Below are 71,745 nucleotides of genomic sequence, written 5' to 3' on the forward strand. Positions count from 1 at the left end.
TTTATACCATTTCTTCCTTTTTTCTAATAGTTTTCTTGATTGTAATAATATGTGTATTCATTTAAGGGATATTTTTACTATACTATGCACATACACATTTTTATGTGACTTTAAACATATTAGAGAGTCAATACTGTGAAATTCACTTTGAATGCAATTTAATTTGGAGGAAACTCAAATGTATAAATGCAAATTTATTATGAGCACCTTTCCAGCTACCAATACTAGCACAGCATTATGAGAGCTTCTATGGAGCAAATTAACACCATCTCAGCCAGACCCAATACAGTGACACATGAATGAAAGAAAAATATCTCAAAATAAAATGGAAACTGTTGGAGGTTTTCTTAAGTACTTTGGCAAAGTAGATTTTCTCAATGTGACCATAAGTACCTACAAAGCAATAGAGACAGGGCAAAATAAAATACAGGAGCTTCAAACTTCATTCTCTTTGTTTTGTCTGTAGAAAATATTTTAACTACATTTTCATATTTTGTCAAAGCTATTGCTTGTCCTCTCTCTTTACCTCAAGGTTCTAGAGAGTTACTCTGTTAAGATAGGTAGGCTCTTTCAATGTCAGCTTTGCTGTAAATTCATTTTCCAATATTAAGGTTTAATTTGAAACCATAATACCAAACTTCAGCATTAGATTAATCATCTACTAAAGGAACAAAAGGAAGTCCCAGATCATACTAATGAGAAATAACTATTTTGTAAAGTACATGATTATATATAATGTAATAAATAGTTCCTGGTTTGGGGCTTTCCCTTAACTACCATTACACGGATCTTTTAAATGAAGGTCCACCTGAATATCTTTGAAGATTTTCCAAAATAGCTTTATTAGGATGTATAAAAGTGTATGAGGAAAGAAACAAAACAATTACATAAGAAAAAGAAGAGAGGCTTGTGGGCAAATTAGCAGGAAAGAATAAAATTGTTCAGAATGTTACTCTAAGAACTAAGAGTTTCTGACCACTGCATTCCAAAAATTACCTTCCTGTGCAATATGGTACTCAATAATTTTTCCTTAAAACCCTGCCAATGTAAGCAATTCAAAAATACCATAATTTGATTTATGAAAATTTGTATTTATGTATATTGTATGGCTTTACATCAGTATTTATATTTATGTAAAATATATTTTATAACACTATTGGTATCAATATTTTTTACTTGTATAGACTGTTCTTTTTAGCAAATATTGGGTATTTCTGGCTGCTCTGGATGTGCCTGTGTCTGTCTGGTTCTAGACTTGCCCTAAACATGTTCATTCTGTGTTGTGCAATGAATAGGCTGACTCAGTCCTCTCTCTCTCTCTCCCCTCCCTGGTCACACACACACACACACAGAGCTTTACTTTCCTTGGAAGAGAAACTCCAGGGTAATGGAAATGCTGCACCATATTCCAACAGGTCTGCTCTGGCAGACAGAGCTGCCGTCAAAGGTCTGGTCAGATGTCTTTAGGAAGTCCTAATTATTATGACTTATTTTTGTCTGGTGTCAATTAAGTCAGCTGTGAGTATCAGAGTAGTTTCCTCATATAACTTTGCTATCTTTTGATGGTAAATTTTTTTAGCTAAATAAATGTATTGATTTCATTTCTTAATTTGAAATACCAAGGAAATCTTTTTTCTCCTGTTCTCCCTCAGCACGTTTTGTTCTACAATTTTAAACTTCCACTGGGTGGCATCGTTTCTCCCATAAAAAAGTCCAGTACATGTGATTCTGCAGCAAACTTGGAGCTTTGAGCTTCTCTGCCACAACTATGGCTAACACACTGAAGGCATAGATGGTAAGAGAATGCTCCCAATGAAGTATGTGCCTTCCATCTATTTATGGCTGTGTGCAGATGGTCTCTGCCTTGAGTATTTTAAGACCACTGAGCTGAGAAGAATTGCTAGGCAGGTTTATTTCGTTTTCTCCTTTTACACCCAAGATATCTGGGGAAACGAGCACAACCCAACATAATTTATTTGTATAGGACAGATTGTATTTATGAAGTTTTCTCTGGAGATGACAGTATTACTGAAAATGGAAACAAAGAAAAAATGTAAGAATTGTGCTGTTCAAGGACCAAACAATAGGCATTTGACACTCTTTCTAATAGATTTACAGATCACAGCTGGTTGCAAAATGCAATTAAAAAAAACCTTGCAGCCATGCTGGAAGAATTCTTAGAATCTCAAATGAGAAGTAAAACTTCAGTCATCACCAAAAAGAAAGGAATACTCATAAAAAAAAAATAAAAAATAAAAAAATTAAGGGGCTAAAAGGGTATTCTGCTTTGAATTGCTTGTAGAACTTGAAACTAAATTGTGAAAATGTGTCTGTCTTTTCATCAGTTAGAGCAAGCAACATTCTGTGCCTAAATCTAATTTTTGTGAATATTCTTAACTTGAATACTAGGAATTGATCCTAACGAGATGCCTACTTTTCTACAAAGTAACTATACAATATTTTTGAAATGAAGTTCCTACTTGATGAGAGGGAACCGAAATTTTTAAGTCCATTGTTGGCATGTGCCAGGGCAGCATGCTGGCATTAACCATATACTGTTCTAGCCCTCTTTAAAAGCCACCAATTGCCTAAAAGTTATTTGAGTGTCAAATGTTCCTCTAAATTCATCAGTGAAACCTGGTTAAGTGCTCCTTGACATTGTGCACAGCCAGAAATCTGGTATTTCCTGGTTTGCTTCCAGGCCTTTGGATGGCTCACCAAACTTTTTGAGCACACAAAAAGACAATTTCTGATGTGTAGTTTTGAGTGGCATCCATCATCTCATTTCTAATTATTAAGGATAATTTCTTCTTCCATACTTTGTGATTACTGGTGGCATGCTCTGTCCCCATTCCCCCTCTTCCCCCCATTCCCAGTGTTTCATCCAAATCTATTTTAAAGGCAACAGTCCAGTTCTCCAAAGCAAGAGATGCAAATGTTCAGATAATTTAAAACAAAACAAGCAAACAAAACCTCTTGTGAATTTTCTTAATCTTGTGTAGCACCACTCAGTCTAAATATCTGGAGAAACTGAGTTTTAAGTTGATATATACTTCGCTATTGATACACCCTTTAGATTGTAGCTGTTTGTGGTTCAGGATGGTATTTCAGATGAGATGGGTAGAAAAGCAGTGAGTCAATACCATTGTTAAATGTTCCCTATCTGTGGATAGCTGCTCAGAAACTAAATTAGTCCTTATGTGTAGCACACTAATGCCAACTAACTGTTTTATTGCCAAGAAATTGGCATTTTTAATCTGAAAACTTGGTAAGAAATATTCCCTTTAATGATTTACTTCTTTATCTCCTTCAATTCGTAGAAGACTCTGAAGGATTTGCAGAAAAATGTCACGATATGCAAACCAACTCTGAAACTTGACAAAATGTGATAGTTGTCTTGAAATCCATTCAGACCTTTTAAGAACTGTCAAAGATTTCACCCTAAATTTAGGTGTTTTAGGAAGATAATGCTAGTATCTCCTTTAACATGTAGTGCCAAGCTGTGGGGAAAAAAATATGCCAAGTTTCGCTACATGGATATCAGTCTTTGGAAGAAAAAATGAAGCTTTCTTCTGATTTCTGAAGAAGTCTGTAGGAGCTGCAGGTGCTGTACATTTTTAAAATTCAGACGAGTTTACATAACAAACAGAGGAAGATAAACCTGCTAAGCATTTTTATTGAATGAATTTGAAATGTGGTCGTATTTCTGAAGAAACGAAACAATTATTATGTTATGGAACCCAGGAAGCAACATAGATGTGATACACAGAGAATATGAACAGAATAGTAAATTAGTCCAATCTTCATACATATAAATATTACCACGGTGAAAGGTTAGAAGAAGGGATCAGCCCACACAATACCCAGATTATTTTTAACACATTAGTACAAAATTAAATGCCTAATTTGTGGAACAGCGTTCCAAAGGACATCCCAAATTTAGGCACAGGGTGAATTTTTAAAGTGACTAGATAATGTGCAGACTAAAAAGGCGTAGAGTTGGGTAATTTATTGTTGGGGAGATAAATTTTTGCTTCTCCCTGAAGTACTAGATGTCAACTGCTATCAAAAGAACAAATTATGATGACTAAATCATTAGGCATTCTTGTGCAGCACGGAAGTTACATTTTGTTCGTAAATAGTTTTTCTAAGTCAGAAAGTACATTTATTCCACTTCAGGTCAGCATCTATGTCTGGATACAAAAATGCTGCTAGCAAGGATTTTCTTGCTATTTCCTAAGCCCGTGAGAGACTTTTCTCTCTCACAGAAGAGGTGGCAGAGTTATGTAAACAACCAAACACCTGCGGCCTTGAAAAGTCTTGTTTACAGTATAGTAGAAAAATATTTTGACAATGGATGTTTTAGGATTTTAGCCAATCACGCCAAGGGGTGGCTGATCCTTTGTCCAATTAGACTATGAAGAAAAAAGTCTATAAAAGAGTTTGTAAAATAATTAAATCATCGATCTTGATGCACAGTTCCTGCCTGCTGGATTTTCTCTCCTTCTCCCTACAGCTGCAGGACACAGTAAAATATCCTAGGGTTGCAGTAATATCTATGGGTCATGGAAGTGAATGAAACAGGTAAAAACCCATGTAAATTAAGATGATCTTTCATAAATGATGCTGTGATACCTTGCCAACTGCTATAGAAACATCCATACAGTCTGTTCTTTGTATCTCATTATTGCAAAGAAATGTGTTCAGGAATCAGGCTATAAACCTTCTATCCTTCTCTGAGAGAGTATCCTCATGACTAAGCTGTTAAAGCTGTGGGGTTTTGGCGGGGTATTTTTTTTTTCCTTTTTATGTATTTTTCTTTCCTCTTGCAGTGTAGCTAAATGGAATAATTATGGATGATTTTCAAAACTACCCTTAGGACATTTTGCCAATAAAGGGAATTGACTGGCTAACCAGGCCTGGATTTTATAATTTGAAAAACCTGTATTGTATTGTTTTAATTTTTTATCAACTGCCTCATGTATCTCAAGGTTTTCATGTACTTTCATCTGGCTCTGTTTCAAAGAGGGTGGATCTTCCAAGTGGATATGGTCATTCTCTAACCTGTTGAAGGTTACTCATATCAGTCTTTGACAAGATTTTTCTTTCTACTTGCCTAGATTGCTACAAGTTTTCATGACATTTTAGTTTTGATGTCCTGCAAATATGGTGTATGCTTAATGAACTCTATTCTCTTCTCCTGGAGTATTTCCTCAATAACTAATTTTTCTGTTTAGTTAAGATAAAATGAGAAAACCACTAGTTTTGTGACAGTTCATTGTGACTTTATCTGGCTAGGACTCTGTTTTCAGAAGCCTTACCAAAAATTTTATTAGCTTGTACAATTCTAGTTGAAGAAGATGTCTGTCTGGATCCAAGTATTTGGATAGGGTTGCTGAGCTGGGACTCAGAACTGGTGCTTAAAACTGAAAGGCATATTTGTCACTCTTTCTTGCATTTAAATTAATTTAACTAATTCTCTCTGACAGCTAAAAATCCAAATCACCAGCTGAAATGTAGATAGCTGCATTAGACTATGCTGCAGTCCTAGTCAAATATACTTTGTTTAATGTTTTCCACTAAGGGATTTTTTTTTTTTATTTGGATATACAACTTTGCAGAGTGAACCTCCACAGGTTCAGAAAACTCTTGAATATGTAACCCATATTTGAGCATATGGCCCATGATATCATTCTGTTGCTGCAATAAAAGTACATTCCTTCTCATATATTTCATTCGGACTGGTAGAACTGCTGTTTCCTGTGGCTGAATCATTCATAATTTTTGTGTGGCTTTTCCAAATTTCAGGTATTTATCTAGTCATACTCCCTCTCATCATGTTGGTGAGCTGCAGTATCCTGGAGTCCCCTAAGAAATCTGAACCATGATCAGGTCATCTTACGGATCCTGAGGACATTCTCCTTCCTGAGAAACTTTCTTTCCATTTGACAATACTGTCTTTATCAAAGAGTGCAGAAATCATTTATCCTTAATGCTGCTCCTGATCCTATGTGCCTAAGGCTTAATCTGAATTGAAGCAATCAGCCAGGATGTCAGTGCTGCCCCTCTCCTGCACTCCCTTCAGCCCCTTAGACTGTTTTCTGTACTCCATGTCTTCACTTTGTTTGAAATATCAGTCCAGCAGTTCTGATGCCTGTGGCAGAGCTCCCTGAACCAGGGATTGCAGCTGGTTGCACTTAGCGTCCTCCCCTGCACTGGGCTCTTTGGCTGTTCCCTATGATGGAAAAGAACTTTTTTCTAGGAATTTTTCCTAGAATTTCTAGGATACAAGTATCTGAGCACTATTGTATAATTACCCCTAAACTATTTTTAAAATCCTGAATACCCAGGAAAATACTTATCTCTTTAGCATGTTAGCTGAGATAAGGTGGAAAGCTTTTCCTTGGCCCCATAGCTAAAAGATCCAAAGCCTTTACCAAGGCCTGAGCACCTAGATGTTTTCCTTGGTCGTTTCAGCAAAACCAATTCGTTTCATTCTTGTAAAGGCCTATTCCGTAATTATTTGGATAAGTCTTTGTAGAGTTTGGTTTCAATTTATAGATCAAATTTCATTCATAAAATGGTATTTTTAATGCTGCAGATTGAGCGGTTTGACATTATTAAAATCTGTTGTTTTTTTAACTTACATAGTTGCTATTCTGTAATCATAATAGACAATACAGGGCAAAAGAAACCAAAATAAAACAACATAATTTTGTTCGTAACTTTCTTGCTGGAATCTGGAAAATTGTGGACTCTAATTCAGAACAGCTGGTTCCAAATATGTCAAGTTTTGATTGATTGCATTACCATTGAATAATATTAAAATAAATGGCTTATCTCAAAAGAAACGAAGCAATCTGTTGCCTTATTTGGTAAACAGTCTTGTGTCTCTGAAGACTAGAATTAGATTCAGCCTTAAAATAAATATTTAAGATCCCAACAACATTTTTAATTATTGTAGTTTTAGAACATGCTCAGAGCTCTCATGCTGATTCTTTTGTTTAAAGAGCACTAGCTCTAGTTTCATCCATAAGTGCTGTGGCATGCATCTTCTGGTTTTTGCTAAACAAGGAAAATAAAGAATTGATAGACACTACATTAATATCCAAAAATAACTTTTTCTTATCATTACATGGGCTTTTGCATTGACCTTTATTAGACAATATTTTTTTATGTTTAAAAAGCTCAATACATTTTAACTGATAAAAATCTGATCAAGTTCAGCCTATTGGTTATCCTGAATCTGTGCCAGCTGTATGAGCTGAATCATTCTGGTTTGAGTTATTCACAAATAAATAACTGGCAACAGCATTTAGATTTAGTTGGATGACTAAAACAGTGAAAGTGCTTTAGAAAGACACCAGTACAATGTTCTTCAAAGCTCTGTTTAAGGTTTGTGAGTTAGGTCACATGTGTGAAAGGAGGAAAGGCAGAAAAAAAAGAAACTTCAAATTTTTCTGTCCCAAGTTTAGAATAGGAAGGAGGGGATACTCAAGATGGAGGAGCTTTAGGGAAAGTGGTTTTAGATGATGATCTCATGACAAATCATCCTGAACTGCTTTGGTTTGGTCTTTGTGACAGTGGCGAAGGGCATCAGCTTTTGCATCCCTGACAGGGGTGTTCTGTTAAAGATCAAAGTTGTGCAGGTTTCCTCTAAATAAAAATTATTTATTTGAAAAAAGGTTTTAATTTTTCTTTTTAAGAACTGTTCACCTTCCATTTCATCAAACACTACTTGAAATATATTTGAATTCTATAGGTAAAAGCCTTAAAACATGTTAGGTTTCTTTCTTATTGCTTCACATGCTCTTCTTTCCCACCTTTAAAAAAAATTTAAATAAAAAATGCCTCTACCTTGTCATACTGTTGTCTGTCTTTCTTCCGTCATAACCGTTTTCTGTCAGGGTAAGTTTTTTCCTCTCCTTCTACTGATATGTGTAGTTCTTACAGACTAGCTAGGTAAAGTCTGTATTTATAAGCTCTTTTTAAAAGGAACTTCTTGCAAAGAACAGTATGGAGCAATAGCAGGGTATTTTTGTGAGTGTCTGGAGCACCAGGGATTAACCTGGTTTCCATTTGAAAACCTGCCCTAGCAGGAGTGTAACCATGCTAGTACAGTCCTGTCTGGAGTTAATAAATCCTGGTAGTTTCAACCAATCTGACACTTTTCTATGGTATACCTAATCTACAGCCCATAGACACTACTCAAGGATAATTCAGAGGTGGCTTGACACTATATGCAATCTTTCTTGCCACATCTGTATGAAGCTTTCTTCTCTGTGTCTTACTCCTACAGATGACTCTTGCTGGTCTCTTACTTCTGCAGGTGACTCTTGCTGGTCTCTCCTAGAGAGTTATTTTGGCTTTGCAAATTTCAGATGCATGAACTTCAGTGAAACATGAGTAATACTTTCAAGCTCATCATAAAAATATGCAATAGTCATCACTGAACTCAGCCTTTGGTTATCAAGTTTATTTGTGGTACGGATTTTAACCATGTCCCAGATGCAGAGCTGGTGTCACAGCCTGTTTCTAGCTGTACTTTCCGGTGAAGCCCTCGCATGAACTAATGCAGTTGTCTGAATTTCAGCACCATCATGGTTACAGCTTTAGCCTGGCTGTTCTGTGATCTGGTTCCATTCTCATCCAGAGGGTGCTGCAGGGGTACTGCAGGGGTTGGCTTTGCCAGTGGAGAAAGGTTCTGCATGAGTCCAGTTTGGTTGCATGGAGCTCTAACAGGTCAGTCTTGGCATCAACCCTGCTGGACATTCAGATGAGAGTCATTCTGCAAGAGACCTCTGTGCTCATGTCCCTTGGTATTTATGTTCCCAGGAGGCTTATTTACTCATGACCTCCATTGTGTGAATGTCTCAGACAGTCCTAGTCTGAGATTCTGCATAAACTAATAAATATTGCCTTGAATACTAGGCAGTGTGGAGAAGAGCCACAAGGACTTCTCTACAACACTTACTTCCAAGCAGCAATGTTTAGCCTGAGCTAACACCAAAAAAAGCAGCTCAGCTTAAACCACTTCCATGTAAGAGTTACTCTGAGGCACCCATGTCATGCTATCCATAACCTTCCTCTTAGACAGCACGTTTTCAAAGCTTTTCTCTTCATAATTTGAGTAATGGAACCCTTATTACTCTAGATAATAAGAGGTCATTGCTTGTCTCAATACAGACAGAAAAATAAAATATTTGCCATTTTAGGAAGGATTTTGTAAATATCAAACACTTCCTGTGCAAAGCGATGCAGTTTTAAAAAGAAAACACTGAACAAGCAAAAAGAGTTAACCTGATTCCACTGAGGGAGAATCTGTCTGTGAGAAATCTCTACAGCAGACTGAAATCTAGCTGCTGTTAGTTTATTTGTTGGAAGAAAACCAGACCATCATTTTGCCCACTTCCCAGAAGAGAGTGTCTGTGGGTGTTCTCTTTTCTTTCTCACCAGTAATAGATGAGATCTTGCAATAAGACCTGACTGCTAGAGAGACTACCTCAAGAAGCTATTGTCATGGAAAACAATTACATCAGTCCAAGATCTGTGCTGTTGCTCTTACACCCTTCCTGTGGTGCAACATCAATAAAGAATAGTTATTCGTTTATTGGAACAAGAAATAGAGCAGAATTTCTAATGTTTTGCTGGATTGTTTTGCTTTCTTACAGCCTTCTTTATCCTAACCTCTAATTATGTTTCTCCTGTGTAAACATGGATAGGAGAAAAAAAAATTATTACAAATATTGAGTTCTCCAGGAACATGTGGTATGAAGATGATGGAAAGTGACTTCTCCTACTTGTATGTGTGTGTCCCAAAATAAAATATTCCTCTATTTTGGAAAGAGGTATGTAAATTTATATGAATATTTTATCCCATGTAACGGGGAGCCAGCACTGTGATTTTGACTGCTAAAGGAAACCTGGATTCGTGAGTCTTTGCAGCACTCCTTATAATAGCTGAATACCTGACATGAGCAGGTAAATTCATTCAGTTCCTGTCTTGGGTCTGTTATGAATCCATTAAATAAAACCACACAATCTAAACTGGGTTTCTATTCCTGATGTAGTTTATTTTGCTTCCTCCTGGTAGAAATGGGTGGCTTCAATGGATCATTGCTATTAATCCTCAGGAAGCTGGCCACTTTCTGCTCTAGTGGTACTGTCCTTAGTTGGTTATCACTGCCCACCTCCTGGAGGTTACAACCTCTACAAGTTCCTGCAAGAGTATGTGTAAGGGTGCTCTTTTCTCCCTTGGCAGTCAAGTAGGTTATCTGAAGCCACCTTCACTGATGGAATAAACTGAACTGGCCCACTTTGCCAGAAGTGAAAAAGGGTAACTTATTTCCTTTTATCAGCAGACTTAGGAGGTTGGTGACAAATACTAGCATAACACTACTTCTTCTACCCCCGTGTTACAAAGTACCCTTCTGGGTACTTTGATACAACCTTACCGTCTCTCTGTGGGGGCTGTGGTCCTAGAAAGTGCAGTTATTAGCAAGTCAGCAGAGAGCAAAGCAGTTTTTACCATAAGAAAGAATGTACTGGAATGAAAATCCATGCAGTGACTTAAGTACAATTTAAATACACAAGGACAGTGTATATGGTGTGGAAGGTGAAGAGTCAGAAGCAGGCTCATCAGCTGGAGGAGATGCTGGCTCTTTGGTAGCTGAGATGTTTCAGTGGCTATGTCACAGCTTGCTAACTGTCATCATTACCTCCTTTTTCCATCTTTCATCCTTGACAGATAACTCAAATTCACTCAAATTAAAAAAAGGTGATGACTATGATGAAAACATAACCATTTAGAAGTAGGCAGAAAGGCAGAAAATATTAGTTTAGGCTTTCAGCCTCCCAAAAGTGAACGAGTTTGACAGACACAAAGTCACAAATTCTAGCCCCCAGAAAGCCAGCATCTCCTCCAGCTGACAAGTCTGATGATCTTTACTGGCTTCTTTTCAGTAGTTATGTTCTTGTCACTGTCATCATCTTCCTGAGATCAATTAAGGTCATTAATGCATGAAGGATGGAAAAATTAGAGGGTAAATGGTGGTGGGCAGGGAAGGCTGTTAAGCAATTAGTGATGTAACTCTGAAAAAGCAACAGTGCAGAGTGGTGGTGTGCTGTATATTGAGGAAGTGGTATAAAACATTGTGGGGTTGGTCTGCATTCGCAAAAAAGGCAAAGTCTTTCCTATGATAACTGTGGTGGGAAGGCTACATCTAGCAAAAGCTCTTCATAATGTACAAATACTAGAGTTTACAGCATGGAAGTCAAGTTCTTCCTTCACTGACCCTTAGAATAAGCTGTAGTGCCATTATATAGCCACAGGCTTTTCATTCGACAGCACTCCTGCTTCTTTTGGTGTATCAGATGAACGATGCTCACTTAATGAACAATAATCCAGTACTGTTTTCCCTTTGATACTCAGTGTGTGGCCCTCCAAATGATTTAATACATATTGTTTTGAAGACGGAGCTATGAATTCTCTTAGGAGTTTTTCTCACTACAGTGCATGCATGTGTTCCACAAAGTGAATTATTTTACCGTTGTTGTAGAGGAGGGGCTGTTCCAAACAAAGGGTACATTTCAAAATACCTGCTGATTTTGGTTGCCTAATCCGAGGCATGCTGGATCTGGTTCGTTCAAGGCACTTGCAATGAGTAGCCCTCAATATGCAAAAATGTGGATCCCATTACTCTTACTGCGAGTTTCCAAGGCTTTTGCAAGCAATAGCCTGAGATGTCTGGGCAGGTACACAGAAAATTAGCAAACATACAGTTGCAACTATTAAATGTAGTGGAATTCAATTCTTCATGGTAGTATGAACTGAGGCATCTTTTCTCTTCCAGAATCCCTGTATCTTACACACTGTCATTACATACCAGCAGTAAAACACAGGAATTCTGAGAGCAGAAGTGTCCTTGCCTCCACAAACTCTGCTCGTGCCTAGAGACAAGGGCTATGAACAGATTAGAGGGATGAGAAGAGAAGACATGGGGAAAAGGGGCAGGAGGCCACAGTGCAGAATTCTGAGGTCCCTTTGACACAATGGAAAGCTACTGCATGCAGTCATGTTATAAAGACCAACACAATTCAAAACAGGAGGCAACCAAGCCATGGGTGTGAGGTGACTGTCTGCAGTGGTGGGCTTCACATGTTCCAGCAGTGTCAGCTGCTGGAAGTGGGCACTGGTCAAGTCACCAGGTGAGCAACTATCTGAAGGAACAGCAGAGAAGCTGAGCATACAGTAGTGTCAGAGGGGATGATCAGAAGACAGGATCCTTGGAAAGAGAGACAAGATCCCAAGCCCCACATTTTGGAGGGAGAAAAAATAGGACCAGTGGTCCTTGGGGTAGGCAGCCCTCTGAGCTGGAAGACAGAAAAGGGGAGCAGAAAAATGCCTCCATAATCCGAGGGAAAATGGTCAGTGACCTGCTGTATCACTTAGACACACACAGGTTTCTGGGGCTGAATGGGATCCATTTACAAAAAGCATGTCCTGCTTGACTCCTGCTATGACCAGGTGACCCATTGGGTGAGGTGAGGGAAAGGCTGTGGATGTTGTCTGTCTAGACTTTAGTAGAAAAGATTCCTGATGGACATGAGCCCCTGCAATGGTGAAGGCTAACTGCCAACTGACCAGTGTTAGCTAGAGCATGGCAAGTAGGCTGAAGAAAGATTATTTCTCTTTACCTAGCACTGATGAAGCTACATCTGGACTTCTGTACTGAGTTTTGGACCTTCCAGCAGATATGTCAACACAAAAGGAAATCTAGAGGGCTACTAAGGTAATTCAGGAAGATGGCATGTAGTATCATAGAATCATAGAATCACAGAATCACAGAATGGTTTGGACTGGAAGGGACCTTAAAGATCATCGAGCTCCAAATCCCATGCCATAGGCATACATTACAAGAGACTGAAGGAACCAGGTCTGTTCAGCTAGTGGAAAATGCTGAAGGAAAAGAAAGAGGGGGCTCTAACTGCAAAGTACCTAAAAAGAGCTTGTAGAATGGACACAGACTCCATCATCATGGCACAGCAAAGGAACAAGAGGCAACTGCCATATTGCAAGAGGGAAAATTAGTTATGTGAGAATAATTGAATATCATGTAGAAAGGCTGTATCATTTCCATCCAAGGAGAATTTCAAAACTCAGTGTTCTGAATAGCCTAATTTTGAAGTTACTGTACTTTCAGCAGATGATTGACTTCAAGAGCTTCCTTCCAAACTCTTTTCTTTCATTATTCATCTCTATTAGTTATCCAAGTTCTCATTTATTTTAGAGTTAGTTCCTTGTCACTACAGAGCACACTTTTCTGTTCACATAAATCACATTTCATTGTTGCTCTGAGACTGAAGTTCTACTCTTTGATGTTTCACTGTGAGTGTTTATCTGGCTCTTCGTGCTTTGCCAGGGATCGTAGAGGAATGCCATGGTAGAAATAGAGCTGCCATATCACCTAGTACAGTTATACATATTCAACAGCAGATAATGGCAAAGCCACTCTCTGCATTCATTAACCAGATCTACCTCATTCTCAATTTGCAGGTCACTATGATAGGAATAAATCACTGTAACAGACTTGGTTTTGATTACCTTGACAAAGTTCCTATAATTTTGTGTCTAATGGACACCTTTCCTCAGTGACACACTGACTAAAGGCAGTTACTGCCCTGAAACTGAGTCTGCAGAGAGATGGACACGCTTGCAGTTCTTCCATCAGTCAGTCCCACGATATGAGCAAAGATCCTCCACTATTAGGGGCAAAAAGTTTCTGGGTGATTCAGCACGCAATGCTCTCTGAAAAGACGAGTTATCCTGTGAAATGAAGTCAGAAACAAAAATGATGTGGTGTGGGACTTTTGACTGAGCAACTAGGTGTTACTTCCTTGAATCTCTCAAGGATTAGTGCCAGATGGGTTCCACGCCAGGCAAAGCTCATGGTTCTCAACTTGCTTCACTGGGTATTCTGCAGCACCTGTAAATGCTGGAAGCTTGTCTTTTTGCTAAGAAAGAAAGCAATTCTGAGGCTGAAATTATCTCATGAACCTGACATCATGCAGTCTACGCAGTTTTTCACAGACAGTGCAAAAAGCTGTATATTTGAGAGCTGTAGTTTTCTCTCAGACTAAACCCAGTGCAGTGCAAACTTGCAATCTCCCATAGTTCAGCTACCTTCAGCTCCAGTGAGACAGCAGGATAGAAGAGGTTCTGTGATTAAAAGGACCAACCAAGCTGGTTTTAATTTGGTCAGTTTTAACATAGATGCTTTCCTACTCTTCCACATACATCAATTACCATTGTGAGTCTGTCAAATCACACATTTCTATGAAGTTGTATGAGGGAAAAATGAAAGGAAACACAACTTTAAATAGTTTCTTTATTAGTATATGGTCTACATTATGAAAATAATCAAGAATAACATATAAAACCAGTCAGGGGTTATTTTCCCTCAACTTTGTTTGCAGTCTGCAATTTCTTTTCCCAAGGAAAAGATGCTTTTAAACATTGTTCTGTCCTAACCTATCAATAGATACCACAGACAAGAACGGTGTTGAGATTCTTAAGCCTGCACATATAACAAAGCTGTTAAATGCTTTTCTGAAACAGTGGGCCAGTAAATGACAGGCAAAACAGATGTCACACCAAAAACACAGCACCAAAAGGGAACATGTGTGACTAGCACTTATCAATGCTGACAATTCAGAAAATCGTTAATGTGCAGGCAAATATTACAGGATGCACCATGAGATTTTCGTACTGATTTTATGTATGTAATGGATGCACAGGTGCAGATTGACTGTGAGATAAGTGATTCTGACATTACATTAGCCATTAATATGTAGTAAAATGTCCTGATATGCAATTTTTTAGACTACTAGCACCGCAATTTTTTAGTCTTTAAGCCGTAAAAAAATCAGTAAGGAACCTCAGTAATTTACAGAGATTTGGTATGGAATTGAATGTTTTCTCCTAGCTGTAAGCCTTCAGTAGAAAAATTCATTTCTCTGTCTGCAACACTGGGGCATGAGATCTGTTTTGGCTCCATCTAGAGATTCATTTACAAACTGACTGTGGTACAGTCACCTGCCGTGTTCCTACAGGCTTTGTGTAAGCAACCAAAAGGTACATGGTTGCTTACACCACCCACAACAATTTTTAATGCTTAGGCTATTACTGTTTCTAAAGCACGTGCCCTGCCTTTCCCAGTCATTCCTAGAATGCAGACCCCACGAAAGGGCCTTGTTTCTTCTGAGTGAACTTTCAGAAAGTGACCAGAACTTTGTCAGAGGTTATAACTTGACATGTGCTCTGATACTTCATCAGCATCCAAAACATAAATTGTTTATAGGATCTGTACTTCATTTGTGAAGGCTCCAGATGGGTAATGGCAGCTTTTGGGCTGGGGGCTATTTTCTCTTCCCAAGTGAGGCCTGCTCTGAATGCAATTCTAATGAAATTTCATATAACAAATTGTAGTATTGTTGGACCTCAGTTTAAGCACAATTGCTTGAAATAAAATGGTTTCAACACACTAAAGAAATAGCCCTCAGCTATGTGTAACTTTGCACAAGGCTGTTACCAGGAGGAACATTTCCACAGCATGTTACTGCAGGAGCCTTTCTGTCTGATAGAGCTGTCACCACCATTCACTTTTGCATCTGTAGGTTCCTGAAGGTCTTAAAGACCCAGAAGTTACTCATAGCACTTCTGTACTACAAATACATGGGTTTAAGTTCAGCACTTCAAGAGCAGACATTGCAGATGGCTGAGTAACAGGAGTCCTTGGGAAAAATAATCTGTGGAGGGAGAGTTTCATCATCCTGACTCCCAGACAGAGAAAAGACCTGATTTTCTTCAGGGATACATGGGTTTTTCCTACAAATTTCCATCCATTTCCCATGTAGGACAACTGTTACCACTCACCTTTATCTATACTGTTAAAAAACATCATGTAAAAAAATAGGAAGAAAAACTGAATATATGTATTTGGTTTATTTCAGAAGTAACAGTTTATCATTGAAAAAAAAAGTTATATTCCCTTCAAAAGTTCAGCTTCTGAGCAAAAGGTAGAAGTTCATTCCCTTTGCAAAATTTTGGTTCAAGAAGACTCAGACTGAGAACATGAGAAGAAACTAAACACAAGAATAAAAATTTGCATTCTGAAAAGCGTAATTGAGGCAGAAATAGCCTCTTTTGCTAAATCATGCATGCTTTGTGAAATAAAAAAGAAAGTGAAAAGGGAGTGAACAAAACCAAGGCATTTAGCAAAAAGTGGATTTAAATCTAACATTTAAACATTGATTTAATCTAAATCAATGTTTAAAAACATTGATATGGTACATATCAATGTTTTTAATGTAACATGATTCACTAAGATTATATTTTAAAGATTGCATTTGTGTGCCATCACTTGATTTACAAGTTCCACTTATTTTAGTTTACAGTTTCTTCAGTACAACAACAGTCTTCCAACAAGCACTAGTACAGCACCCAGAACAAAAATTCTGCAAATTTATCTCAGGCCTTGGCTTGTTATTCTGACACAACCAATTGTTAATCTGTATTACTTGTATAGTGAAGTATCAATGGGCTTGGTTTAAAAAAACATGTTAAGGGAAGGGATAGAAATTAAAGTGTTATTTCATTCTCATACCCTGTTTTTTTCACAGCTTTTCACAAAACACAAGGGCAAAACCTGTAAGAAATTGGGCAAATTTAAGTTAAAAAAATAAAGTAGTGAGTGATGTTCAAAAGAAGGTCTTATTCATTTGAATAAATGAAAAAGCGCAGAGCTAAGAGGGAGTAGCCCAGGAATATTTCCCCTCTGCTGGTCCAGACCAACTCTCACTCCAGCTGAAAACTGCTGGCTCAGACCTTGCTCTGGACACAGTTCCCTTTGCAGATAGGTACCCAAACTGGTATTTAAAGCTTTACTACAAGCTCAGTCCTGCAGGACTACAGCAGCCAAAATTATCTCCTACAATTCTCCTACTGTGCCTGTCCAGAGTAAAGCACATTTTGGCACGGCAAGGAATCTCTCTATTTAGATCAAGTCTAAGTTTATTTAACATCCACGATACATGTCTATAGACCAAAAGATGCTCGAGCCAGTAGGATAATTCAAACCATATGTAATGCTGAGTTCAAAAGAAAGCATAGCCATTACTCAGAAAAACTCAATTTGTCAGAAGTGTAGGTAATTTTTGCTGCAGAATTATACATGTGAATTTGAACACATCTCAGTCACATAAAATTATTGAATATACACAGACAACCTCATTACAGCCTACAACTCCCTCATAAGGGGAAGAGGAGGGGCAGACACTGATCTCTTCTCTCTGGTGACCAGCGACAGCACCCAAGGCCTGAAGCTGTGCCAGGGGAGGTTTAGGTTGGATATCAGAAAAAGGTTCTGACCCCAGAGGGTGTTTGGGCACTGAACAGGCTCCCAGGGAAGTGGTCACAGCACCAAGCCTGACAGGGTTCAGGAAGTGTTTGCACAATGCTCCCAGGCACATGGTGTGACTCTTGGGGATGGTGCTGTGCAGGGCCAGAAGTGGGACTCAGTGATCCTTGTGGTTCCCTTCCAGCTCAGGATACTATTCTATGATTCTATTATTCCATGATTATGCACTTTCAATTCTGATGGCTTCTCCCATAAAGTGTGTGTGTATGTGTATATTAGGAGACCATTTGTATAAAGAAAAGCCACACCTACTCTATTTCAGTAGTAGGAGGGACTACCAAAATTTTAAAAAAGCATTTCAGGTTAAAAAAAAAGTACTTAAAATTAGAAAATTAGGATCAGCACCAAAAAAGCACCAGTATTACTGGTTAAACATGTTCTCTTACAGTTCACTTGTTAAATAATACCTGGCAAAAGAAGCCTAAAAAAGTCTATCTGTTTTTCAAACTAAAACTTGGTATGCTTAAAGCCTTCCTTGAATCCCATTTTCCTACTTGTCTTGGCTCACTGTATTTTACTTCTTTTTATCTTGGAGGCCTTGTTATAATGATATGTGAAACACAGTATTAGTACTGAAAAATTAAACATGCATTGTGCTGAAATTATGAGGTTCTACTGTGTTATTCTATTCATGAGATATTTGGAGTGATCAGAACTTGAAATCTTCAATTGGATTTTATAGTGCAGTAAAGAGCATAATATTGTGGGTAATAGCTGCCATCAGATATGTCAGTGAGGTAATCCTTGCAGAGCTCCTAACAAAGTGCAGCAAGAGTGGAAATGTGCCATGGGTAGAGCTCCATGACAGTGCTGCAGGGCCTGGGCAGCACACACTCACCAGGAGACATCCAATACTCCAGGCAGACTCCAAGGACTAGTTAAGTTGTTCAACACACCTCCGACTGCCAGAGCAACTCAGGATGGGAGGCATGTAAAGCATGTGGCATGCTGGCTAGTTAAACTGGATTTACAGCCCCTCTGGACTGCCAAAACAGTGCTAAGCCAAGTGAAGAGTTACACTGCTGCTTACACTTCCCTCTGCTCCCTTTTCCTCCTCTACCAGAGACTTCACTTTGCATGTGACTTCCTCCCCATATACACCCCATGGCTCTATGATTGCACACGCCCTTATTTCTCATTGTTTTCCTCCAAGTACCTATTTATTTAATCATGAAAGATATTTGCTGCAATTAATATTTTATATGAAGAAATACTCAGTATTCAGAGTGCAAAAACATGCAAAAGCAGATTTTTTACCCTTAGAAAAATAAATCAGGGAATATTGTTTACAGCTCAGGACTTTGGAAATTTGCTCTTATTTGCAAGATGGCCAAGGTCACAAGTATTTCGTTTTCACTGATTAGGCTAGAAATGGCTGGTGTGATCATCTACAGACAGACTAAAAACTATGCTAGAAAATTGTTTCTGAACATCCTGGTTCTTAGCACTTGCACTTCATGAGCCCAGTAGTTCATTTTTCAGACTTTTCACTCATGAAAAACTGCTACATGTAAGAGCTTACTTACATCTAAACCTGCATGTTTTGGGGATCTAAAATGCCCAGACTAGTCTGTTGTAGTACAAATGCTTTTAGAAAAAAATCAAGTGTGCCAAGAATGGGAACATTACAAGAGAGAGTGGACATAATCATGCAAAAGATCCATGAAGACAAAGAAATACTCACTACGACTTAGACCAGACAAAACTAGTTAAGCGGAACATTTTGCCTGGGATTTGGGAGATTAAGATTTTGTTCCCTTCTAAGCTTGACTGTTTTCAGATTCATATCTGTCTGCTCTGCAGTTTCCTAATCTAAACTAAAATTGTGATCTTCTGCCTGCCTTAGACTTTTGGTGCAGCTTCAATAGGAACAACATGCTGAGATTTTTCTCACCTATAGTTCTGTGGAAAGGACAATCTTCTGGAAAATGGGACATGGGAGGAATGGTTTGAACAAACCCATCGCCTAAGTGTAAGCAAGCCTGTTGTATGAAACAGGAACACCATTCTGCTTGCTGGGGACTCAACATGAACGGTAAGTGCTATTCAATTCTTGAAACAGCCCATGGGTCCCAATACTTAGAAGAGAGCTGCCAGATCTGGATTCCAAACAGGCAGAAGCAGCAAAGCTCACAGAGGTATGTGAAGCCCTACCATCTCTCTCCTGAGCCCTGTTTATGCTGAGGTTTAAGCGACTTGCTACTTTTTGCACTGTGCTTGGACTTTGTAGTCCAAGTTCCCTTGTGAAGCATGTAACACTCACCATTACCATTCTGAATGTCACTCTGGGTGGCTAGACACCTTAAAACAAGGCTCTGACTTGTATCTATCAAGTACCTGAAGGGCCTGCATTTAGTAACTTCTGCTGAGCAAGAGAGGCACCAGGACTGTCCTCAACAAATCTCTTGGAAGTATAGCAAGAAAGAAAAACCCCAAGCTTCTATTTAGAAATGACCACTAACAAAGAATCTGGCACACCACTGGTTAAGTGTTCCAGTCTCTAATTATGTTCCATTAAAATTGTTTGCTTAAAGCCCAACATTTTTCTGGATTCAATTTCAAGACATTTCATCCTATTATAGCTTTGTTAGATCAAAGAATTCTCTATTATCAAACTACTTTTCTTCATGGAGGCAATTATAGGTAGATACTCATTTTGTAACCATGTCTGCCTTTAAAGCAAGCTCTGAGTATATTATAAGGCATGTGCTTGATTTTTGGCACAAGAACTGGATACTGCATTTGGCACTAGTGTAAGCACTACTGGAACAAAAGTAGTATTGCCTCCCCCATATCATTTGATATTCCCTTTTTAAAGCATCCAAGAATTGCATTTGGCCAAGTGGGGGCTTATGTTCAGCTGACCATCCATCATGTCTCCTAACTTTCTCTCGAAACACTGATCCTTGGGATGGGCTCCCATTCCATTTCCAGATGTATGACTTTACACTTGGTGATAGTGAAACAGGCTGTTATGAGCTGGACACCAGCAAAGAAAGGCATATCAATTAATTGTAAAGCATAAAAACCTTAGCATGCCTGAAAAATTTGTGAGTTGTTAGCATTTCAGTCTCCCTTTTCTTCTCCAATAGCTATTAGGTAAAGCTTCTGGCTTCAGTTCTGAGGAACTAACAGGAAGATGTTGGTCATTCTGAAAGGGGAGCGGAGTTCACAGAAATTTTATTTCAGAATGTGTCAGCAGCTGGCAGTTATGGACAGTGAGCAAGTAACAACGTTTCCAAGAACCTGAACTTTATCATAGAACATTGACAAAGGATTTGAATTATTTTTTGTTTCAGGACTGTCTTTAGCTGCTACATTTTTAACTTAAATTGCCTCATAAATGCTCCAAAATGCATGCATTGAGTAAGTGGATTGCACCACATTTCCAGTGCAAATTCTGACCTTAGCTATCAGATTGTGAGCTGTTTCTGTAAACACCTACTATGGGACATGCCTGAAAAGCAATATCAAAAATCCTGAAAGCTATGCTATAAAAGGTGACCAATTACGCCAAATTAGTGGCTTAAACACAGCTACAGTTTAGTATTAGTTTCCACACTATGTACTAACATTTTGCAGCTGTTATCTGAAAGAGAATTTCAGAGGGGGGCAAGAAAAATGAGTTGCTTAAGTACCATGGAAACCAAATTAACTTTCTCCTCACTAATGCTTTAGCCCATGTACTACTTTAAACAAAATCTGGGACCTATATAGCCCTCTTATCAGACAAACAAACTCCTACAGCACTGATTAATTTAATGAGCTAATATGTTATTCTCTATACCTATCACACAATGTCTGCTATCCATTTGTATGGGTTCATTATGTTCACAAAATGCTTGCCTGTTAATATACTAGAAGATGTGTGTGGATCCGAGGAAAATAACTGAAAATGCTGTAGGGAAGTAGTGGACAAACTACAACTGAAAAAAATGAACAGGGATGCCACAGTCAACAGATTTTTATTGGGTACATCCCCCTAACATGCAAAATTCATTGGTCATTGGTGCAATTCTAAACTGAACTAAGACTGTACTCTTACAAAATAAATTCCATTAACTATGCAAAGTGATTATAATTTTCACTGTAAAATTTTTTCCCTTCATCCAGCAATTTATAAAAATGCATTTTTTTTCCTTGTAAAACATCCCTTTATGAAGATGCCTAATGAAATACTTCTATGGTTTCCAACTCATCCACTCACTAAACCTCTTTCAAGCACGTACTCCCATTACTTGCACTGAATAGCCACAAGGCAACGCTAAATTTTTCTGATTTAGTGCAGTTAACTTAAATGGACTAAGGTGTTGGTACTTTTGTTGTTAGACACAAGCAGCTGTGATAGTGCATTTGGGAGCTTGACTCACAATAGGGGAATTACCAGTTCAGGTTTTAGAATTTGGTTGTTCAAATAGCTGGAAACACTAACCCACTGGCTGACACTCAGCTCTTTTGCCAATGACCAAACACATTTACAAACAAAAGCACTCAACTATTTTTAGTTAAACTGCCATCATAAATTCCCATGTTACTTAAAAACTACCTTCTGACAAACTTCAATAAACTAGCATTGTTGTTAAGTTTTATTTAAACTGAAGTGCAAAAATAAGCTGTTGCAGAAATTGGCACAAAAATCAGTGACAGTGAATTTATACAGGGCTCCTTCACTGCCTGTACCTGACCTGAAAAAAACCATTTCAGTCAGAGCAGACACAACTTACTGATCTGCTGCACCAAATGCTTCAGCAGGCTAAGACTCCTCCAGTAGTGCTTGCAAGATAAGAAAACAGTTTAAATGCAATTACATGTTTTACAAGTCCCTTCTTTCTGCTACACCTACACATTATCAGCAACTGCTCATATCCTCGTGAATCCTGTGCTCTCCACTTCCAAAATATCTGCAGTAGAACACTGCAAACAAATTAGCTAATTAAACTGAGTAAGTACCTAGAATGTGGAAAAAAATTTACTATTTTGTAAAGTATTTTATGCTTCCTTTGGTAAAAAATACCTGATGGTGTTCAAAGCTGGAAGTAATTATCCAGCTCAGAGGTCCCCAGCAGTGGAAGGGCATCAACCTGTTTGCACAAGTCCAGAGGAGAGCCATTAGGAAGGTTAGGGGGATGGAGCACCTCTCCCATAAGGCTAGAAGAACCGGGATTATTCAGCCTGGACAAGACTTCAGGGTGACCTAACTGTGGCCTTCCAATACCTGAAGGGAACCTACAATAAAGATGGAAAGGGACTTTTTACCAGGGCATGTAGGGACAGGACAAGGAGCAATGGCTTCAAATTGAGAGTAGATTTAATTAGATTTTTAGGAAGAAATTCTTTGCTGTGAGGGTGGCAAGGCACTGGAGGAGGTTGCCAAGAGAAGTTGTGGATGCCCCATTCCTGGAAGTGCTCAAGGCCAGGTTGGATGGAGCTCTGAACAATCTGGTTTAGTGAAAGGTGTCCACAGCAGGGGCATTGAAACTAGATTGTATCTTTAAGGTCCCTTCAAACTTAGGCCGTTCTATGATTCTCTGATCTTAAGATGTTAAGAACAGATTTACACTTGCTGCTTCTTTACATAGATTCTCACAAAGCTTTCTGGTGCACTACAACTAATCAGGGACCCTGCCCACTCAACAGCACACAGCTCAGTTTGTCATTTACTGCACGTTTTAATCACACCAAAAGTAACTAACTGTTGCACCTCAAAACCTCATCTGTTACCTGCACAAAGCCTTCCAAATTTTCTTCCTCCAGATGAAGGTTAAGCAGTATCTACATACTGCTAATTCAAACTGTGGCTCTTTGAAACACGACTCCAAAGTGAACCTGGCAAACGCCGCCACTTCAGAAGAAAGAGACCAATCAAGACAACAGACTGTTTTGTGCAAGATTGTTTTATTAACAGACCAGACTTTGAAATATTGCAGCTGGGCATCTTTACCTGCAAGGCAAAAAAGAAAAAGGTATCATTAGGCACATGTAGATCTGAAACAACTCTGGCCACATGAAAAAGTAATACATTTTCACAATTTGTAATTCGGGCCGAAAACACTCATTTTATTTCACTGGACTGAAGACTGCAATAGTCTTGCACATGATAACTAACTTCTACGTTAACATCTCTTCACTGAAAACACAGACTTTGAGTACCAGACCTAACAGGATAAGCATTTCTACCTTGAACTGCTGGTACCTACACTTGATATTTAAAGACATGCCAAGACATTGTACATATTCTACCTTTTGCTGCATTCTCATTTTAAGCACATTTCAGAGACTGTTTAGATACAAAAATGAAAGCAAAAAGCCGACTTGGGACCAGTTCCTGTAAAGTTTGCTCCAAAAATTAATCACATTCATTATGTTGCCAATACTGAGTTGTCAACATTTGCTGTCTAGTACTATGCTCTTTCCTCCCAATCTATACAAAGGAATCAGTACTGGAAGTCTATTTCTTAAATTCATTTGAGACTATGACTTAAGTAGTAAAAAAATAAAGACAAATAGCAGGAAACTATCTACTTATAGCAAAGAGGAATACTGTTCTTCAGATACACAGCCCCCTCATCGTGACATTACCTGGAGAATACTGCCAGTATGTCACCTGATCTTACTACTCCAGTTTGGCCACAGCCTCAGTAGAAATTATACAACATTCTTCTATTTTCTATGTGTAGGCTACTTCTATTTTAAACATGCTCTCTGTCCACAACAGCAGGAAAAGAAAGTGGAAGAGATGAGAACAATCAATTTATCTCAGATTTAGTTATGTATGTTTGCAGAAAAAGTGTAAAAACTGCTTATAAGCATAAAATAAGAAACTGCAAGGTCACTTTCCAAATTAAAAGATGAAGTAAAGCTCTAATGTATGCCATTTACAAGGGATGCTGAGCTACAAGTCCAGTGAGAAACATGAGCAACCAGATGAATTAATATCCCTTGTTTCTCTGCCAATATACCAATCTTCACAGGCATTTACAGTGACTGCAATAGCGAACTAGAAGCTTCCCTCCTGTAGGAAGGCTCCTGAAAACAAGACTACCAATATACACCTGACATTTGTGGATACAAAAATGCTGTTAGCAAGGAGTTTTCCTGCTTCTTTCTAAACCATGGGACACCTTGGCTTGTGCAATTCTGTCAGGCTGAAGCCCTACCCACGCAGGGTTGGCCAGCATGTCAGCCCTGGCATTGCCTTCTGTTAGAAACCCTGGTAAATTGGTGTGGCTTCGAATGTGCAGAATGTAATACGGATGCACTCGAGCCTGAATTGCAGACCACAAGGTTTGCAAGAGTGAAAACAGAGCCACATTGCTCACCTCCTTCAGAAGTGAACAATCTAAGCGTTGGGTTAGACATTTAGCAGGGAAGATGGAGGAGAAAGATCTACACTGACAGAAAAGCTGCAGTGTGTTTCCATTAAAAACAGCATTATGCTCAGAAACCAGACAGGAGCATAAGGTCCTCCTCAGCCTTGGTTATGCACTAACTTCAAGGACACATCTGCCAGTACTGAACTTTCAAGTTTCTTCCAGCAAAATTTCTACAATAGTAGTGGGAGTAACTTAACATCACCCCAGGCACCAAACGTTACAGCAATTCTGCTTCTCAAAGTTACCAACATCTTCCCATAGCTGAGCTAAAAAGCTTTGCAAGAACACTGTCCTCAGTAAGGAACTATTCTCCTAAAGTTCAAATTTCCACGTGCCATGTAACCGGTGCTTTAAAACTCTGCTGACTTCACAGATGGGAAGTAACAGCACAAAATGCAAGGAGCTTGAACTGAGGAAATCAGCAGCCTACAAAAAAAGCTTCAATAAACACTGTCAATCAAATGGAAAGTATTTCCTAGATCTCCTTTAGCTCCTTGGACAGACAGCAGACCCAACGAGCTCAATTTGCTGTGCCTTGGCTTTAAGAATATTTTTAAAAGACTTGAGAAAAAAAAAAACAAAACAGCAAAACAAAGCAAGGTAAAACTTCCTTCCCTTCAAAAACTTTAATTTCTGAGAACTCATCCAAATGCAACTGCACCAGTTTTAAACTGTAAAGCCACAACACTACCCATTTTTTTTTTATGAATCCATCCCCTGAAGCTAGAAATTCAGAACTAAACTGCACATGTGATCTAAAGAATAAACAGAACCCTACAAAAAACAACCAAACAACAAAATCCTACCCCACACATATCCAAACAAGCCAACCAAAAAAACCATTTTGACTTTGGAAGAATTAGTTTGAGGAAAATTTGGCCTTTGTTTGATGTCCTTTCCAAACACCCTAACACAATGAAGTTTTCTTAAATTCCAGCATACCTGTCAAAGCAAAAAAGATATTTACCCTTGACTGAAACTAAGATATGGACAACACTGAAGCTAGTTTAGTGTCTAAAAAGCAAAGGGAAGTACAAGAAATCTGAAAAAAGTGTTGGCTTTGAATGGCACAGACTTCTCACCGAAGCAGAAACAGGAGAGTGACAACAATAGATAAGACAGATTGTTTGGAGTAGGTCCTACCTTTAGGACTCAGCTGTCACTTAAATCACTTCAAGTGCTAATAAACCTTCTCATTTCTAAGGAATAGACTACTCAAATGGGCAAATCAAGTCTTTCAAAATTACCAACTTGGTCACCAGACATGAAAGCTTTAAATGAATCATTCTGAAGCTTGAACAAGCTGAAAATTTACACCAATCTTAATCAGGCTTTTCTAGAAAACTTGAAAAAACACCGTACTTGCAAACACAAGTTTTTGATGATACTAACAGGTCATTAATGAGGGTTGAAAGATTTAGCCAAGATCTCAAGGCTTCCCATCATAAAACCAAATAAGGCTTTAAAACAAGTTATTGGTAATGTTTGTATTTTCTAAACATTATCAGCTACAGAGACAATTCAACTTCCCAAATGTTTATGCTTTAGTAAGACTTCCAAAATAAAACCAGAACACTGTATTGTTCAAGTAGCTTTATACTGTAGGTACCACCCAAGAATGAGTGAGCATCTATTAAACTTGAATGTCTGACAAATAATGACAGCAGCCTGCAGAGCTGAACAGTTGATTGCTTTGGGCAATATCTCACCATTAGTTCATTCTCCTTATGAGTCTGTTGATCTGGTCTTCTCTGTTACCAGCATCCCCACCTTCCACAAAGTGGATAGTTTTCTTCTTCATTCCACCCCGAGGAGAAGACAACTTGAAGGGCCAAAGGAAGTTGTTCACAACTTTGAAGTTCTTGCCAACAGTGTAAATTTCATGGATCACATCTTCCATGCAGATGATGCCAAGCTTTCCTAAAATTCAGACATAGCTTTCAGAAAGACTACATAGGCACTGGTCAGTAACAAACTAAAAATTATCACGTTGTTACTGTCATGCCTACTTATTTTGACAAACTTCAGGAAGTCAGAAAGCACTCACTTTGTCATGAAACTGAATGGCTGACTTTTCCAATTAAAATGGATTAGCTGCAGCCAAGTCAACATGTAATTGGCACATTTGGCAAGAGGCATCAGTTTCAACTGTTAAAATATTTGCTGCCGGCAGTGAGGAACAACAAAAAACCCACACTTAGTGAATCTTAGGAAAACAGACTGCTCTTTGGAGAAAAGTTTGATTAAATACACCTAAACCATAGCTATGTGTAACTCAGGGAAACTCACTATTAAGTTAGGCTGCTGAATAATGCTACAGCATGCTTCCTTAATGCCCTTCCAGAGTCTTCAGCAACATGTTACAAGTTAACTCTCATAAAATAGAGTTCTAAAAAGAGATTACAACCGAATATAGATACCTTTAGAATCTGTTTATCTATTGCACAGGAAAAGAAACACGCCTTATCTGAAGAAAAATGCCAATCAAGTGCCAAAAAAGGGAGAGACTTAAGTGATCACTTTCACTCATTCTGGCATGACTGCAAAAGAAGGGAGCCTCCTAGAGCAGCCCATATCCCAACAACTGTTTACCATGCTTTGTTTTTTACTGAATACACTGATTACTTTTACTACCTAGTTCTTCCTTCAGTAAGTTTAAAAAGTCTGTTTACCAGATCACAAAAGTCGAAGATACAATGTCTCTAAGTTTGAAAGCTCAGAGCCATGATGACTGTTTCATACTACAGCACACTGTCATTACTCAAAGATCTACTGACCCCTTAAAGGTCAAGAAGTTTACATTTAACTTTACACATTTAAAAGGCTAAAATTTGATTCTTTACACCTGTTTTCAATACTTTATGATGGAAGTTACTCCCAGCTTGCTTTGTATTAAGCAATTAAGACAGAAGTAGAGATCATAACCTAACACCAGTGTACTCCAGTGACACATAAGGACAGTCGTCCAGCTCAGCACTGCACTGATCACCCCAAGGCAACCAGCTGGCTTCCTGTTTTGCTCAGCAGAATTTACCAAGGCGTTTCTGGATCAGGCGGTTGTCAGTCAGAGCAATGCGCTGCTTGTTGATCTTGCCGTAACCACGCTTGTAGATCAGTTCATGCACAGACTTGAGGTTGGGGTAACTGAAACAGTCACGTTCAAAAAAAGAATTGTAAGTCTCTGCAAGCCACATTTCAAGTTAATGTTAACCTCCCTGATTTGGACTTCCATACCAAACAACTAAAGATCATTTCAGCATGTCACAAATGTAAATACAAAAGCAACAGAGAAGCAAATCTCACACCAAGTTCCCAAGAACACCAGTATGAGAGTGCAATCATATCTAGCAGCCATTACCTTTAAAGCACTGCCTTAACCACACTTTCAATGCAAAGACAGGAAAGCACACAGAAGATAAAAAAGCTGTACAAGTCTAGCATAGCAAAATGCAAAAGCCGCTCAATACCTGCACCCTGATTAGGTACAACTGAGCCTTTCACTCACCCCCAGGCAATGTAGGGTTCAACAATCCGCAACATGTTGATAGAGGCTTTGTTGAGTTTTACAAAGGTGCCGTTAAAAATCTGCCGCAGGCGAAGAAGCTGCAGAACCTTGCGGACCTTTGGGCTGACACCATTGGTACTGGAGAAGAAAGGGAAAGTGCCTGAATCATCAACACCCCAGAAACACTAGGTATCAGGTTAAAAAAAAGGCCCCAAAATACAATAGTACTGCTCCCATATGAAAATACATTTTGTGAATTACACAAAGCAAGCTTAGTAAATTAACTTACTATCACTACATATTTCAGTGTGAAGTTAAAACATCTATTTCCATGAAAAGAATTGAAATAAGTATTACACTGGAACAATTGAGAACTACCCTTGTGCTGTCATGAATGTAATCCTTCCAATCACACCTTTTTTTAGTTCCCTGTAACACTTTACCGGAGTAGAACAAAACAAACACTTGAAGGAAAACTCAGCAGAATGTTTGGGAATAGGGGCATATAATTTTATCAAGTTAAAGTTGAGAAAGAATAACTGTCTGCATGTACTTGCAGCCTTGTCTTCTTAAAAGCAGAGATTCCTAAAGACAGTAGACAGCAAAATAATTTAGTCCTTAATTAAACACACCTCTGGGGCATATACAGCATCTACCAACAACTTCTCAAGCCACTGGTAGGAGGCTTTATCTTGGTAAAGTATTTAAGCCCTCCAAACAGAGAGGTACCAGGAAAGCCAACTTCAGTGCTTTTGAATAGAAACCTGCTTACATCTGTATCCGACCTTACCCTCTTATCCTGATCACAAATGCCAGTTTCGGCTCAGCTGGGACGTAGTAATTGCCAGCTTTCCGGGCCATCCTGGCCATACGGATCTCCTGCCTGTACATGTGCCTGTACTCCTTGTGGTAAGCCTGGGCTCTTGCATAGATGAGCTTCCTTTGTGCCTTGCGGTACTGCAATAAATTGGAAATCGTTTGAAGTTAGATAATTCCTTTTAACACATGAAAATCACCTTCAAGTAACATGCCATATTCTAGAACTTCCCACAAGTAACACAGATCAGTATCACACAGCTCAGAACAGCCCTCAGTGATGCTCCAGAGAACCTGGCAGGCTGTTATACAGCAAACAATATTATTATTCCTGACTCTTCACCAGAACTGTGGTGATAAAGAGTAATAAGCACAAACTGAAAGAGGGGAAATTTAAGTTAGATATAAGGAAGAAATTCTTTATTGCGAGGGTGGTGAGACACTGGAACAGGCTGCCCTGGGAGGCTGTGGATGGGCCAGCACCAACAGTGTTCAAAGCCAGGTTGGATTGGATATTTGAGCAACCTGGTCTAGTGGAGGTGTCCCTGTCCATAGCAGGGAGGGTTGGAACTAGATGATCTTTAGGGTCCCTTCCAACCCCTTACAGTTCTAGGATTCTCTGATCATACATCAAGCTCCCCCTCACAAAGGCTATAACCTCTTGCCCTGAACAAGACTAACTTCAATGTTACAGACAGCGGTACACTTTACCCTTAACTCTGCCCAAACTTTGTTATCAGCCACTAAAAGTATATTTTAATCCAACAATTAAGAAAATACCAACATGCTGGTCTCAACACTGTGAACTTCTGTACTGCACCACATCAGCAGTAGCAGCAGCTGCTACTGCAGCAGCACAGCAATTTGAGTCAAAGGATCAGAGAATATTCACCTTTTTTATAGCCAAAATCTTCTTCTGACGTTTGGCTTTCATAACCGCATAGGCCTGCCGCTTCTTCAGCAGGCTCTCGGGCACAGAGGGCACCTTCTTTACTCTAAATGAAAACACAAATAAAAACTTTTAGTTGGTAGAAAAGAACTAAAAGAAGTTACATATGACAAACATCAAAACTCTCAGAAACACATGTGCAGGCCTCCGTGCCTTGAGCCACTTCACTGTGTCTTCCTCATCCCCACTGTTCCTAGGCCTAGAACAGTGTCCCAGGACAGTTCCCTGGGACTGAATTGGGTGATGTTCTAGTTCAGAACCTGCACTGTCCACATTTTCCAGACAAGGAAGCCTGACAGACCAACCAGAGCTGCACTAAGTCGTAACTACAAAGACTGGTCCTACTTTGCTACAACTGATAATAAAACAAAGTCATTTCAAAATAACTTCTCTCTGACCAATGAACATTTCAACAGGTGCTTGAAGAGGAAAAGCTAATTTGGTAGTACTGTGAAATTTATTTCACAGGACTCTCAGCTTGCCCAGATTATCACAGAATGGGTCAGGGTTGGAAGGGACCACAGCAGATCATCTGGTCCAGCCTCCCTGCTCAAGCAGGGTCATGCCAGAGTACAGGACACTGGATTGCATCCGGATGGGTTTTGAACATCTCCAGTCAGGACGACTCCACAACCTCTCTGGGCAACCTGCTCCAGTGTGTGGTCACCCGTACGGCAAAGAAGTTCCTCCTCAACTTCGGGCGAATTGCCTGTATATTAGTTTCTGCCCCGTTCCCTCTTGTCCTGCAGATTTTTAACTTTTACACGCGACAGAACTTGTCAGAACAGCGTTTATAGAGCCATAATCATCCTGGCGAGCGCCTACCCCAGCCCGGCCGGCAACCACTCCCTGCTGTAACCCCAACACAGCCCTGTCCGCCCGCCCAGCCAGGAGGAACTAGCCGCCCCGGCCCCACATGCCCGGCGGCGACGGCGCTCGGGGCCCGATCCCCCTCCCCATCCCGCCAAGGGCCGGCGGCCGCAGCCGCCGCCTGCGGAAGGGCCGAGCCGGTGGCGGCTCCATCTCCACCGCGCGGTCCCTCCCCTCCCACCGCTCCCAGCCCCCGACGGAGGCGCGGCGGCCCCGGGGACGGTGTGGGCAGGGCTCGGGCGGCGCGGCTGCCACGGATGGCGGCGGATAGCAGCGGGCGGGACGAGACTCACTCCTTGTCCGCCATGGTCAGCGCCGGAAGAGAGGGGCGTGCGCGTGCGCGGCGCACTCTTAGCTCATTCGCCCGCGCAGGCGAGGCCCTGCCCGCCGGCAGGACCCCAGGTTTGGAAGTCCGCCGTTGTGCCTGACCGCCGTGCGAGCGCCGAGGTGGCCGGCGAGTGCCTGAGGTAAAAGCGTCCGGGAACTGCTTCCGCCCGGCGGGGCCGGAGCCGGCTGTGTCCCGGGATCGGCTGTGTCCCGGGATCGGCTGTGTGCCGGGACCCGGCTGTGTCCCGAGCAGTGGCTGTGTGCCGGGACCGGCTGTGTGCCGGGCAGTGGCTGTGTCCCGAGCAGTGGCTGTGTGCCGGGACCGGCTGTGTGCCAGGCAGTGGCTGTGTCCCGAGCAGTGGCTGTGTCCCGGGACCGGCTGTGTCCCGGGATCGGCTGTGTCCCGGGATCGGCTGTGTGCCGGGACCGGCTGTGTCCCGAGCAGTGGCTGTGTCCCGGGATTGGCTGTGTGCGAGCACTGGCTGTGTGCCGAGCAGTGGCTGTGTCCCGGGATCGGCTGTGTCCCGAGCACTGGCTGTGTCCCGAGCAGTTGCTGTGTGCCGGGATCGGCTGTGTCCGAGCACTGGCTGTGTCCCGAGCAGTTGCTGTGGTGCCGGGCAGTGGCTGTGTCCCGAGCAGTGGCTGTGTCCCGAGCACTGGCTGTGTGCCGGGCAGTGGCTGTGTGCCGGGCAGTGGCTGTGTCCCGAGCAGTGGCTGTGTCCCGGGACCGGCTGTATCCCGAACACCGGCTGTGTCCTGGGACCGGCTGTATCCCGAGCACTGGCTGTGTGCCGGGCAGTGGCTCTGTCCCGGGGCCGGCTGCGTCCCGGGACGGGCGGGAACCGCTCCGCCGCCAGACCCGGCGTTCCCGGCAGGAGGGCTGAGAACGAGGTCTGCGGTGGTGGGGCTGCCAGGTTGTCTTGCATGAGGCAGGATTTCCCCTGTTCCAGCCTTAAACCCCGTCGTTAACGCCTACGGGACGCCACCTCCCGCCCGCGCTCAGTACCGCGGCGGGGATGGAGGCTGAGAGGGGGGAATGCTGCTCCCGCCGCCCCGGCCCGGTTTCATCCCCGGCCGCCTGCCGGGTCAGGGAAGCGGGGTCCCGCTGGCATCCGCACTCCTCCGGTTCAGGACCGAAGCGCTTTCCGCAGGAGTGCCAGAGATCACGGAGGTGTTTCCGTCCCTGCGGCTGGAGGGAGCCCCGCCGGAGGAGCAGGACTGTTGGCCGTGCCGACCACTGCGCCCGCAGGATCGTTCACCTGGACCCACGGGGAAGTGGGAACCACGGGCTCCGTTTGTGCCGAGATGTGCTTTCATTAGGTTGGGCATCTTTTCGGCTCGCCACACGGAATCAATAACTGCACTGTGGAGAATGGAGGGCGGCTCGGGAAGCAGCGCTGCCCAGCACAGCAGCTTGGAAGGCTGCTTAAGGCTGTGGCTCGTAAGTCTGATCCTGTGCGCGCCTACCTGTGCTCCTAAAATCACCCAGGTAGACACCGGCACATCATTACACACGTACGGGAGCAAGAGAAATTAGTGGAACTCTGAGCAGCAAAGGACTGTCCGGTGTAAAAAGCCGTGTAGACAGCAGGGCTGGGGATAAGGAATGCCAAGCTCTGTGTTTTTATTTGTTGCCAATTAACAGCACACAGAGGTGTCGGACGGCACTTGCACCTGAGAAGGCTATTGAGTGCTTTAGATCCTAGTTACAGGTGTATCAGTGTTCATTTATTTACAACATTGTTATTTTATGCTAATACAGATGTTTGTATCACTTGATGTCTTTAGCAGTATTGTAAAAGGGGGGATTAAAATCAGCACGCAAGAACACTTGCAATATCTACTGAAGAAAGAGGTTGTCTGCACTTTCTTCCAAAACTTTTGAACTCGAATTTCTGCTCAATTCGAGAGGCAGCGTTCACAAACAAAGTTCCAAGAACTTTTCTGTAAACTGGCGGCGACACAGGGAAGAAAGCGCAGCGTCGTGCACTTAAGGCACACGGCTGCAGGCGGGCAGAGGCAGTAGGATAAATCCTGCACACCCACGTTTGGGAAATCGCAAGGGCACGCTCTGGTCCTCCTCCTCTGGAACTGGCAAATGCCCTGGAGCGGGATGCTCCGGCGCCGGGTGGCCGCAGGGTGCCCAGCTACAGGGAGCGGCCGCTGTTACCGCACAGAAGAAAACACTTTCCGTGTGCTGGCACCTGTGAGCTCCTATTTTAGTCAGTGGCGGGTGAGATATCAGTGACCTCTGTACCTCGTTGACAGACCAAGAAACCATCGGGGTTTTCTTCAGCGGTTTCTCACAGCTCAGCAGAGGAAGCCCAGGCAGGCGGGTATCGGTCATCCTGCGGGGACCCGGCGGCTCCTGTGCGCTTCCAGCTTCCCTGCGTCTCTAGCCACGAGCACGAACCTTTAGCGCCCGTGCGCGTTCCTCTAACCCGTGCTGCGGCACCGCACCCGAGATGGCGCTCCGGCGGGGCGCGGCGCACCCCGGGACTTGTAGTCCGTACGCCGGGGGCGGGCTGGGGCGGGTTGGAGCCGCCGGGAGCCGCCGGGCCGCCCGCCCCGAGCAGCGCGAAACACCGGCCCCGTTCCCGTCGGGGACCTCCCCCGGCGGTGGGGCGGAGCGGGGCGGGGGCGGGAGTCCCGAGAATGCGGGGCGGGATGGGCCGGCCCGGGGGAGGGGCTCGGCCGCCCGGTCCGCCCTATATAGAGGGGCCGAGCGAGCAAGATGTTCACTGCCAGTAGCGGGGCCGCGGGCGGGACGGCTCAGGACGGGGAGGCGGCGAGCGGGCAGGCAGCGCTGTGTCCGGGCTCCGTCCTTGGCGTGTGTGACTGAGGCGGGGCGTGGGGCTGCGAGGGCGAGCGGCACGGAGAGGGGGAGCTGGGCGGCGGGACCCCCGTGAGCGGAGCCTCCCTCGGTGCCGGCAGCGGGCGGTCCTGGGCAGCGACGGCTCCAGGTTGGGGAGCCGGGCGAAGAGGAGGTTCCGTGCCGCCGGCCCCGCGGTCCGGCAGCATGAACATCCTGCTGGAGTTCTTCGTGGTGACTTTCCGAGTGCTGTGGGCGTTCGTGCTGGCCGCGGCCAAGTGGCTGGTGCGGCCCAAAGAGAAAAGTGTGGCGGGGCAGGTGTGCCTAATCACTGGGGCGGGCAGCGGCCTGGGCCGCCTCTTCGCCCTGGAGTTCGCCCGGCGCCGGGCGCTGCTGGTTCTGTGGGACATCAACACGCAAAGCAACGAGGAGACGGCGGGCATGGTGCAGCATATCTACCGGGAGATGGCCGAGGAGGCGGCCGCCGCCGCCCCCGGAGGTAAGCGGCGGGCTCCCCGCGCTGTCCCCGCCGCCCTCGCCGCTCACCTGCCCGGCCCCGGCCCGGGTCTACGCGCCTGGCGGGTCCAGCCCGGGGCAGCGCTCACCTGCGGCGGGCCCTGAGAGCGGCTCTGGGCTGGAGCCCGCTGGGTGCAGGGGTACCAGACGCCCCGACCGTGCCTTTGCCAGCCAGAGCCGGCCCTGTGCCCGCAGCGGTGAGCGCAGACATGCTTCGCGGGGCCTCGGACTCCAGCAGCGGCCTTAAAACCTGCAGCTTTTCTTAAAGCACGTAGCAGCGGTAGTAAATAGCCGGCACCTGGTGTACTGCAGTGATACTAAAATAAATAGAAGTTTTGGTGGTTTGGAATTGTATTTGCTGTTTCTGCTTGACTACTTGTTTGAATGTCAAAATATGAGCAAGAACTTTATTGCCCCCCACCCCTTCTGTTCTCTTATCTGTGTTCTTTAGTAGCTGGAGATGGAGAGAACGATGTGCTGCCCCATTGCAACTTGCAAGTTTACACGTACACCTGTGATGTGGGCAAAAGAGAGAATGTCTACTTGACAGCTGAGAGGGTCCGCAAGGAGGTTGGCGAGGTGTCTGTCCTGGTTAACAATGCTGGTGTGGTCTCCGGGCACCATCTTCTGGAGTGTCCTGATGAGCTTATTGAGAGGACCATGATGGTTAACTGTCATGCACACTTCTGGGTAACTATAAACTCCTTTCTGCTGCCCTTTTTGGTAATTAATATTAGGAAATGAACTGCTGTTACTGAACTCCTATCTCCATGAGTTTTGCACTTGCTCCTTTTCACTTGTAAGATCACTGCTTTGAGTGTTTCTTAATTTGAACTGACTGTTCTGTTTAACAGGAATGCTGGTATTAAGACTGTTAGCAAATAGTTTTAAATCAACTGTATCCTCCTAGAATCCAGAGTTCTAAGTCTTGTGGCCGTTTCTGTAGCTCTGGATATTAAATCCTTTTTAAGCAATAATCTCTGAATCTGCTTAAAGGTTGTTACTGTTAATGAATGGCTTCTCAGTCTTGCTCACATACTCTTCTGCCAGCACATTAGCAGCTTTAAGATGCTGCTTTAATGATGGTTACAATAGCAAACTTGTGTATTTCTGGAAAAAATCTTTAAAACCCCTGCTGAAAATGTTGTTTGAATTGCCTTGGAGGCAAATTGCTCCTTTTGAAGGCCGAGAGGAAAGGCGAAAAAGATTTCTCAAGACATCAAGCCAAGAACACTTTTTCAGGAATCCTGTGTATTTGTCCTCATAGCTTTCTCTAGGGGCTGCCTGTAGAAGTAAGAAAATCTTAACTATGGTTTCTGGGATGGTATTGTGTCCACAACCAGCAGATCCTAATTAAGGAGAACAAGTATGTGATCTTACTCTTTGTCTATCTAAACCTTGTTTTCCCATGTGGTTTATTTTTAAACCCATGGTGGTGTGGAGTTACATAAATTGGAGTGTTGAAGGAGGGCATGATGCACACTTGGTTTAGCATTAGCTGTCAAACTGAGACCATTGTTAGTATTAAAACTGTTCTTTGATTCCTCAAATAAGGTTATGAAATACACTTGCATAACAATGAAAGGATTAAGCAATCTGAAGTATACTCTGACTTAAACCTTCTTTGACTGGTCTTACCTTTTCATAATAAAATTTTGTAAAATGCCTCATCTTCAAAACATAGAAGGCCCTCCCAAGCCAAACTTTTTTAACATGGAAATGAAATGCTGTTTCATAACCCTAAAGGAGCCCCTTCAAATCTGCACTGTGAAATACTTAATGGCAGAGCAGTCTCTTTCCAATGTATTGTAAAGCTTGCAGAGAGTGCTTAAACTTCAGTGCACAGGAGATAGTATGTTTAGAAACTCTTTTAAACTCTGAAAGTATACATTTTAAAGCAGCCTGAGAGGTTAGGAGAATGCTCATGTGACTTCTTATAATTGGGAGTTCTGTGTGTTCCCCTTAATAAAAGTTAAATTGGTGTTCAATCCAATAGAGATGTGTAGTATATTTAATGACTGTTATTGATGTGTCTTAAATGTTGAATTGACAGTTTCCAAGAACTCTAAATTATGACATCACCATGAGTTAAAATATGGGAGGATCCTAAATTCTCCAGCTGTTCTTCCTTCAGGCCTAAGTCATACACTTATTTATAACAGTTTCAGAGACCTTTTTAAAGCACTCTGTGTGTTCCCTTACAGTAATAGAAAACTAAACTTAGAGTCTAGTATTGCTGTGATTGGGTTTCCATAACAGTTCCATTCATCTCAAAATGTTAGTGTGAAGTGACTTTAAAATTAAAAAAAAAAAAAAAAAACCTTCAAGAAGGTATAGCTGTGTCTGGACTGCGGAACTTGAGATCTTGGCTTTAGTTTTAAAGGAGTAGTCAACACCCTTTAGATTTAATTGAGGATCTGTTCATATGTAAACTTCCTGTAGATTCTGTGTCCTGCTTTGCTTTTATTTTTTGCTGTTGGCAAAGCTCTTTGCCTTGTATTCCCCTTCATGATCCCAGAAGAGGTTGGCTTGACCAATAGTGGGTGGACTTCTGTTGAAAGTAATACTACTTAATTCATAAGATATCATCTGAATCAGCTGATTTGAAGCCAACTTTTTTGATGCAAGTCAATGCTGACTTAAATAGAACAATGTGTCTAGATGTGTGAAGTCTTATACAGCTAGCCTTTTCCATGTCAGCTAAACTGGTGGTCCAAAAGCAAAGCTAATACTCTGGAGCATTATGTAGGCTTTTAAGTATTCTTGGAGGGCATTTAGTCCAAAAAGCTGTAAATGGACTTTGTGAAGACATGGATCTTGCATGTAATATTGCTTCAGTAGTTAAGTGTCTGTACTTTCTGGGGTTTTGGTGTGTTGGTTTGGTTTTTTTTAATGTGGTTCAGGGGAAATTCTTTTTCATCCCTTGATCATTAATCAAGTCTCAATGTGTTTCTATATAAAAACTGAAAATAGGGCTCTAGTACTGTCCCTTGAAACATTTGACATCAGATTAATTGCCTGTTCTCCACGCAAAATGCAGCTGATCTGATCTTGCTTTTATGTTAGCAGCTACTATCAGAAGGCTGCCCAACTTCTGCAGTAGGCAGTGACATGAAAATCTGTCACAGTTTTGCTGTTGTGACTCCAACTGGGCTGTGTACCATATCACAAACTGGCAGTCAAGAGCCTTAGCAGCATGCCACAGCCTAAACAGATGCTTTCCATTTTGCTGACATGCATGATTTGTGTAATCCTTCCTATGAGTGTTCTATATAAACATGTCACCACTGCATCATGTAGCAATTTCCACAGTGTAAAATCCACTGCAGTATTAAAAACCTGTTATTTCATGCTGTGATAACTTGAATGCTTCTGATATTGAAAACATAGGGACAAAATCCATTCCCAGTTTGAAATAAGCCAGCTCTGGTTTACTGTAATTTGCAGATGCATAAAATTGTAGCAGGAATGTAACACTATCTTTCCTGCCAGTCTGTTGCAAGAATAATAACTTATTTGGCTGCACTTGTCAGTTATTAGAACTGAATTTCTACAGACTAGGAAATTTTCTTCCTGTGATGTGTCAGGATTCAAATTAAAAAATGTTAAGTCACAATATAACTTAAAGCTGCTGCTTAATCAGATTTTAGCAAACGTAGGAATAGGATTATTGTTGTTTTACAATAAAGCTTAAGTATCAAAATACTGTGTTTAGGTAATGGCACTGTATTGAATAAAACTACAGACTCTTAATTTTGAGAGTCTTGTACCTACTCTAACACTTTTTCTGGAAGAACAATCTATTGCTGCATAAGTAGATATTAATATTAGACATTGCTATAATACCTGGGCAATCCTTCTAGTTTTGGTCACTGGGGAAGAAGGCAGGGCAATGAGCAGGTTCTGAAATTCTGTGACATGCAGATCCTTCTGTACAACAAGTCTTCAGTATTCAGCTCTGAGAGATCAGTGATCTGTGCTTCCCTATCCTGTGGATACTCCGAATATTTCAGCTTAAAGCTTTCCTCCTAGAGTTCTCTTCAACTTACCATAAGGGGGAAGCAAAAGCATTCTGCTCCAGCTCTGTCATATTAAAAAAAAAAAAAAAATCCATATATAGAGAGACTAGGACCCAGAGTTTAAAGACTTGTGTACTGCTTTCTTAGCTGGAATAGTTTTGTTCATTTATTTTCAGCTGCTTGATTTTTTTGAAGGTATGCTGGCATCTCTGTAGGAGTTGAAGTAATTTTTTAGATTGCCCAGCATTGGTACAGGGGGAGATAAATACTGATTAGAGAGAGAAACAGTACTCAGGTATTTAGGGCATTCATGAAAACCTCTAAAATTTAAATATACCTTGGGAAGATGGTTAATACAGAGTTACTGAATCAAATACCCATTGATGCAGCTGCTGTATTTATCAGTCTCCTTAGACTGACAGGATTGCTCATTGCTGATTATTCTTATTTGTAATGTATCAGTGTTTGTATTGTTGTTTTCTCTTCAAGCTCCCTGGTGTTAAATAAAGATCACTTATGCCTATAGTTTTAGTTCAAATACAGAAGTATTACACATTGTGTACACAAAGAATCTTCTACAGAAGAAAAAGCAGCTTATGTTATTTGAAGCTATACCCTGCTAAGTCCTGTGTCCTGTTGGCATAGTAGTTTAATTTTTGTTATCAAATTTAGGATTCTAGCAGCTATGATCAAGTATAGAGACAATATTCCCCTGACAGGCCACTCAGCTATATTTAGTATTTTGGATGAGTGGAGTTAGCTTTAATTGGTTTTTTTCCATTTTTTTAAAATTTCATGATGGTGTACCCCAAGATGCACAAGTCCACTTAAAAAGTTTAATCTACATGTTCTTGATGGTTTTTTTTTTTTTTTGAAAAGTGAGTTGGATTAAGTTCAAGTGAATCATTTGTATGTGATCCAAAAAGTATCATCAAAACTACCTCTTCCTTTGCACAATTATTCCAACTACATGCCACCAGTAAATTACCCTGGACAGCACATGTGTTTCATATACTGTGGTAGCATGCTGAGTAGTGAGTATGAAGGAAAAAGCAATCATACTCTTAGCTGTGGAAATAGTCATATTAGTCATACTTAAAACCTATAAGTGCTTTGGTATGGTTCTGCTGTTCATATGTTTTTGAGTTCATTTCTCAAAAAAATAGAGGGAATCTATCAAATGAGAATATACTATCTTCCAGATGCTGGCCCTAGAAAACTGCACTTTTGCATTTTATAAAGCAGTGTACTTAACACGGGTTTTGGAAAATAAAGGGGTGGATGTATATTTCTGGAGTTAAAGGAGGCACAAGACTACTGGTTCAGAGCTTTCCTCATGAATTTACTTTATGATCTATGAGGACTAGCAATGTGTCAAGCACTGTTGTCAGTGACCAGCATGCAGTCTAATTTTGTAGCCTGTATCTTGCAATTTGTGTATATCTGTAGCTTAGCTTTGTAATCATGTTTTAGTTATAGTGATCACTTCAAAAACTTCCATGTTTTTTCTTGGTTATTTTTAAAGTTTTCTCTTCCTTTTTTAATGGGGGCAACAACCCAAACCCTTTAATTAGATACCTGTATGTCTGAGCTTTGACCATAACACCAATCTTATTCCAGTTTCAGAATAGTAATGGAAGAGGATAAAAATGAATCTTTAGGCAATGTACTCATCTGAAGAGTCAATGCGCATAATTGAGCATGTAGGGATGGGGTGGTAGTTAGGTCTTAGTCTTATGCAAAACGCCTCTTCATTTGCCTTGTGTAGGAATCGTGAGTTTGAGCATCTATAATTGGGATTCCACAGTGCTGCCCACCAAACTGTAGTTGTTCCACATGTTTCTCAGCTCTAGTCCCTAAGGGCTATTAAGTCTGTTCTGTCCTGGTTCTTCATTGTCTACTGTATCTTGATGATAAATAAGTAGTTACATGTCAAGGAGTGTGAGCAGAATAAATTACAGTACTCTTGGTTAGTTAGCAACGCTCAGGGCTGTGTGAAAATCATATTGAAGATTCTCTGAATGTGTTACAACACTAGCCTTCCTACATATACTTTCTGTGCTAGAGCAAATCCTTGTGTGATGGAGAATGCTGACTTCTTTTCTTCAAATGACAGCTGAATTTGTGCATTTCCCTTCCCTCTCACTGATGATGTGAAGTATTTGATTTTCATCCCAGTCAGGTAGCAACTCTAAAATGACCTTCTGGAATGTTTTCCTTAAACTGGTTCAGTTACACCTGAGCTTTTGCGACAACTTCTCTCAGATGTACTTTGGAGTTTAATTTGCTGCACCATTTGAAGGGTGCATGGATCTTCGTTTCAGCAGAAAATAGAGATTCTCAGATTGTGACCCATGGATTGTTCATTGCCTGTAGATTGGTGTCCAAGATAGTAGCATGAGGTGTGATCAGACAGTTACTTCCATGCACTAACCTATATTAAGCTTGAAGAATTTAGGTGAAAAGAGTAATATGTTCCATGGAAATGAATTCTGAAAGTTCAGATAAGGAAAGGGGAAGTTGTCCTGAGGAGACCGTGCCAAGACTTCTCAGACTACTTGAAACATATCTGACGTATTAGTTATTAAGTTGCTTGCAATTCTACGTCCATCTAAAATGAAGCTGGAGTTGCAATATAGCTTGCAGAGGTAAGGCACTTGGGATAATGTCACTTTAGCCTCCTGTGACTTTTTCTGAGGGTTGGAGACTTGTCAGCAAACTGTGTGAATGTTTCCAGGATTGCTAATCTTTGAAGGCATGGCCCTGCATGAGTGATCAGTGTGATGGTTATATTCCTCCTTCTTACGGAATACAGTAGATCAGCTGGATAAGCAAAAGCCTCTGACCTGGCTTTGGTCTGCAATTATGCAGTTACTTGTGAAGTATTTGGGGAGACAGGAAAACCTTGAATGTGATGATAGTCTTTGCCAGTGTGGTGCTTAACCTTGCTACAAGTGGAGAGAGCAGCTCTTCAATGTTTCAGTGAAATACTCATCTAAAAGCCTATGTGTATGCCTTTCTTGTCCTGTTAGGAGGGCAGTGGAGTTTAAAGTTCCAGATTCTTCCATCTACAGGTAACATCCACCTTTACTTTATGAAAAGCAGCTAAGTTAATGTTGTGTTATTATGTTATTAACTTTCTGTAATAACCAAATGACCATAGCAGGATTCTAGAAGACAGCTGTGTTCATGTGCTCAGTGGTGGAGAAAAGCAACCCTAATTATGATGCAGCCAAGTGTCCTGCTAACCTCATGTTTGCATCACTGCCTAAGACCTGTCTTAACTGATCTGTGTGGGTAAGCAATCCTTTTTCGTAGCTCTCAGTGTCATCAATTACTCTGACTAGACAGGCTGAGGAAAGATGAATGTTATGTTTTCTAGCACTGTCCCTGCCATTTTAACACTGCACTTCTTAAATCTTTTCTACTTTTATCCTTATCAGCTGTGAACTATTATTCTCTCCCAATGTTTCTCATGCTTTGATTTCACTTCTGGGGGTTTTTTGAGGGGAAGAAAGGTTTTTGTTATGTATCTCTAGTACTAAATCTTTCCACAGTTTTCTGTATGTAAAAGCCAGTGCATCACTCACTTGATAAGCCTTGCTCCCTTTGACCTTTGAGTTTTCTGGCTATTGACACTGATGGTAAAACTGAGTTACTGATACCCATCTGTCTTTTGTGAAAAATGGCAGATATCTTTCTGCAAAGGCAAACTGAAGCTGTTTTACACATGATGCTGTATGCTTTTACCTGTGGTCTTAGACTTCATGTGTTAAAAATTGCAGTCTTTCAAAATGCAGTTACAATATAGGTGAGTAGGTGTAGACTTTGAGATCCGTAGAATGTTGGGGGTTGGAGGGTTTAGTTTGAAAGAAGATATGTCACAAATGGGGGAGAGATTTACATCTGTGCTTACACTTCTGAATGAACACTCTGTTCTTGTAAATAATTATATTAGTATAATGATTTATATGTCAGTCAAATTAACACTTGACATGAGTGAGATATCACAACTGTGATGGGAGGGCATGGTAGGCCAAGGAATGCTGGAGCAGCTGTGGAGCTGAGGTGGCTTACTTGGTGTGAGCCTTTTGAAATTCAAGTTTGTTTGGCTGTTGAATTCTGCACCTAAATGTGCCCTGATGCTGGTTGCTTCTGCCATCTGTTTGAACTTGTGTGACAGCTTCTTGAGCACTCCCCTTTTCAGCATTATTTTGAAAAAGCTCGTGAGTGCTTGTTTAAAAGTAAGTTGTCCAAAATTTCTGTTGATTTAGGACAAAACTACAAGGAAGCTTAGTGGTGGCAGTATGTCTTGTGGGACCATCCCTTGAATCTGCATCTTACCTAGCACTAGGTTTTATATTCAGCCAACGTTTGGGTGAGCTAGTTCAGCTCACTAACTTTTCTGCAGGGCAGGGAGGAAAGCTGCTAATTTTCTTGTCCAAGTTGAATCATTTTTCTATTTGGAGACTAGAATCACCTCATCAGCATTTCAGACTTGGAGTGGCCAGTGTGGGGGGGAAAAGGTGAGGAGGAATAGGATAAAATCACATAGCTGAACAGGGCCTTTGTGACTATCCTAGTGAAACCTCATTCTTGAACCTTTTTTTTTTATTTTTTTATTTTTTTTTGAGTAAGATTTACATCCTCTAAATAATTAAGTAGTCATAAATGATTCCAAACTGTAGCAAATCCTCCACTGGCATAAGTCTGAACCTAACAACATGACTTCAAAAGAGATGGCAGTATTTTAATTACAACTTTTAAAAACCCTTAGATAAAGGCAAGCTAGTTTACTGTATACGTCAGATAATGTTGTGTTAACAGCTTTAGCTTATTTACCTTGAAACAATACTATGATTGCTGTTGTGTATCATCAAGAGCAATGATCTCTGTGCCTACTGCACTGTTTGACTTCTCTGGAAATCAGTTGTACTAACACAGAATGTGGAAAAAACAGGCTGGAGCCATGTTTCAGCTTGTGGGAAATAAGCATAGTTTCCACAGACAGGCAAAGGAAGTATTTCTCTCTTTGAAAATTCAGCCCCTAAGAAAGTGAGTCGTTTGCTGATGTTTAAAATGCCTGTGCAAGCAGAATCTTTGAAAATTGTATTAGTTGGTGGTTTAGTCACTGTATGAACTGGAGTCTTTTGATCATTTTATCCTTTGTTGGCTCATGAAGCAAAAGTTTACCTGCTAAGACTATTTATGTTCTGCACACCCTTTTGTGGAAGGATGGGGAGAAGTATGAAACAGAAACACCTGGGTTTTTAAAAACCCAAAAACTTCATGCATTTTAAAAATGTTGCTTCTTGTTCAGTGAGTTACTTCACAGGAAGTCATAGTCTTTTAGGGTCTTATTATTTCCTAAAGAAATACTGAAGCTAAATCTCTGTTCAGCTATATCATCTTCCCTAGTTTTCTGTTTCCACTAAGGAAGACTGCTATGTGGAAAGGGAAACTTTCCTTCTAGTCTTGTTCCTCTTGTGAGATACTTGGTTGTAGCACAATAACTTTCCTTATTATGAAGCAATTGATTTAAAACAATGACTTGGGGACTGAGTTGGGCAGGATGAGTAAAGTGACTCAGCTTTCATCTGCCTGCAAGTACTCTAGCAATTGCATTCTTATGAAGGTACTGGCCTTAAGGTATCTATAAAATGAGACAGTCCTTTTCTGCTTAGCCACTTTTTAAAAAGCCTGCTACATAAATCATGAATGATGACTTCATATTTTCCTTAAGTAGTTCTGACAGTACTGTTCTCTAGTAATGTTTTGGAAACCTGTAGACTAAAATACCAAGTTTTACTAAATATTCCAGAAGATGACTAAGCTTATGGCAAGCTGGAGAAAAATACATATTTAAAAGTTGGATTGTGTTTTTGTTCACTGAACAAAATATTCTGAGCTCTTATCTAATTGTTTTTTCTAAAATTAATTTGTTATGTGGATTTTTCACAGACTCGTAGGAGCATGTTTTCATTTTTGTCAAGATTATCAAATAGCTGGCAATAAATAACTGCTCTCCAAATGGTTGGACATTTGCTGCAAACTTGTGCTAATGAAGGTGAGGGACTAATGTGTTTGTTACACTAATGTCAACATAGCTCTGAAACACTACAAATCCTTTGACACAGCCATTTGTCAGTATATAAACAAAGTAGAATTTCTAGTCGCTTGACTTAAGCAGGGGTTAAATCACCTTTTGTGGAAGGGAGTAGGCAAGTGTTAACTTCCTGTGTCACTTGAGTAGAAAATTCTAAAGTAATTTCAAATTTGACATTTGAATAAGCCTATTTTTAGGTCATCTTTACTGATCTGCCTGTGGAAGAATACAAGGTTGGTGGTGCTGCCTTCTTCGACTGTAATTTAAATTCCTGAATTTGCAGCAGTGTATCTATGCTGTCACAGCCACATTGGAGCTCTGTGTTAGTCTTGGCTCTACAGAAAGCTCAAATAGATTTGGTAGATTTGAGCAGAAGGATTCACTTTCTTTAAGCTGTATCTTAGTTTTCAGTGGCTGCCAACTGTGTAATACTTCATTTAAATGAATTGTAATTGTGGTTTGATGGCTGTGATAGTCTTAGAGTAGAATGAGATTAATATTTATGGAGAAGAAATATCAGCTTGTCTAATAAAATGCCTTTGAGCAGGAGGGAAGAGATCAGCTTTTGAAAGTTAATACTTTGAAACATTCAGTTCTCATGCTTAGATGTGCCCTAAATTTGTGCTGTCTGAAAAAGTCTGCAGGTACACTTTTGTTCCACTTCGTTCCACTCTAGACTTGCTTGTTTTTCAGTGTAAGGCAGACTAAATACATAGCTGGGCCTCCAGCAGCCCTCTTACCATGTCATCTTACCTCTGCTGTTCAGTCTCATCTTTTACATTAGTTTGGCATTTCAAGCTCACAACAAACATCATTGGCAATTTATGTTTTGCACTTTTACACAGCTTAAGCAGAGATACTTTTTCCCTGTTCATTGCTAGCTGTCAAGAATCTAATGTGTGATTGCTCTGACCAAGCTTTAAAACCATTAAAATTCAAAGGGGGGAAAAAATGTTTGTGAGGGCTCAGAATGTCCTAAAGAAGCTGGCATGGTAGTGTAGTTACTGGAGGGCTTCTAATAGCCAGGGGGACATAATTAGTTTTTGAAAACAGTACGGTATGTGTATGTGCTGAACTTGGCTGAAAATATGTTAATTCCACAAGAAATTCATCTGGGGGCTCTACACTGCTTCATTGGGCCCTCCCTCCAGCTGGAAGGACTTGAGACCAAAGGAGAAGGAGAAATGGAAGTAGAACAGACACTGTTTCAGAGCAGGATAATTTATTGCAGGCAAGAGCTCCTGTCAGAGAGATACAGGAGAGATGTAGCAGAGGAATTGGTGTCCTTTCCAGTTAGTTAAGTTTTTGTCGATAAACTTGCAGTTAACATAGTGGTGAAGAGTGCAAGGTCTCTGCTGGCTTATGAACCCCTTCCTCTGTGAGAAGAAGGGGGAATGGGCTGTTGAGCAGGGAATTGGTGTAGTGAAGTGAAGAATCACAGAATGACTGAGGTGGGAAGGTCATCTGAAGGTCATCAGGTCCACCTCCCCTGCTCAAGCTGGGCCACCTAGAGCCAGTTGACCAGGCTTGTGTCCAAACAGCTTTTTAATACCTCCAAGGATGATGATTTTCACCACCTCTCTGGGCAACCTCTGAGAATGTACTTCATTTTCCACAGACATATGAAATCAAACATTTGCAAACTCTGGAGGGAAGAAGTCCAAATATATAGTTAGTGATTGAAGCAGTTATGTATACTGCTGCATATATAGGAAGCACTTACACATCAGCAAAGGAGTATCTGCAAGTACAGGTGACAGTGGACAAGTTGGTGTGCATTTATGGTATTCTGTGTATACAAGCACGTCCTTTAAAGGCAGCTAGATGTTTCCACAGAAATGACTGGTTGCATATAGACATTAAAAAGATTGGACACTTTTTAAAATTATTTCCATCCTCAGATGTCACGCCTGTCCTGTAAAACCATGTCAACCTAAAATCTCTTAGGAAGAAAAATTTCGAAGTTCTCGGGCAGAAAGGTGGAGACTGCATACCAATAACATAAAGGCTCTAAATTCCATTTGCTAATATAATGATAACAAGGGTAGTTCAGCTTGAATACCTGAAATTCTTCATGCCCAGAAACTATATGAAGTAGTGACTCTTAAACAGAAGTTAAATGTTCTTAAGGAGAAATCAGGGCTACCTTTGCCTGTGTTCTATGTACCTAAACCCCTGCCCTAGGTTATGCTGCACACAAAATCTAGAGTGATGCAGTGGTGGGGGATGCAGAAAAGCTTTACGGAAGAGACCTTGAAGTCTGATTAGCAATGGAGCAATATAAAACTTACAGTGATACCTTTTCCACCTTGATGCTCAAGAGGAAAGTTTCTGAAGTCAGAATTGCATTATTTAGGTAGTGTTCTTGAGTACTTAACCTACACTTTAGATGTACTACACAAAGCTGTTTTCTACCCCAGTTTGGGGTAAGATCACAGGAAATTAAACCCTTAGAAGAATGGCGGGGGAGACAATGTGGCAATGTGATAAGGCAACAGTAATAAAAGCTTCTGTTGCAATATCCTTCTGTAAGCATTTTTCATATCCCTCTCTCTGTAGACACAACCTTTTTCAGCTAAGCCTTATTAACAAACTATACAAAAGGCAATTTAGTCAGGCAATGTTCAGTGCCCTAGGCATAGCATAATTAGTTCTAGTAGTAAAGAGTGGAAATCAATGATTAATGTTTGAGAGATAACTAGTGGTATTAGTTTCCTGTGTGCTTTTTTTTTTGTTTAATAGCATTACTTATCTTATCTTTGCTGTAAACAGCTTTGTGGCACTATTTAATTCAGTTTCAGCTTTGTCTGATAAACTTAACATGAGTTAACTCATGTAAAAGAGGAACCACTATGATACCTGAACTCTTCATAGGAAAGAGTGGTGACTATTGGCTTTGAAAACTGGAGAAATTCTGGAACTGAACCCTAAACAATACAAATACTAAACAATGTAGTAATGTAAATATGGGCTGTAGCATACTTGTTCTTTAGCAAATGGTGTGACAGATGCTTATTGCTACTAACAAACCCACTCACAGCCTTCCATAAATAAGATTCAACCTTATTTTGTACAACTTTGGTGCTTCTTGGGTGTTTTAATATGTCTGTTGAGGAGCAGGGGATTTTATGTTTGTAGATTGGTCATGAGGGTAGAGAAAATTGCTTCCGTAAATTAATAATAAATTATAAACCAAGTGATTCAAGTAATAGCTTATGTTTTTACTTATTTAAGACTTCATGTACTTCAATGCAGTATTTCATGCAGAGCTGGGAGAGAAGAAAAGTATGCTTATTTCTTGGTAAATTAAATACAGTTTTAAATTAACTGATGTTTCTTTTCATTTGTGATTTACTTTTTTAGGGTATTTATTTTATTACCTTCACTTCTTAAACTGAGCAGATTTATCTGTAGTTTCACTCTGTCTGCTAATGTAGGCTATCCAAGGTATTGGGGAGTGTATGTGTGGGTTTGCTTCTGTGTTACTCATCATCATTACAGACTTTTGTTTAAGTCTGTTTTGTTCTTTCATGAGCTCCTGGTTGCAAGGCAATCTTAGCATTATTACTGTGCATGTATGTTAAGCATTAACTGCTGGTGCAGTTCAGTATTAAAGGAATCCCTGTGGCCCCAAAACAGTGGGTTTTTATGTGAAGGACAGATAAACCTTTAGCGAGAACTTGAAGGTTGTGTTGCCTGCCAGGAGATAAATAACAAAGGGACTTCTTTTGAGATGAAATATTGGAAGGTCTAGCTTTTTTTGTTCTGAATGCAGGGCTTGTGCAAGGCACACTTGAGGATAGTCCTTGAATAGTTTCTGGTTTCGCTTTCAACATAGCCACCTAGGGAAGCTTGGCTTAAAGATGTCATGCTTATCTCCTGATCCTTTTTGATTCAAAAGGATATGGGTAGTCCTATCAAAAAATTAGGAGAAATGTGACTTTATTTTTTAATTCATTACTCTAGGAAGACTGTGTAATTCTGACCTATATTTCATTATTATTTCTTGAGAATAGAAACCAAAGATCAAAAATAGTTCTAATTTCCACAGCTATTCAAATATTTACTTAGACAGTGGCTAATTATCCAGAAGGGGCCCAGCAGTTCTTGAAAACAGTCAGTAGAGACATCTGAGGTCCTTTAAAGTACAGCTTTGGTCCCTTGTGTTAGCAAGGTCATCAGCAGTTGTAGACTTCCGTCTGCCTGCTGTATTCAGCCTGTTACTGTCAGAGCCACATCCTTTGTATTGTGTGGTCTCTCTAGTCTTCAGCTCCGCACTCAGTATTTTCCTGTAGTCTTACTGCAGTTACTAATCTCACCTTAAGCTAACATTTCAGAGATGCTTGTAGAGGGGAATTCAGGAAGGATGTGGGGACTACGTGGGGAAAGTAATTGAGATGATAGTGCAAATGACAAGTAATTACTCTCATTTCTCTTTGAAACCAAATAAAAAAGCTAGAAGGAAAATAAATGGTTAAATGCAGGCTTGCAACTTCATCCTTTGGTGCGTGAGAAGGCATTTTGGATATTATAATGCCTACTTTGGATAAATCTTCCTATGAGAGAGTTCTGGGGTATATTTTCAAGGCCTCTTCTAAAACCATTTGGCAATGACTTCCCCTGTAATCCTCTAAGTGAGGTTTTAACCTGTGTTTATAAACTCCATGTAAAGTGGCTGTTGTCTGAAATAAGCTGGGCTATATGATTGTAGCCAAAAATAACTTCAGTATGTTTACTGATAAGCTTGCCATTGAGGTTTTCTGCCTTTCAGGCACCTTCCTTTCCTTTTTAACATATATAACGTTGCCTTAGTGCAATACCACATAGTTTGGACAAACCTACTATAGGTAAGACTGCCACAGCCTGTGTGCAGAAGAGTTAGAGGTGCTCCTTTATCAGACCCTTATGCATTTCTTCTCAGATACTGGAATGGAACAAGAAATTGGGGCACATGGAAATCTCTGTTTGGTTCTGTGGTGGAGTGGGTGGCCACATGCTGTCCTGCACAGGAGTAAGAGAACTTGCAGTGTGTTGTGCTGTAGGCTGTGAAGAAGAATGGGAAGAAAAGAAGGCTGAATGTGCATGCTAAGGGAGAGAGAGAAAACATGTTTTTTTAGATAAAAAACTTTTCTTGTCACTCTTAGTTAAACTAACTAGTTAATGTGTGGCAGCAGGCTGTTTATGGTCTCTGGTACCTTAGTTCCCAGAGGTGTCTGGATGTGAGTCCTTGACTAACCACACCAATTTTGCTTCTTGGATCTGCCTGAATAGTTTTTAACATGAAGATGAAACAATACATTTACCCAAATGTTGCACTCATTTGTGCTGTCAGGCAGCTGCTCTGGCAGTCAGGAATAGCTGTGGCTTGGCAGAAAATGTTTTCTCTGTTATATCAGTACACCACTGTTATGTATAACTAGTGATGTAAAAACTCGCCTCTTTTGATAAGCCTCAAAAAAAAAAAAAATAACCATGCTCCTTACCTGAAGGAGCTGTATAGGAAAGGAGCTTTGGCATGTACTTTGGCATAAAGGTACCTTATAGTAATACAGCTTGTTTATGCCATTAAAATAGTTTAAATGGCTGTTGACAGAAGGCAGAAAGTATGAAGGAATTTTTTTGTATTGAAAAAGAGAAACTTGAAGGATCTTATGTGTTTACCTGTTTATTTCTTTCTTTGCTATAAAGGCAACTCTCTAAACATGAGGTAGCACATACTTTTCTACTTTGGTGTGCTTTCTGCATTCAATATCCATTGTCTTGAGCTGCATACAGCTAACATTGTTTTCTGTGGATGCTTGCTTTCTTCTTTAAGAATAATTAATCTGAAATTTAATTTAAAAAATCACTTTCCCAAACACAGTATTTCTTCATATTCTCATTTGCTGTATTTAGACTAATTTGTCTTGACATTGCAGCTGTGCTGCTCTTTGTGTTGCACAATCTTTTGAGTTTTGTTTCATTAAGAATGGAACTAAAGAATTTGGGGAAGGGGAGGGAAGAAGTGCTAGACTGTTAGAAGTTAATTTGCCGTAAACCAAAATGTTGAGAACAGATTACGAAAGCTATGAAGTGACATGTAAATGCTTGTTCAGTTTCACACTTAGTGAGAAATAAGTCATTTAAGCTGGGTGCACATGAGATAGAAGTTTGGTTACAGCTGCTGGGAATAGTTTGGTCTTACTAATATATTCAAAATCATAGAGGAAAATGCTCAGAAGATTGGGAATTGATCTCTACATTCCAAAAAACTTAAAGGCTGAACTAGCTTGAAAAACTAGCTCTACTCTGTTCACAACAGCTTCATATGCTCTGTCTATCCTACCTAGATTCTGTCTGTCTGAAGTATACTGCAGGTTAGAAAATTCATGTTTTCACTATGCTTTTGGGGTTTGCTTTTTGCTGTTGGGTTTTTTTTCCTAAATAATAATTTTAAAAAAGAGCTAATTATGAGTTAAGAAGATGCTTAACTTGTATTTCCTGATGTTGAACACTGCGTAATTTCCCTGACTGTTCACCCTGATACATCACAACACAATTCCTTTCACCCTCTATATTCTACTTACTGGTTTCTCCTCACTGTTGAAAACTGTGGTATGTTTGTCATGAATAAATGACCCAGCTCTGACTTTAAATACTTCTGTGTTTTGGTTAAATGTCTTCCTCTGCAGCTGTGAGAGTAAAACTGAGTTTCAAGGATCAAACCAGAAGGCAGATAGTTTGATTAAACCACTTGACTTGATTTGAATTATTTTGAAGACCTGGTTCGTGACCTCTAATGCCGTGGACAAAACCCATCTTTTGCTTGGTGTCTTCTAATACTTTTTTTTATGGAGGATTAGCATGTCCGTGCATCACCTCAGAAGACTAATGTGGGCTGTGTACCTGTTCAGACAAACTCCAGATGGGAAGGCCACCCAGGAGGCATCTTGCTCCAAACCAGTCAAACTCTTAACTAGTTTGTCAGCAGCACAACAAGCACACAGAAGACTTCAGGTCTGGTAGGCAGATGTAGTTGAAGCTGAAAGAAACTAGAAGCAAGAAACTAGGTTGATCTGGTTTATGTAATGGGTAGAAAAACTGGGAACCAGAGTATGGAGGAAGCTGCTTTGATCAAGGAGGTGTGCAGTGCCAGAAACCCAGTAAGAACACTGATTTATTTGGGGATTGCTTATACCACGAAAGAATAACTTCACTTTGGGATTGTTTTTCCCAGCGAGAGGCGGCTGGGAGGAGCAGTGGGCAAGCCTTTACTCTGAGCCTGGAAATGCATCCCCCGGTAGGGTGTGTCTGCCTCTGACAGTGCTTGTTTTCAAGTGCTGACTCCCAGCTGCTGCAGATGGCTGGAGGATGGCAGCAATCGAGATGACTTTCTCTGACATCCATTTAGTGGAGATGCTGATAGTTGACTACTAAGTTTTCTACGTATGGTAGTTATGCTATCTTTGTAGACTGCCTCAGCTTCAGGTTTTAGGTGGATTTTCAGGATAATGTGCCATGACAAAGTATAGGGGCTTGCTCTGAACAGGCTGTCTCAGAGCACTGAGGTCTCATGCAGAGATTTCCATGAATTTCTAATTGTCTTTAAAGCAGAGGAGCTGTGGTTTTTTCCAGTGTAGCCGTAAATGGCTTTTAAGAGATGACTTACATGAAGTGACTGTAGTTCTGCTGCTGGGAGTTGTTCAAGTCTGCAGTTGAGATGCTGAAGACATCACCCAAAAGTGTCCGCAGCAAGTTGTATTTGTCATATGCCATTTTCATCTGGTTGAAAATGGGTTACTTGAGCCACAAGCTCTGAAAATTCAGTTTCTATAATATTTATGCTTTGAAACAGTATAGCATAGTTGAGTGGGCTTTCTGAAATTTACTAGTCTGGTTATGTTGCATATTTATATATATATATGACTCTAAAAATTCTCTTCCTCAGCCAAGCTAAACATAGGCACTTATGGACACAGTTATAGTTCACCATATTAACAACAACAACAAAATAAAAAGAGGAAAAAAAGCAGTGCCATATTAAAGATAATAGCTTGGTGCTCTTGCTCATTCATCTCTTGGAAGACAATACTGATTCATGTCTTGAAAGTGGTAGGAAAAAAATCTGTTACTACTTCTTTCCCTTCTTTTTCTCCCACAAGACAAACTCCAAGGCCCCTTTTCTGTAGTTGTTGTGGTTTGCAGCCAGAGCTCCAGTCTGCATTATCAAGCTTTCTGGCAATGTGAGGTGGCAATCAGTCATTCCAATGTGATGTGGACAGATAGCTGAGACGTAAGTGGAAACTGCTGATGGAGCTGACAAATGTTGGGGAGTGGAGTAAATTGTTTAGCAGGACTGAGCTGGGAGCACGGATGTCTTACAGGGATAGCACAGAGGATTGGGGTTAGCGTGCACACCATTGGTGTTGCAGTGTGCAAGGCAGGCTGCAAATAAGGAACACTCTGTAAAACTTCAGTGCTGTCCAAGCAAAGCCTCTTTTTCGGATGGTGCTGCCTGATGATGGCTGGGCTTTGTTGCCATGCAACATGGGAACAGAGGCTGAAACTGTGTGCCTGGCACAGATTAGTTTAACAGCAAACTTGTCCGAGGCTCTGTGTTAGAGTGTCCTGGTTTGAGATTGAGATCCCTGCCATAAGGAAAGAAACAAATGCAAGGCAGCTTGCTCTCAGATTATTTTTTATAATTAGCTTTGTTATGTAGTTATGACAGAATCTAGGAGCTGTATGAATCAACAGTAGAAAAGGCAAGGAGTCAGGAGGTCTGTTAATCTTCTATCATCTGCCAGCTGTCCAGTGAAAACACTTTTTGTGTGGTGTTAGGAGGTCTGGATTAGTCATTTAACACCTGCAGGCAAAAATGTTGTACAAGAACATGTGAAAATCATTAGAGCAAAACTGTCCTGACGTCTGTGATTGGAAAATGCAGACCGCGTAAGAATGGAATTAGATGGATTCAGCTGTAGTTTGCACGTCTTTTTAAGAATGCAGCTGACATGACTTAGACCAACAATTAAGCAAGTAGGAAATACTTTGGGGGCATTTGCATGCTCTGAGTTTGGATACAAATTACATGAGAAGAGTTGGTTTTTGGGAGGGTAAAGCATTCATGGTATTGACTGAGTTCAAATAGATTAGTAGCTCTGTCACTAATAGATTAACATATTAACTAGGCATGTTTGTGATTAAAAAGCATTGTCTGAAGTTCTTGGGCAATTTAAAAGTGATCTCATATAGTACACTGACACTCTAAAAGCTGAAGTACATCATAACTACACATACCATTTTGCTATTTTATCAGTTTTTTGTAGTGTATTAACTAGGTGCTCTGGTTAATACTTATTTAAAATAAGGAAGTGTTGAGTCAGCTTCCAAAGAGAGATATGACAAAGATAGGTATTCTGGTAGGGGTGATCTTCCAGCAAGTACCTTCAATATATTGCTACAAATTTAATTTTTAAAAGGTGTTGACTCTGACTCAGGTTTTTAAATGGAAACAAACTTTGTTATAATCAAAACATAAAAATTGGAGGTTAAAGTTTCATCTTGAGACTTGCTTTGGGTTTATTTAGTTTTATTTTTAAACTCTTAAGGAATCAGTAACAGAAATGTGTATCTTGTCTTTTTAGCTGTAGCAATGCCATGGATACTAATGAAGATGAAAAGTAATTTAAACTAGCACATGTTGACTCTATTGTAGGTAAAAAGTAACATCAGCAAAAACTCTGCCTCTAGTATTTCTTTTAATATAAAATGCCTAAGGTGATAAGTTATACAGATAAAACTTGCCATATCTAACTTAAAAAACACTGTCAATAATTAGAACTGATGATTGGTACTGGTCTCAACAGAGATGTGCTGGATGGTGTAATTAAACACTTTGCATTTCTTTTTCTGTCTTTAAAAAAATGACTTCCATTTTAAGGTCAAATTATCTCCTTCTGATAACTAGTCTCTTGTGGAAAAATAAACACGTCTGAGCTCAATTGATCCTTTAAACTTGGGATTTCTGGATACACAGTCTTTGCTGCCATGCTGTCTGAATTCAAAAACAAGCTGTAGATTTTCTGTTAGCATTTTTGACAAACTCAAGTTCAAAACCTGTACAATGATTGTATTTCTATATTCTTGATAATAAACTGAGAGATTCTGAGAACTCATTGCTAATGTAACTTGTTTATGAAGTGGTTTTTTATGTAGTTTACATGTGCTTTGTTTTTTGGTTTTATTTTTGGTTTGTTTTCTTTGTTTTTTTTTTTTTACTTTGTAGACCACTAAAGCATTCCTTCCCAAGATGCTGGAAATGAACCACGGACACATCGTGACAGTTGCAAGTTCCTTGGGGTTATTCAGTACTGCTGGAGTGGAGGTTTGTTAGACTATAATGAACAAAAAATTTGGCACTTTTTGCCAAAGACAAGTTTTTTCATATTATCAGCTAGAGGAAATAAGGTCAAATCTTCAAAGATATTTGGAGATTATGGTGCTGAGTACCATATCAGCGCATGGCTCCCTATGAGTGGGAGCCACAGGACTCGGGCAGGCATTGTATTCATTTACTTGGATGGTGGAGTTGGCACTTAGAGCAAAAGCCTAGGATGGCTGGGGGTTTCAGAATGCCAGGTGATCTTTGAGTTACCTGATAAATTTAGGAACTTGAAAGGTGCCATTCAACCTACTCCTGTCCAGATCTTCAGTGCAAAGCTTGAAGCCAAAGGCAAGGGCTTTCAAAAGTAATGCTTCTTGTTTCTGTGAGGAAATGACTGCAAACCTTCTAGAATATATGGCTCACCTGCTTCACTAGCAGCTGTTGGAGAACTCCAGTTTGTGAGACTTGTCTGGTGCATAAAAATAGGTTAGGATTAGCACTTGTCCTGTTTTTTGAGTCATTAATACAAATGCAAGTGTGAACAAAAAGCATTCAGTTAGTGAAAATTAATTAATGTGTCTAATATAATAATGGTCATATTACCCCATAAACAGACTTCTTTGCATATAAGTAAGGCTCAGTCCAGGACCTTAAACTGCAGTGTTTCATAACATGAATGAAGATGGTGTAACTTAGGGCTTTTTAGAGTGTTTACTGTCTTGAGAAAGCTACAAGGAATTTCCTAGACTGGGTGTGACCACCAACAGAGGTGGACACATCTGACTGAAAACACACTAAATTCAGCAACAGTAAAAAATTATTGCATAGACAACAGTAGCATTTGAATTATTTGTGTATCTCATAGAAATACTTAAATCTTGATTGTGTCTTCTGTTGAAACTAACCTTAAAAATAACACTTTTAAGATTTTTACACCTATGCCCTGCCAACTCTTTAAACTTTTTCAAATCTGACCCAAGGTAGTATTAGGTATCTCAGTCCTTTGTTGCACCATTTATTATTAAGCAAACTGGTAATTGGAGTAACTTGTCATGTGAGCCTGCCTGATTCAAAGACTTGAATCCAAGGTAATATCCTCCTACATTCAGCTTTCCTGCTTTCATGATTCTGTGCTAATTACCTCAAAAGTAAAGTGATAAATGAGTTGATGTGATGCTCTATTCAGTGGGTGTCTTTTGTTGTTGCTTTGAAAATCTGTGCAGAATCACCTCAGGTATGCTGGCTTTGAACATCATTCATATCTGTCCTTTTTAAGTGGGTTTTTTTTTTTTTTTTTTTTTTTTTTTTTTTTTCCCCTGCTTCGTTCATTGCCAACACAGGATTATTGCGCCAGCAAATTTGGAGCTGTAGGTTTCCATGAGTCTTTGAGCCATGAATTGAAGGCTGCTGAAAAGGACGGAATCAAAACTACTTTAGTCTGCCCTTATCTTGTAGATACAGGAATGTTTAGAGGATGCAGGATCAGGTGAGTAGAATTCTCCTTCTGCTCTGTGCTGGTAGTGTCATAAAAGTATTTAGAGGTAACTCAACTGTTACCATAAAAATATTTAAATAAATATTATCTCCTTTAGTATATGTAAGTGTTAGACTCAAAAAGAGACTTTCTGAATTCACTGTCTTCTGTCCTTTTGTACAGAGGCAATGCAAGTTTTGAGCTATAGTCTTTGTAACTTAACAATGAATATAAAAAAGTTCCAAAGAAATTGAGTTAACTGTTCACTGGGGTCTGTGGTCTTTTATGTATCGTATTAATCCATCTTAATCAAATGTTCCAGAAAAGAAATTGAGCCTTTTCTTCCACCATTGAAACCTGAGTACTGTGTGAAGCAGGCTATGAGAGCCATCCTTACAGACCAGCCAATGATCTGCACACCTCGCCTCATGTATATGGTCACCTTGATGAAAAGGTAAGAATTGAATTTCCAGTTCTTTGGCAATGCAATCCACAAAATACATGAGCGTGCCCAGTTTCTGGATACAAACACCTTCCCACCCACACAGGCCATAGGTGCCATGTTGTTAGAATTCATAAGTCTCTCTTGGCTTGCATGCTTGTAGGTTGCTTGCTTGGGAAGCTTCATTTAACTGAGATCCTGTGTATCTATGCATCTTTGTTTTAACCTTCTTGTATCTTCCATCCTCCTTAGATTCCTATTTTCTTTTCAACAGACTCTTAATTCCATTGTTTGAGTTCCTCTTTAGGAATGGCACATGAGGCAGCTACCAGCAGAGGAACCTCTAGCTGCTTGTCTCTAGAACCAGTGTGTGAGAAGGTCCTGCCTGCAGATTCTTCAGAACTTGCACAGATGTGGTAGATAAACTGAAAATTGGTACTTCCAGAACCAATTTTCAGAGTCTAAGTTTGGTGGAAGGGCTATTTAAAGGAATTACTTCTTTCATTCTGAAGCACTGCAATTTTAGGATGAAAACTGTTTTAATCTGTAATCAGGTTGACATTTCAATGATGCAGGATAATACAGGAGCTGCTTCAATTCCTGTGATACAACATCACTTGAATTCTAGTTTATGGAGAACAGCTTCACAGGCCTCTGTGTTTTGTTTTAAATCTGTAGCGTGTAGGGGGAACCTATAAAATATAGCATTGTATTATTTTCTTTCTGCAAGGGATGGTTGAAACTGACCACCCTGGTGATTTTTATTCTGCTTATGAAGTGGTTGTTCTCCTCTGTCTCAAGTGTCTCTTGGTGGACAGGCTCACCAAAAAATAGTGAGCTGTGAGCTGCTCACATCTTTCCTGGAAGAGATGTATGTGTCTATTCTGACACCAAATGAAGGCCACTGTCAGTATCTTTAAGAACTAACTCCTTCACCCAGAAGCTCAGAGGGTGCTTCAGTGCTTCCTGCACAAGCAGTGCCTGATGCAGCAACAGCCACATCAAAAGCCCTTCGGGTTTCCTTGGTTCAACACTTCAGCTTCCAACAGGGAGATCAAAGCTTCTGCATAATCCATGCCCCAGGCAGCAGCCTTTAGATCAAAGGCCCTCCAGTCACTGCACAAGCAGTGCTGCTGGCACTGAGGACACCTGTACCAGTGACTATGTCTTGGTGCTTCAGTGGGCATTACTCCTAATGGCTGGAGTTGCACTGCTTGCCACTGAATAAGTGCCTGTTGCTATTTCCAGGGGCTGAAGAATCCCATTTTAGTCCTTCACTGGAGCCCCTGAGTATTACACTTGAAATAAAAACAGTATTTTGTTCATGTGAGAAGGAGGGGAGGATCTGTAGCCAGGTATCCATCACATAATCACCTCCTGGAATTTTATCTGGAGGGGGGGGAATTGCTCTCTTTACTTTGGACCTTTCTTTTTGAGGATGGATGATTGAGTTTAGAATATAAATCAAGGTTGTTAGACATCTGGTGATCAAAGAATGGCATTAACTAACACTAATCCCACATTAAAGAATATCTTAAATGTCTGATGACCTCTGCTGATGTGGCTTTTAGCAGATGCTTTGCTTTTACCAGGCTTTCTGTGATGCCCTTGCCTCCCCCCATCCCCCCTGCTCCACTTCTTTAAAACAAGCTATCACGCTGCTTGTGAAGAAACAGAAAATCTGGTCTAAGATGGACACGTGAATAAGCAGCTTCTTTCTCCTTTCTGCTTGCCTGTGTGGTTGGGACTCTAGAATTTCAATTCACTCTGAAAGTATCCCTATGAAATAAAAATCCCTTAAGTCTTTTAAGAAGACTCTCCAATAGGTACTATATTGCTTTTAAGGAGATCAAGTACATAGTGCATGTAAGTACATGTACTTAAAAGTAAACAGAGTTTTTGTTTTATTCTGTCTTCTAACAAATCTCTAACTTCTTTTTCCCAGTATTCTCCCATTTGAAGCAGTTGTATGCATGTACCGATTTTTGGGAGCAGACAAGTGTATGTATCCTTTCATCGCTCAACGGAAACAGGCTACAAACAACAATGAAGCAAAAAATGGAATTTAACTGTTTGGGATGGACTAACATTTATAGGTGAATGCAATAATGCTACATGACTGAATTGCAAAGTGCACTTGCATCTAACAGATGCAAATGTCAACATCTTACTGTGGCATTCTCTTGGGTCCTAAACCTGTGTATTGAACTCTAAAAATCAATGGATTTTTATATACTGTAAATAAAACTGACTAGAGTACTTGGGAAATGTGATAGGTAACTCAAAAGAATTTACAATGTAGCTGCCACCATTGTCCTTTAGAATATCACTGTATGTACAGAAAACTAGTCATACTACTTGTTGTAGGGATGCACTGTGTGATATCTCTTCCTTAGTCTGCCAAGGCTTCTAAGAGCTGTCTCCGACCAGAAGATGCAATGTTTCAGAAATGGTTTGACTTTCCTTATGTTATTTAGGAAGGGAGGGAAATCTTGCAATTTAAGCTACTACTCATGATCTTATAGCAAATTCAAGGACAGTTTCTGAATGCATCTCTTCATTCGTTCACCCAAGTTCTCTAAAGGACACATGGCCAAATTGTGGTGTAATTCTCTTTTGTTGCAACTATGTGTGTTCTATTTAAACAAAGATGAAAAGAAATTTGTAAATCTCTGCCGATTCAAAGGCAAATGAATGTCTTACATACTCTCAGAGCAAACTTGTACTGGGCATCTGTTTTTTTAGGAATGCTGTCAGTGATTTAATCTGACTTTTTTTCAAGTTGACTTAATTTGAAATATGCTCTGTTCCATTTCCCTCGATATGTCAGAGTCCAATTTACTATTATGGACTACAGTTTATTTTCTTCCTCCTCATTCTTACTTCTGACAGAGTCCTCCCACCCCCTAAGGAAGCTGTTGTCTTAAATTCTCTAACTGGACTTGTGCCTAAAAGACAAAGCAACTCAGCTGAGATACAAACCGTTTATGTAAGTGCTGGTCATATGCCAATTATTAGCAAAGGCAAAAATAGAATAATGCCTGATGCAACTCTACATTCAGAATATGAAAGGGTGTAAAGATTTTTTTTGAGTTGTACTCACATTGTAGAATGGCAAATGACATTTTTACAGTATTTTTTGTAAAGCAAACAATTTTGTGCCTTGAATTTGGTAATCTGTATTAGTGAAGCATTGTAAAAGTGAAATTCTACCTCTGTATCTTAATGTATACCATCCACTTGTAAACTACTATCAGAAAAATTGTGATTACTTTTTTAGAATGTCTTGTTAAATAGTGACCAATGCCTGTGGTTATTAAAGTGAGCCACCTTTTCCTTAAAACAGTGACTGGAATGTTTCCTTCAAAGACTGAACTAACACGAATTACTTGTGCCTGTTCCACAGCTCTTTGGTGTCAACACAGATCAAATATTTATGGCTCAACTCCTGTATCCACTTTGTCAGTTACATGCCTTACAGTGTAATCTCGGAAGACTATCAGTAGGTACTGTGAAATTGGGCTTTAGGAGCTGACAGTTTTGTCTATCTTCTAACCTCACTGATGAAGTAGCTGGTCAAAGAGGTTATGAAGAATATTAATTTTGGTGTTATATAGAGCTGCATTCAGGTTTATGAAAAAATGTGGTGTCGGTGGAGTTTTAGTGAGTTAAGTAAATGTAGTTTCAGTACAGCTGTAGTTATTACTGCATATATATAACACACATATAAAATAAAACATTTGTATCTGTGTCAAGAACAGTGTTGTTAACTAACTCTGTTTAGAAATTAATTGAAAGTAGAAGAAAATGTTTACATTAACCCTTACTCCAAATTCCATGCTCTTTTGAAAAAGTCATTAGAAGATTTCCCCAGGGCCAAATTACCTCCCATGTTCTTACAGCAAAGTCACTAAGAGCATGTACAACAAATTTAATTCTATTGCATAGCATCACTGTATTGCACATTTGTTTTCCTAAGATGTCTCAATCTTTGCTCCTGTGTCAGACTAAGAAGCAGCTTTTAAAGTTTTGATACTTGACACTAGCCTGACAGAAAAGAAAAAATTAAAAGCCAGCCAATAATACCAAGGTGTTCTATAAAGCAAAAGCATCCTGCCAATTTACAATGGCTACAGGCTTACTTAAAAAGCAAGTTTCAAGGCTTGCAGAGTTCTACTTTAATTACTGAATGTGTGGTCATCCTGATTTCTCTAAATTTACTACCTTTTCTCTCAGTTCTTCAGCGGTGTGACTGGGGAGTGGCTTGTGGCTGGTGCACTCAGTGAGCATGTTTCTAAAACCCATTCCCTTAACTTTTCATCTTCTATTCAAAAGTCACAGGTACACATAGGGAATACCAGATACCTTGTAGATGTAATGAGACTTGCTTAAGTGCTTGGGGGGAGGATCTTTGAGGCTGTATACTGCTTGTCTTACATAGTAGGAAACTGAGCCTAAATTCAATCCAAGCCTCCAGAAGAATTCAGTTTGTTAGTTTTTGTGATACACATGAGCTATTTTGGAAACAATCCTGAAACTCCTGTCACCTCTAGTCACACCTTATAAAAAAAAAAAAATCATATAAAGAAGTCAATCACCTCTCCAAGGTTTTCTGTTGACTGGGTGACTTTCCAGTTGCATGGGTGATTCCTATGAAGCAGGAAGAGAAGATCTGTGACTGAGGATGGAGTGGGAGCTGGGGTATCCCTTGTTTATATTGCCCTAAACTGTTGCAAATATTATGTGATGCTGAAAGTTTCCTTTAACACTACAATCAGAAACTATGAGAATTGTGTCTCTTCAGGGCTGTGACTGATGAAGTGTATTTTTTCATGTAAAGCCAGCCTAGTTTAAATAGCTCAGGTAGGAGTTTTAAATTAATACTTTAGACTAGTAGCTTAATGTAGGAACATTTTCCTTCATTCTGCAGGACAATGCCATGAAAGTTCACTGTTAAACCGAGATGAGCTGATATGGGTGCATCTCTTGAGACTTTTTGTCTTGCTGTAACAACCCGATGGGATATGCAGCTGATGAGAGTTTTCTCAGAAAGCTCCTATCTTAATGTGCTAAGCTTATAGCCATGTAAACAAGGTGTTTGAAGATCATTCTGTAGCACTCTACTTCCCAATGAGCAGGACAATTTGCATCACTGGTTCATCTATAGTAGGTTTCTAGAGCTTCTCCTCTATTTCCTAGTCTTTAAAAAGAATCTGGGGTTGCCAGTTCTCTAAACTTGGTGTACCCACTCAGTCATTGGAACAAGATAGACAAGTTTAGGCTTCAAGTATCTTTGCTTTTTGTGTTAGTAGTTTCCTATGTCATGTGCTTGTAGGTTATTTTATGTGTGAGTGTAGTTGAAGCTTGGAGCACCTAAGCTGGATGCCCATTGTAGTACAAATTTTTCTTCCCCCCCCATTAAGCCTGTCTGTGTATGTAGGGTTGGTAACACACAATAAATGTTTACCTTATGTCATAAGGACTTGTGCAGAAGACCTAACTGAAGTGAGCTAATCAGTAACAATACCCTTTAACTTCATAACAAATAAATAATTCAGAAGCAAGCATTATTCTTTATTTTCCAACACCATCATAATCTGTCCTAACTTTTGTGTTTAGACAAACCCTTATGAGTCTTGTCTTCAGTAGCAATTTGGGAAAATTCAGAGGGATCAGAGCTCTGTAGTGAATGCACACAAAGGAGTAAGTTATGGGCCGCTATGGTTCTGAAAGTGTGCACCTGCTCAAGAATTTGATGCATATAAAATCATTAACCTAACCTCTGAATTTGAGTCCTAACTCTTCTTGTGTCTCTGGGTAGGTAAGTCCTCTGTTCAACAAAAGGAGATCATTATAATGCAAATGGTAATTGGGTAAGTATTTAACCCTAGTATTTAACCTTGTTTCTGTCCATTAAAACCCAGGTTTTCCAAGTACAGAAGCTTTGGGGCTCTGCTCAGTTTTCCACTGCTGCCAAGTTCATAGCCCATAAACAGGAAATAAAACTATCTATCACAGAGATTAGGTCTTCTAACAGTCCCTGAAACAGCAGATTGGGCAGAATGGTTGATGAGGGCATCTATTTAAGTGTTACTTTGTCCTGAAGCTCCTAAGCCTAAATTCGAGGTGTTTAGTCACAAACCTTGCAAAAAAAAAAAAAAAAAAAAAATCTAGGGAGTCTAGGGACAGTGTCCAATAAAGTTAAAAAAGTAGTTACAGAAACCCCAACCTCCTGGTATGCTAATTAGCCTGTCATGTTTTTTCCCTGGCCATTAAATGCTGATGTATCTAGTGACAAAATGTGGCTTTATCATGGCTTCAGTGGAACAAAGAAATTCATAGTAACTTTATTTAAACACAACTTAAGAAGACAACCCAAATATTTAAAATAACTTTAGAAATAACAATCCAGGTTACATACTTACCTATCTGCTTAATGCTGACAATACACAAACAATTCATTTCTTCCACAAAATTTAAAAAAAGCTTTTGAACTAAATGGTCAATGTGCAGAAGTCAGGATCAAGTGTTTGTGTGTGTCTGTGCCTAAGTTAAATTGGCAGGATGTTTGGTGCTCTCTTCCTAAGCAGAGCAATTGTAGCACTTATCTAAGGAGCCACAATGTATTTTGAAAAAAATTAAACCTTTTAACACATCCCTGTCTGTACAGGCTGACCAAACTGCCTTTAAAATGTTATCCATTCTGTCTGAAAACATTTTAGCAAACAATGTGCCTGGGCCAGTGCCTATGGCACTGGGATGACTGGAGCCTTTCTCTCCTAATCCAGTTATCAATAAAAGCTGCTGTGGCAGTAAGATATGGGGAATAGCTCATGCTGAAGCATTTGGAAAGCTAGTAGCTGTGTCCAGGGACAGGTTCTTAGTGGGAGAGGAGGAATGGGGTGCTAAGATGGCTCTAGGGATCTCCCCTTTGTACCTGCTCTAGAAGCTCCTGTTGCAGGGTGTGTGCATGCACAGCGTCTGCTCGTGCTGACATCCAGCCCTCCCTTCCCATCGCAGCTGCAAGCAGCCACAGTCCTGAGCTCATCCACCAGGGCTCTTCTACACATGGCCCTGCACAAGAGTTATTTTGGAACAACTGCACTTAAGAGTGTATGTGTGTGTGTGTGTGTGCTTGCCTATATATTTTGCAATAAGCGTAAACTGCTTCAGCTCAACTTAAACGAGAATGATACTCTGGAGTAAGAAGTTCTGTGCTCTGGGATTTGGGACTAGCCTGTGCCTTTGGAATGCCTGTCTTACTCTCATTTCCATCAACCATCACATCTAAACAAGCCCTTGGAAGATAATTACAAACTTTCATTCGGATGCAACCACTTAAAATACACTTAAGCAAAGTTAGCTTAAAATTGGTCTATTTTCTTAACAGGCAAGTGCATTGGATCCATGTTTAGAACAAATGTTACTCAATACAAGTTAGGTCTCTACATAGATCAGTAGTTAATGGGCAGATGGAAGCATCCCACAGTGATTAAGGATGCTAGGTTTTCCTGCCATGCTGAGAGCCAGGAATATTGACCTCTGCAGCTGTTTTAAAAGGGAGCTTCTGCCTAGTTAAATCTTCAGCATGTAAGGTAAGGTAATGTGTCAACAGTAGGATTGGAGCAGAGGGTGGAATTAAGGTCTCCCAAATATCTCCAAATCAGGCTGGTGTCAGTGCTCTTCATTTTATTGGTGTCTTCACAGAGGTCTCATCACCAGTTCTTGTCTCATGGCTGCTATTAATTCACTATGGTAGCAGCAGTGGGAGCCCTCATGCAGATACAGCTCCAAGGGCCCAGTGTGTCCTCAAGGCCCCTGCTTTCCCAGGGCTTGCCTGTGAACTGCGGTGCTTGAAATGCTGAGGGTTGCCAGCTACTTGTCCAGCAAGTCTTCACCATGGTGGGAAATAAGCATGAGGCAGATGGGACCAAAGCTTCATTAGAGACATCATAAACTAGAACAGTCCAGCAAAAGTATTGATATGTGGATTTCCTCATCTCTTGTAAAAACCTGATAAAAAATGCCAGCTTTTCTCTACTTGCAGTGATTCTAAACAAAGATCATTTAAATAATTGTATTCTTTTTCTGAGTTACAGAAGTGATCACTTGTTTGGCTCTTTAAAAATTTTCACATTTAAAACCACGTGTGACTCATGTAATATATCATCTGTTAGCATGTGCAAAACAAGGCACTCTGTTAGTCCCAGCACTAACCTGGGAGTTCTGGAGGAATACTAGAGTGGTTCTGAAAATGCAGGTTGTTCAAGCAGTCATTCAGTTTCTTTTACATCTTTGTTTTGTGTAGCAAACTAGAACAAATGGAGCAATTAGGAGATGTGCAATTGTTCTTACTAGATGGGATAACAAACTAAGTAATGACAGGCCCATGAAGAGGTTATAATCTTTGGGAGTTAGTTTTTAAAAATAATTTTAACTATATTTTAATGTAGAATCCTTATTTATGGGCAGAGCACTTCTGAGCCACAGCTGTTGGTAGATGGCGTTTTTTCAAGGAAATAATTAATTTCTCCTTTGCTTAAAGGGAACAGTAGTAACTTCCACCTAGCCACTGTCCAAGCCAGGTTGGGGCTGGGACTGGGACTGGGACCGAGACAGGGACAGGGACAGGGACCAGAAGAGAATTTGTCCCCAGGTTCTTCATACTTGGAAAATATGCTAACTTTTAACTGAAATTAGTGACTACAATAGACTTGGAGGTAAGTGTTCCCAGAGTCTCCAACAAGCAGCTTTTACCTTTCTCTGTCTTTTTGGTATTATAAATATTTGCAGTTCCCTGTGGAGGTTCTCCTCTGAAGACCTAAAGCATCTAATAAGAGCAGTCAGGTCAGCCAAGGTAACCCCTTTTTACTGAAGGGACAAAATTGCACGTGAAATTCCACAACTCTTGAGCTTGTGGGACCCAAGTTTCTTGTTTTCTAAAAAAACCTGCATATTTTCATTTTTTTCCTTCCCCCTGATGCTTGAATGATCAGATGTGGAGATGCTGTCAGTGTTCCTGGGATTCACCTTGGGAAGCTGAGCCTTTGTTACTAAATATTTGGAAACAGACCTAAAATTATTCTCTCACTGGGGACTCATAACACAATCTGCTGCCTTGAAAATTCTTACACGAAACAGCTTGTGGGACTGGGATGGCTGGGAAGTGGAGAAACTAATACGGCACTCTGGGCCAGAGGGAGCAAGGCAGAGCAAAAGCTAAAGCCCCACTGGGAAATTCATTAACCACAGCTCCTACAGCTGCTGTAACTTCCTGCTCTGTCACTGTCTGGAGCCTTTCCTAGAGTCTCACTCCCTGAAGACCATCCCAGTGTCATGGTCAGGACTCTGAGCTTTCTCACCTGCCGAGGTGCTGTATCCTGGCCTCCTCTTCCTGCCAGGGCTGCCAGGTCTGGTCCCAGGAGGAACAGAAGCCGAACTGCATGGGCAGTGAGAGAGCTCCCCATCTGTCATGTCATTTTCACAAGGGGGAAGTTATTTACCATCATCTTCGTGTTTTTGCTTCTCTCCGAGCCTACACTGGGAAGTTTCAAGTGCCCTCAACAAAGCAGGAGAGAGAGTTACCACTTACAGTCTGGTCCGTGCATGCAGGTGATCTTTCCGGCCCAACCTTCTGAGCTATAGAAGTTGCCTCTCAAGCCCCTGTGCTGCACTGTCCACCTAAGAAAGCATCTTTAGTCCGGGAAAAGTCAAACATGAGGACATAGGCAAAGAGCACATATCTGCAGGAAGCTCCAGTGTCCATAGGCAGTCATTTTCTGCACCTTTGCAAGCACCTTGGACTTCTTCCCAGGCAGAAGCTTGTTGCACATGCATCTTTTTCAAACAGAAAGGCACCACACATGGGAGAATCTGACCTGTTAAAGAGGACCAAGCAATGGATTGGTTGCTGAAACATGGCAACAAGTCCTTCCCAGCTTCACCAGTACCCTGGTCTCTGAATGGCATGGCATGCCCAGTTGTGCTATCAGCCATATGGGGTGGTACCCTTGAGGAATGGCTCCAGATCATATTAAGTCTTTCCACATGGGAAGTGTGCTTGAACTGCTTTCACCCACCAAGGTTGTTAGGCCAGAACTGTCATTTGAAACCCTCCAGGCAAGGCCCCATTAAAATCAGCAGGACTCACTGGAGCTGGAGACTTTCTCTGATGAAGCAGCCATTGCTTGTGTGCCAGCAGCAGAACTAACTGAAAGAATTTCTCTTCTACTCTATAAATAGCCATCTTCTCATTAAGCAGCCTGGCAGCTGTCTGGACTAGATAAATTGTTGACTTTCCACCTGGTGTCCTGTGAAGGGTTCCTATTGCTGTAGTGTTGTAGAACTTTGCCTCTCCTGTGCCAGTGCTGAATTCCCTGACTCATGGAAACCCAACCATGAGTACTGCCTGCAGCTGCCCAGCTGAGCAGGAGAGCTGGTGAAGGACAACTAGGATGCAAAGGGAAGAAAAGCATAAAGGCTTGTAGGAGACTCCTCAAACAGAGCTGTGTAGTAACAGTACTGTGACAATAAATCACTGTCTACTGTTCCTCTGAGTGTTCCACTGGTTTGTTCCAGCTACAGATTCCTGGAAAAAATTGTTATTTGTTCTCACATATTATTTTAAAAATTTTGCATTTTATCTTAACTACTGGATCCTCTTTTTTTTTTGTGCAAATCCTTGCTGCATGAGTACCTCCGCCTTCTTCCTTGGACAGTCATGCTGTGTTAGGTCAAACCACATATTTTCAGACCGATCTAAGCCTTTGAGTTTGTAGTTTGACTCACTTGAACACTCCATTTAACTTCTAAATCTGCTTCACGTGGCAGATCTGTAGATCTCTAGGCAATGAGTGTGCTTGCAAAGAGCAGTGATTATTAGCAAGCACACACGCAAAGCAAACTGGCATTTGGAAACAAAGCTTGAACACAGAGAAACAGAATTTTATAGCTGTCTACCACGCATGAAAAGCAGATCCAGCACACAAATACCCCCTTAGTTCTTAAATCTGTATTTTGAACTGACTTTCAACCAGGTGTTTCCACTTTAATTTGATCCCAGGCATTCCTAGAGGTGATGTAAGATCCAGATCCACAAGGTAATAATGAAGTCAAGAGTTGAAAAATTATCAAGGCCTAATCTGGCAATTTAGTCCCTTGTAAATCATTGTGGTTAGTTATTGCAGAGCCCTTCTTACCAACCAAGTTCTCTTGAGGGTTTGCATTAACTTCACCACCTGTTTGACTGTCAAAGAGATAAATTTCCTTGAAGGGAATCTTCCACTCCTTACTTTATTTATGTCAGGGGTGGGGGGAAGAGGATAGATTGACTGGGAAACTTCAGTGACAAGGGTCTACATGTGCTGAATCAGGGATTGATGTAATTCATTTACTCTGTTTGATATTACACATAAGGTCCTGAAATGAAACGTAGAATTAAGAAATTCATCTAGCCTCTTTGCTGGACGAAAAGCTCTAATGAAATGTAGAGTCAATTGATGTTTTTTCTTCTTCTTATCCTTTTTTTTTCTAACAATCAGATGCAAGAGTCAAAAGATCACATCAGTTAACATCAGTTATTCTGTAACCTAATACTTCATGTTTTCAGAGCACCTGTGCATTCAACGTCTCAGTGGCTAATACCCAAAAAATCCATCAATGAGTTTAAAAAAGATCTTCTACCTGAAAATCCAGTGGGATGGATCCTTCAGCTAACTCTCTGGGTTACAGGAGCAAACCACGAGTTAACTTGTAGACTGTGACATGTGTTAGTGAATTGAGCCTGTGTCTTGAATCAAAGATAAAGCAAAATACTTCCACAAGTTCAAGCTAGAGACTGTTACACAAAGCATAAGCTCAAATTGCTGCTCAGGCGTTTTTTTTTTCTTCTTCTTCTTTTAAGAAAGTCCTTTGAAACAACTGAAACTTGAGTGGACTAGAAGAATGAAAAAGAGATTTTAGGTTTCAAATCTAGTATTTCCTCACAGAGAAGTTGCCTGTGACTGTGTTTTCTAGAGTTTCTTCTGTTTGAAATGGTGCAGCTTCAAGTTTGGGCTTTGTAGTGAGGCGTTTTGGGTATGGACACACACATGCCACAGCTCTCATCCTTGTCTCCTCTTTTTCAGCACCCTGAGTCTGCATCCAGAACACATGGCTTATTCTGTGTAAAACCTGCCCAGTGGCAAGCAGTTTGCTACTGCTCACAGCAGTTTTCCATACATCTGTTGTAAGTGACACTATATTAAACCCAGTCAATTGATGCTGCCTCTGCTGAAAGGCAAGAAAACAGCTTCCACTGCTTCCTTACCCCATTGGTGTTCCCAACCAAACAAAGCAACTAGTGTGAAAAAACCTTTTACCTGACTTTAGACAGTGTCACATTTCCTTGGCTCTTTAGGGGTACTTTTTTTGTTATTCTGTACTCTTGGAGACTGCTGGCAACAGTGGAAGGGAGGCTGTACCTCCACTGGAGCAAGGGTAGAGAACTCCTTGTTCCTCCAGGCTGGTTTACCTGCCAAGGCAGTGAGAACAACCAACAAGCTGCTCTTTATCAACAGGGTTTTTCAAAGATTTATGAGAATATGTACGGTTGGGAGGGGGTGGAGGGACATCCTTTCAGCCACAGACAAGATCGGTATTGAGAGATGTAAACTAAGGAACAGATCGATGGAGGTGAAGCGGCAGAGCTCTGGAAGATGCAGTGAATAAAGCTGGGAATAAAAATGCATCTTAGGAAACTGGAAGAAGTAAGTAAGATGATAAAGAGTTTAGGGAATACTTAGGATATGATTCAGAGATTTTATTTCAGGGCAAGAATCCTACATGTCCTTTATATTCAGCTGTATAGTGGGCAATGCCAGGACTGTGGTCTTCAGCACTGATCCTGTTCTCCCCAGTGAGAAATGGGGGAGAGGGACAGAACCAGAACTGCAGCCCTAAAACACAACTTTTGAGGGCGCTGGAAATGTCTCCATATGGATGAAAGCCTTTCTAGCTCACTGGGAGCATAGTGTCAATCAAGCTGTCAGTGAAGGTATACTCTGTATCCTAGATGCCCACTGGCATTTTTGGAAAAGACTGACAAGTTTTAGGTCCAGAATCCCAACAGTCCACAGCCCAAAAGACCTTGGGCTGTTTAGAAATCATTCACTAAGTTAAATTCATTATATTACTTTGATTATATTAATGTTACCCTTTTTTTGACCCAAACTTCAGCCAAATATGTGGAGCTGCAGGTGTTGCATGGGAAACAGAAGATGGAGTCAGCTGTCTCTCTGAGACAATCCTGTTTGCTTACAAAAAATTCAGAAACTATGCTTTCTCTGGAGGTCTCAAGCTGCAGGTGACAGTCCTTTTGCTCCCTGTTTCACATCGCTGTCAGCCAGTGCTCCATTTGGGACACTGCCTCTCCCCAGGCTTTTCTCAGAATCACATTTCTGGACAAATTTAGCAACGCAGGAACCACCCAGGCAACATAGGAAGTGGTATGACACTGTAGCCTGTTTTTGGGGAGTCTTGGAAATGCGTTTTTTTTAACTGTCTTGTCACTGAGTTAGAAGCGAAAACATTGAATAAGCGAGCAGAATTCAGCTGCTTTCCAGGCAAGTCCCAGATCATTCAGCTGTGGGGCCATGCTGCCTCATTCACTGCTGGCCCAGCTTCAGCTAAGGGAGGCTCTGAGGAGCTAGGTGGTGGGAAAGGTCCTTTTACAGGGAGGGGTGGCACAGCTTTGGCTAATGCTTCCTTCTTTAGTCAAAACATTTCAGGTTTGTTTCCTAGATGAAAGGCCTACTCTTTGTCAGGGACCCAATTTTCTTTTTTCTGTTCTTGGCCTAAGGGCCACATGAACATTCAAAGCAGGCTGGGATGGGACATCTTTATGCCCAAGGAAAAAAGTGGGTGGGTAGAGGGGTTTGCGGTTTTGATTTCTTGCTCTTTGCCGAAGTCAGGCCTGCCAGACCTGTAAGCCTTTTCCTTCGTGCAACCAGAGATCTTTCAATTTCCAAATGTAGAGCAGCTCAGGCAACCAGATGTGCACAACTCCTTGACAAATTGCTGACTGCAGCAGCAGATAAACAGTCAGGTCTGTGCGGTCATAGGTTGTCCTGTGTCCAGGCTGCTCAGCTCAAGCAAATGTGGGTTGGCTTTAAACTCTCATCTCCTGTCTTTAGCCCCTACATCCTTCCTTTGCCTTCATCAGCAAACTGGAATTAGTTGTATCCCCTACTGGCTTGGGCAGGTGGCAGGTGAAGTACGTGGGAGACTTGTTGATAGATGGTGTATTTGTGTATGTGCAAAATAATCACCCAATCTACAGCCAATTTCTCTCCACTGTGATGTGCCAGTTGTCAGTGAGAACCACGCTTTGAGAGGAGAGCTGGGAGATTACTCTGGCTTTTGTGGGCCAGGAGCTTAGGAGACGTGTGGAAAAACAGGGTAAGAGGCATGAGAGGCCATGATCTGATGATCACTTTGGAGGACTGAGCTTGACTGGCCAAGGTGACAGTGACCCAGGAGGACATGGAGGGCAGAGGGATCTGGTAAGGGCAAGTGCCAGAGTGAATGTTCATTGATCCTAAGTGGAAGCCATCTCCCTGGACATAAGTGTAAGAAAAGTTAACAGACTTGTGCAAGCAATTTATTCTGGCATTTCTTAACTGTTGAGTCCTTGGTTCACTTAATTACAGTATCTT

General features: G+C 40.8%; 2 protein-coding genes across 3 annotated transcripts; one reads left to right on the forward strand and one right to left on the reverse strand.

Annotated features, from left to right (window-relative positions):
* Window positions 1-23,353: 23,353 nt before the first annotated feature.
* On the reverse strand, window positions 23,354-31,385 carry RPL7 (ribosomal protein L7). Its single transcript, XM_039549317.1, has 7 exons — window positions 31,284-31,385; window positions 30,064-30,166; window positions 29,146-29,312; window positions 28,356-28,493; window positions 27,885-27,994; window positions 26,560-26,770; window positions 23,354-23,418 (listed from the first exon to the last, which is right to left on the reverse strand). Exons 1-6 carry the CDS (start codon window positions 31,295-31,297, stop codon window positions 26,562-26,564), a joined length of 741 nt encoding a protein of 246 aa, XP_039405251.1. The 5' UTR covers window positions 31,298-31,385; the 3' UTR covers window positions 23,354-23,418; window positions 26,560-26,561.
* A 2,661-nt stretch (window positions 31,386-34,046) lies between these two features.
* On the forward strand, window positions 34,047-60,437 carry RDH10 (retinol dehydrogenase 10). 2 transcript variants are annotated; one of them, XM_039548911.1, is made up of 6 exons: window positions 34,047-34,628; window positions 35,100-35,335; window positions 55,038-55,136; window positions 56,477-56,622; window positions 56,933-57,064; window positions 58,998-60,437. In XM_039548911.1, the coding sequence occupies exons 1-6, from the start codon at window positions 34,337-34,339 to the stop codon at window positions 59,119-59,121; spliced, it is 1,029 nt and encodes a 342-aa protein (XP_039404845.1). In that variant the 5' UTR covers window positions 34,047-34,336; the 3' UTR covers window positions 59,122-60,437. The 2 variants fall into 2 exon arrangements, with proteins under 2 accessions (XP_039404845.1, XP_039404844.1); XM_039548910.1 differs by having other exon boundaries at window positions 34,049-34,628; window positions 35,097-35,335.
* The last annotated feature ends 11,308 nt before the right edge of the window (window positions 60,438-71,745 follow it).

This window comes from Corvus cornix, chromosome 2, assembly GCF_000738735.6.
Source record: "Corvus cornix cornix isolate S_Up_H32 chromosome 2, ASM73873v5, whole genome shotgun sequence".
Classification (NCBI taxonomy): domain Eukaryota; kingdom Metazoa; phylum Chordata; class Aves; order Passeriformes; family Corvidae; genus Corvus; species Corvus cornix.

What these genes read in the sequence shown, in the direction of transcription:
- RDH10 (XM_039548910.1), top strand. Translation starts at nt 34,337, where the DNA reads ATGAACATCCTGCTGGAGTTCTTCGTGGTGACTTTCCGAGTGCTGTGG. An exon ending in ACTGTCATGCACACTTCTGG is followed by an intron (nt 35,336 to 55,037) that starts GTAACTATAAAC and finishes TTTACTTTGTAG; the next exon opens with ACCACTAAAGCATTCCTTCC. An exon ending in TCAGTACTGCTGGAGTGGAG is followed by an intron (nt 55,137 to 56,476) that starts GTTTGTTAGACT and finishes TTGCCAACACAG; the next exon opens with GATTATTGCGCCAGCAAATT.
- RPL7 (XM_039549317.1), bottom strand. An exon ending in AGATTTTGGCTATAAAAAAG is followed by an intron (nt 29,313 to 30,063) that starts GTGAATATTCTC and finishes AATTTATTGCAG; the next exon opens with TACCGCAAGGCACAAAGGAA. An exon ending in TTTGTGATCAGGATAAGAGG is followed by an intron (nt 28,494 to 29,145) that starts GTAAGGTCGGAT and finishes TTTCTTCTCCAG; the next exon opens with TACCAATGGTGTCAGCCCAA.